General features: G+C 46.1%; 2 protein-coding genes across 3 annotated transcripts in view; both read left to right on the top strand.

Moving 5' to 3' along the window:
• Window positions 1–7,248: 7,248 nt before the first annotated feature.
• TMPRSS3 (transmembrane serine protease 3) lies at window positions 7,249–31,573 on the top strand. 2 transcript variants are annotated; one of them, XM_069555544.1, is made up of 13 exons: window positions 7,249–7,265; window positions 8,602–8,746; window positions 13,948–14,058; window positions 14,891–15,007; window positions 15,388–15,511; window positions 18,253–18,378; window positions 19,765–19,808; window positions 20,384–20,549; window positions 21,248–21,417; window positions 23,664–23,759; window positions 24,831–24,973; window positions 25,614–25,766; window positions 28,847–31,573. In XM_069555544.1, exons 1-13 carry the CDS (start codon window positions 7,263–7,265, stop codon window positions 28,862–28,864), a joined length of 1,416 nt encoding a protein of 471 aa, XP_069411645.1. In that variant the 5' UTR covers window positions 7,249–7,262; the 3' UTR covers window positions 28,865–31,573. The 2 variants fall into 2 exon arrangements, with proteins under 2 accessions (XP_069411645.1, XP_069412311.1); XM_069556210.1 differs by lacking the exon at window positions 7,249–7,265 and adding an exon at window positions 8,048–8,156.
• A 27,819-nt stretch (window positions 31,574–59,392) lies between these two features.
• Window positions 59,393–60,948, top strand: part of TFF1 (trefoil factor 1) — a 4,474-nt gene continuing 2,918 nt past the window's right edge. Inside the window, exon 1 of the mRNA XM_069581611.1 lies at window positions 59,393–59,555. Coding sequence (XP_069437712.1) covers window positions 59,480–59,555 — 76 coding nt within the window. The 5' untranslated portion in view covers window positions 59,393–59,479. The remainder of the gene's footprint in view (window positions 59,556–60,948) is intronic.

The raw sequence follows: 60,948 nt of genomic DNA, 5'->3' as shown, positions 1-60,948 counted from the left end.
TAGATTTATGCCATATCATGGATGAATTTAAAAGAACGTTATGTTGGCTAAAAAAGCCAGCGACAAAATCACGCTATATGATTTTATTTAAATGAAATCTTAAAAACGATAAAACTAGTCTATAGAAACAGAAAGCAGATTAAGTGGTTGACCGAAACTAGTGTATCTAGGGGCTTTGCAGGGTAATGGAAATGTTCTGTTTCCTGATTTGGTGGTGACTGTACCGGCACATAGGTCTGAACTAAACACTTAGAATGACTGAACTAACACTTAGGATGGATGCATTCTATAGTGTGTAAGCTAAACCTCAATAAAACTGATTTTAAAAAAGGAAAGACAAGGAATCCAAAGGACAATAAAAAGCAGTATGCCAATTTCCATCAGAAAACACAAAAAACAAATCCTGTTGGGATTTTGTTTGAGATTTTGCTGACTCTGTAGGTCAATTTCAACAATACTGAGTCTTTCATTCCATAAATATGGTATATCTCTCTATTTAATTTCTCTTAGTAATGCTTTGTAGTTTTCAGGGCTTTGTACTTCTGTCATTAAGTTCATTCCTCCATGTTGTTTGTTTTTGGTACTATTGTTTAAAAATGATTTCTACTTACATTTGTTTGTTGCCTGTGTATAAAAACATGATTGATTTTTATGTACTGACATCACATCACTTATTTTATGTACTGACATGACATCACTTATTAATTCTAATATTTGTAGAGTCTCTTGAATTTTCTATGTACACAATTATGTACTCCTCAAATAAGGACAGTTTCCCCCTCACTTTTTAATATTTATAAAATTCATTTATTTAATATTTATGAACTTTATTTCCTTTTCTTGCCATATTGTGGGGCAAAGACCTCCATAAAAGTGGCTTTTTGGTAGGCAGTCATTATCAAATAAAAGAAATTCCTTTTTACTCCTGGTTTACTGAAATGTGTTAAAATGTCATTAATAGATATTAAATTTTACCTTACGATTTTTCTGCATCTGTTGAGGTGATCATATTGTTTTCCTCCTTTATTCGATAATTATACCAATTGACTTTAAAAAACTGACAAATTAAAATGATTTTATTAATCCACTTTAAAATAGCAATAATAAACCATTATATGTTAATGTAAATATCATATTTTGGTGACAGAAAACTACATTTTACAAAACAAAAATTACTGATAAGATTGGCATGTTTTACATTTTTGCAAATCTCTTTAATATCCAACGTAACATTAGAAGACACCTGAATTCTCACTTCTGCTTCTGCATTCAAATCAGCATCAATATTTGTTGTTTTGGTTGACGTATATGAAGAAAATCTGGCTTCAGAGAGTTTGATACCAATGGACTCTTGAATGTTAAAATGATCTTATTTTAAAAAATAAAATAAAAAAAGATAAAACCTCCTTAGCCATAGTATGTTACCCTTTGTATATATTGGTGTGTGCATGCTCAGTTGTGTCCGACTCTTTGTGGCTCCATGGACTAGCCCGCCAGGCTCCTCTTTCCATGGGATTCTTCCAGCAAGAATACTGGAGTGGCTGGCCATTTCCTCCTCCAGGGAATCTTCCTGACCCAGGGACCAAACCCGTTTCTCTTATGTCTCCTATATGGGTTCTCAGGTTCTCTAACACTAGCACCACCTGGATTGCTAGAATCAATTTGTTAATGCTTTGCTTAAAATTTTTGCATCAGTAATTGTAAATTAGCTTGGCCAGTTGTTTTCTTATAATTTCCTTGCCAGGTTTTGTCAGTAGAGTGATCACCTCATTCTGACTGACCTGTGAATTTCTTGGTCTTAGCATGGAAAGTTCCCGTCCTTGGAAACCCCCCTGGTGCCAGGAAGATGAGGGGTCAGTTGGTCACCCTAAGTGTCGGCGTTATTCTGCTCTCATAAATGAGTTGGTAGGTGCTATCTCTTTTCAGGTTCTTGAGTTTTTGTAAGGTTGATATAGTTTCTTTCTTGAATATTTGAAAAAATTAATCACTGAAGTCATCAGAGCCTAGAATTTTCTTTTGGGTGAAGTGGCTCACATGGTAAACTATCTGCCTGCAATGTAGGAGACCTGAGTTCGATCCCTGGGTGGGGAAGATACCCTGGAGAGGGGCATGGCAACCTACTCCAGTATTCTTGCCCGGAGAAGCTCCATGGACAGAGGAGCTTGGCAGGCTGCTATCCATGGGGTTGCAAAGAGTCAAACACACTGAGTGACTAGTGCTTTCACTTTTACTTTAAACTGTAGGTTTAATTTATTTAAGTAGTATAGGACTAATCTTCTCCTATTTACTCATATTGATTTTCAAGGAATTTGACCATCTTATGCGAGCTGCTCAAGTTCCAGGCACTTCCAATCGTTACATAATTTTTGTGTCCAGATTGTTGATCTTAAAAAAATACAAGTCAGTTATTTTACCAGCAAAAATAGGTTCATTTAAGAATAACAAAGAATTGCAAATTTGGGACAAGCAAATCAAAGTAAAAATCATGGAGAAGTCCAGTAAATAAATGAGAGGAAAATTCAGTTCAGTTCAGTCATTCAGTCATGTCTCTTTGCGACCCCATGAATTGCAGCATACCAGGCCTCCCTGTCCATCACCAACTCCCGAAGTTTACCCAAACTCATGTCCATTGAGTCGGTGATGCCATCCAGCCATCTCATCCTCTGTCGTCCCCTTCTCCTCCTGCCCCCAATCCCTCCCAGCATCAGAATCTTTTCCAATGAGTCAACTCTTCACATGAGGTGGCCAAATTACTGGAGTTTCAGCTTTAGCATCAGTCCTTCCAAAGAACACCCAGGACTGATCTCCTTTAGGATGGACTGGTTGGATCTCCTTGCAGTCCAAGGGACTCTCAAGAGTCTTCTCCAACACCACAGTTCAAAAGCATCAATTCTTCGGCGCTCAGCTTTCTTCACAGTCCAACTCTCACATCCATACATGACCACAGGAAAAACCATACCCTTGACTAGACGGACCTTTGTTGACAAAGTAATGCCTCTGCTTTTGAATATGCTATCTAGGTTGTTCATAACTTTCCTTTCAAGGAGTAAGCGTCTCTTAATTTCATGGCTGCAATCACCATCTGCAGTGACATTACTTTATAGTTAAAAAAGAGGAGGTTGGGAGGGCTTATTTTGAAGTAAGTCTTTTGGAGAAAAGTGAGAGTGCATGGTGATGATGGTTTCTCATTGGCTGAGTTACCGGGTTGGTCAATTCCTTGAAGAAGATGCAATGTGCCTCTTTTCCTGCTGGTGCCTCATTACTGGTAATTCTTTCCTCTTGATTCTTCTATTGGGGTCTCTGTTATTGACAGTTCGTCCTGTAATCGGCATTTCTACCTATATGTCTGCGAGAGCGCCCCCTTCTGGCCTCCCAATTCCATTTTAATGAAGTGAAGTGAAGTGACGTCGCTCAGTCGTGTCCGACTCTTTGTGACCCCATGGAGTGTGGCCTACCAGCCTTCTCTGTCCATGGGATTTTCCAGGCAAGAGTACTGGAGTGGGTTGCCATTGCCTTGGTTTCCCTCTATGAATTTTCACATTTTGCAATACTGATTCTATTATTCTTAGATGGTTATTATTGATGCACTGTAAATTATATCTTTTTGAAATTTCATGCTCTGATTCTGTTGCTCAGAGATCAAAATACTATTGGTTTCACATTATTTTATATTTAAATTATATTCACCAGTCTTGCTTGACTAATTTGTTAATTCTAATAGTTTATCTTTAGAGTTTTAAAGATATTCTGTGTGCAAAATAATTTTTTCTATCAATCAATAATAGCTTTATTTCTTTTTATTAACCAGTACATATTTTCTTTTAAAAATTCTCCCTCCCTTGCTTACTTCTTTCCTTTTCTCTTTCTTTCCTTCCATTCCTTTCTTTTTTCTTCTCTTCTTTCATCTTTTTTCTTTTTTCCTTATTCTTTCTTCCTCCTCCTTCCCACCCCCTCCTTCTGGTTTTATTGCCCTGGCTCGGACATCAAATATTGAATACGTATGATATATATCTATGTAGCGAATCTCCTTGTATTGTTCTCCACCTCAGGGGAAAAGGCTTTCGTATTTCACCTTTAAGTGTGAAATGTAAGAATTATATTTTAGAGTATTATCTTCTTCCTTTGAGGACATCAAAAGATGAAATCATTTCAAAATCAAATGAATTGCAAATCTTACATTTGAACATCTGAAAAGAGACAAAGCTTGCTACCCAAAGGGAAAAAGGCAGCTTTGGACTCTAAAATACAGCTTCTACTCAAACATATTTTTCTCTTCTAAAGGTGAACCACTTTTAGAGCAATGATGATTATAACACTAAAATATATATTTATCTTTTTTATTAAAAAAAAAAACTTACTTCCGTATACCAGGAAATGCCTTATCGAGGTTAACTCACTTTTCTTAGAATGAAAAGCTATCTTCAAAGGCCAAGAGTGAGAAGACTGATGCTTCCTGACTGACTGACTCTACTGTGACTGACCCTTCCCTTCACTCACCACCAAAGGAATCAAGGTGAAAACCGACCACACCTGTAACTCCAGCTGTCTGCAGGTGGTCGCCACAGCTTCACAGAGCCTGGGGGGCGCCCTCGGGGGAGGATGGCCCTTCTCACACCTCCAAACCAAGACCTCTGAAGACATCGGCTTGGTGAATACCAGATGCCAGCCCTGGGTATGCTGATTTCTATTTTCCTAACATTTATCTTGAGCTTGATGAAATTGAATTGTAAATTACCTTTCTGAAAGGTGACTTCATGGTGGTAGAAGTTCAGCTACCTCCATGGGCTCTTTTCCTAATACTCCCTTGGTGAATTGTCTCAATCTTTGACCTCATCTGACACACGTGCCAACATGTGTACACATGTTAACATGACCTTGGGATTGCTTTTGTTTCCTGCATGTCTATTCAGTATTGTTCATCCACCTTTGTTTATAATCAGCTCGTATACATGGAGCCCCATCATACACTCATCATTGTGCTGGACACCCAGAAGTACATTCTGGACTCTGTCCTCCAAGGATTGAACTGCACTTGGGAGCAGTGCCTGCGACATCTGGGTAAAAGCAAAGAAAGGATGAAGTTCTAAGTTTCCTATCATTGTCTTTAAGAGCAAATATTCCTTCAAGGAGGCTTCCCTGGTGGCTCAGATGGTGAAGAATCTGCCTGCAATGCAGGAGACCCGGGTTTGGTCCCAGGGTCGGGAAGATCCCCTGGTGACAGGAATGCAACTCACTCCAGTATTCTTGCCTGGACAATTCCATGGACAGAAGAGCCTAGAGGGCTACAGTCCATGGGGTGGCACAGAGTCAGACACGATTGACTAACACTTTCACTTTCCATTTCATCCCTTCAGGGACTGGAGATGATAGTTAAGAAAGAATGAAAGTGAGCTGCATCTATGATCCTGTGCTTTAAAGCCTGATAACTGCAACTTTTGAGCCCACATGCCACAACTCCTGAAGCCCAAGCCGCTGCAACACGAACCCCACACACCACAATGAAGAACAGTCTCCCCTCGCCACAGCTAGAGGAAAGACCTGCGTGGCAACGAAGACCCAGTACAGCCACAAATATATGCATAAACAAATAAAAATGATATCAAATCCAGCCCTGATCTCCACCTGCGCCACCAGCACCTGGTCATGGCTGCAGGGGCCCAGGTTTTCAGTAGCCTCCTCCTGCCTCTGCACACCCAGCCCTGACCCTACACACATGGGTAGATCCCCACCTGACCCTGCTCAGCTCCTCCAGCCTGTCCCTCACACAGATGCCAAACCAGAGTCCTTCCAGGGGCCCAGGTCCTTACCTGCCTATTAGCCTCTCCAGGCACAGAGGATTTATTGAGTTTCTCCAGCACCACTAGCTCACTCCCTCCACTGGGCTTTTGGCATTGATGTTCCCCTGCTTAGAGAGCCCCTCTTTGCTGGGATCTGAGACGGTTACTGCAGTGCTTGCTCCTGGACAAACATCTCCTTAAGCAACAAAATACAAAGAAAGTATAAGGGACTAAAACCAGCCGCAAGCATGCACAATGGGGACAAATTCTGGACAATATACAAAAAATACAAGACCAAAACAAAACCACCCAACTGCCACTTCTGAAGAGCTGGGAGCCAAGGCAGGGTACTGCCCGTGCCCCCTGCCTTCATCATGACCCAAGGAGTGGGCAAACCACCTAAGCCACCCCTCTGGCCTGACCACTGGACCCACTCCCACCTTCAACCTGCGTAAGGAACCAGCTCAAGCCTCCTCGAGGAGCAATCAAGGGAAACTCTTCCTTGTTTTTGCTCCTTCCTGGGGCCATAGGAGCTCTGATAAAGCCTTGCCTGAATTTCTCATCTGGCCTCTTATCTATTTCTATTTATTAAGGAGGTCAAGAATCCTGGTTGGTATCAAGCTCATAAGACCCGCTTCATCACGTCATCAAGCGCTCTGCTAAAACGTCACTTCTTCCTGGAGGCCTTACTCCACCACCCTGTCCCACGATTCTCTAAGCCTCTCCCAGCCCCATCTCTTCCCAGTATTCATCTTCACCTGAAACTTTGACCCCTTTGCCATCTGCTCTGCGTCTAGATGGCTGGCCCATGGCAGATGGCCCGTGAATCAATGAATGCCTGATTTCCATCTAGCTCACATTCTCCCCAGCCTTCCAAAGGGGCTCCTAGTCCCCGGCGCACAGCAGCAGGGCTCTGTGGTTACACATAGTTGAGCTGTATTGTGTGCGGGAGCCTCTTGGGAGGCAGAGGCCCCTGCACGACCGAGCCAGAAAGTGTCTGCACAGTGCTGACCGCGGGTCCCCTGTCTTTTGTCTGCAGAGTGGCTGCAAGTCTAAATCTAGGCTCAGGCATACAGGGGGCTAGAAGCACCCACCAAAGCGTCTCCCTGCCCCCTGGGTGAGCTTGCTCAGCATCGGGCAGGACCTCTCAGTTCTTTTAAATAAAAGGGGTGCTTGTGACCCAAAGCCTCTCGGATGAAAAGTGTCTGAAAAGGTTGCTCACTTACTAATTAAAGGCAAGCCACCCTTTCCCCTCCTGGTCTCTGCAGTCAACCCCCAGTGGCTACCTGATAGTTGCCGCCAGGTAGGGTTACACAGAGGCCCGCGATCTTGCCATTTGCTGCGATGATTGAGTCGACAAGGCTGAGTGACTCGGTGGAAATATTTCCCGGTTGGACTAAGCTGTTGGCGGCCTGCTTATCATCACGCTTGCATTTATAATGAAAAAGGAAGCTATTTCTGTTTTGAAGGATGGCGGCTCCAGAAATGGTGAGTGAAGTGGGTGGGTGGAGAGAAGATGATTCTAAAAGTTGACTCCTCAACATTTCTCAGTGGAAACCTCCCAGTCATGGCCTGTTGGGAAGGGACTTCCTTACCTAGGTTCCCTGTTTCGGAAAGCATTTTGCTGTTCATTCTTATGCTTGTTCTAAAGTTGCGCTGTGGAATTTGCCGTAAGCTGATGGCAAGCAGCATGTATCAGCAAGCATCAAAGTAAAAAATGTTGAGTGTGAATTGATTAGTTTCCTAAGATACAGTTTGAAGCTTCTCTTGCAGTGAAAATGAAATAAACATTTTTAACGTGTAACTCTTGCTTAGATTTTCTCATAACTTCGAGAAATGTCATGAAGACAGAGTTTAAGTGGCTTGATAGTTCCCTTTTGAGTTTCAAATGTTACACGTAAACAGAAAATAACAATGGGTGATCTACATATCTGTGTTTATACGACTGTTGGAATGTTCTAGGTTTTAGCTCTTTGCAGAAGCAGCTTCCTGGGGAACTCATGCCTGAGTCCTGGGAGAGTAAGCTGGAATTTTGTTGGGAACATTAGGCCCCTTCCTTGCCCCCTCCGTCCTTCTTTGAGTTACCGGAAATGACTTCCAAAGGTTTCTCACCTGTTCAGCATCGTGACAAGTGGAATTCTCTTGCAGGGAACAGAGCCCCAGTGTAGCTTTGGTGCAAGCCTGTGGTCAGTGCCCAGCCACTCCTCCCTTTGCGAGGGAAGGGGGGGACTGGGCACCCAGAGGCCAAGGATACTCCCATCCTTAATTAGGTCAAGCCTGTGTGAGCCAGGAAAGGGCTGTGTTTATGGGAAGCTCCAAATACTGGGGATGACCGTCCCTTCCCTGGTGCTGTCTGCATTTTAGGGACACGGACATAATGTAAGTATCAAAACTTATGATTACGGTACGTGTTATCACCTGTGCAGGCAAAAGTTCAAGTTTATGGGGGACAAAAGAGAGGAGGAAAGTATTTGAAAGTAATTTATCTTCTGAAAAATAATGGCACACTGACTTCTAAATGATAAACCGGCATATCTCTAATGACATGCTATTCAATTGAGCTGAAAATTGGTTGAGCAAACTGGGAAAATCATGTTTGGAAGAATTACGTTCATAGTTTTTCGCTCTCTCTCGACATTTCTCTGTTATCTGCTGGGGCTCAGGAAAAAAAAAAAGATGCATTCTCCCCGGACAAATAGTTTTGATTTATCGGGACCAAGTGCGTTTTATGTGGATTGTCAGATTTCAAAGATTTCTCTCGACAAAGATTCTTTTGATGCGAATACTCTAGAGAAGCAAGCACTCTCTGCTCTTTCCCGAGAAGGAGGTGGAGGTGGAGGTGGAGCCCGGCCTCCGAGGTCCTGAAATAGTCACGATGGGGGAGAACGACCCGCCTGCCGCTGAAGCCCCCTTCTCCTTCAGATCACTTTTCGGCCTTGACGATTTGAAAATAAGTCCTGTTGCACCAGGTAAGTGGGACCAGGTGTGATGTCTGCCCCCACCTTACCCCCCAGATACGGATGATCCATGTGGCTGAAGGTCCCCTGTAGAAATATCTCCCCAGGAGTCTTCACATCCACAGGCCACTTCCTCGGGTTTGCAGAATCCCAGCGGGAAGGGGCATTAAAAAGGCCATCACTTTGTTCAGGCCTCTTTGAACAACTTCCTGGAGACAAGTGGTATTTTTCTGGATGGAAGTTTTCAGAAATTGAAGCTCCAATTTCTCCTGGGGAGCTAGGGGTCAGATCCTGGCCAGGAAATCTCTGAGCTCTCCAGGAAGTCCTGACAATCAGTGGTCACCAGCCCCTCCAGAAAACTTCAAATAAGCTGGATCCCCTGAAAGTATCAGATGCCTAGATTAAAATTCAACAGCAGGTGATGGAGTTGCTTCTAGCAACTAAAGGAAGGGAAGTTGGTTTTGTAAGTGGGTCATAAACGCTTGGACAAATGGCGGGCTCCTTAATACCTGGTTAGGATCCTGTTGGTAAGAACCTATCAGAACTTGTCACAGGAAGCTGCGGCTCCTGGCCCCGGATGTGGTCAGGAAGACTGAACTGGGGGCTGAGCAGAGCGACATGTTCCAGAAAGCACGGTGTGGGGGGCTGTCATATGATTCCTTTTAAACCACTTGGACAATTGATGCAAACAAATGCGAGGTGGGAGAAGAGGTATGAAGTAAGGCAAAAGATACACAATTTACAAACACTTTTCAAAAATTAGCATCAGTGCAAATGAAAGAAAAAAGTGCCCTGCAATCACCTGACCATCAGCATTTAGCTGGGTTTTATATCTTCTTTATTTTCTCTGTGTCCTTGTCTATAAATACATGCTCATCTACAGTGCAGAGAGAGACATGTATTGTTCATGTGTTTTCTTGGTTTTATAAACAAGCCGCCCCCTTTTTTAAATAAAATTACAACTTTGCATCAAGTAGATGTATAATCTACATGGCCATTTGGCATCATTTAACATAATTGTTGCTAATACTTTATAATATATATATCATATGAATACCAATAGCAGTGTACATATTCTTTTCTGCTAATTTTTGAAAATTTCTCCATGATTAATTCCTAGTTTCAGGAAAGAGTAAAAACTTTTAAAAACTTTTCGTTTTAAATAAGTCAATGCCTTGTTCATGATAGAAATTTAGGAAATGGAGTTAATCAAAAAGATTTTTTGAAATGACCCACAATTTTATACTCTTACTCAGAGATAACGCTATAGCATTTTATAGGTTTTCTTGCCTTTTTCCTATCCTATCAACATATCTGTATTTCCCTTTGAAACTGACATATAAAGGGAGAACCCAGAGACATTTTGGGTTTGGTTCCAGACCACTTAATTCACCAATTAAGCGAATATTGTAATTGAGTCATATTAATTTTTTGGTTTCCCCATACATGTAAAAGTCAAACTTTTTCTATACTGTAGTCTATTCGGTGTACAACAGCATTAGTTATAAAACAATGTACCTAATACCTAGTTAAAACTTGAGTTTTAGCTTAATTAAACACTTAACTTATTTCTAAATAATATTAGCCATTATCTGACTACACAGCATTCAATTTATGAAACTTTCAGTTCATGAAAACTGCAATATTGGCTGGCAGAGAGTGATAAAATGAGGCCTGCCTATGCTATTTGTACAATTTTGAAGCTTTTTGAAACTTAAAAATATCATGTTCATCTTTTCATGGCATTAAGTAATTAATAGCCTTTTAGGGTTGTCAAACAATGGCTCCTGGGCCAAATCTGGCCCATCGTCTGTTTTTATAAATTACGGTTTATTGGAACACAGACATCCATTTATTCACATTTTGTCTGGCTTCTGTCACGTATAGCTATAGAGTTGAGTAATGGTGAAAGGGACCGATATGGCCCATAAAGCTGAAAACATTTATATCGGGTCCTTCACAAAAAAGTTTGCCGAGTCCTCTTCTTTATCATTTTAAGCATTTCTATACAATTTGCTATTTCACCAGCTACTTTTTTGGGGGCACCATGGGGTTGCTGAGGGTCGGACATGACTGAGCGACCTCACTTTCACTTTTCACTTTCATGCACTGGAGAAGGAAATGGCAACCCACTCCAGTGTTCTTGCCTGGGGAATCCCGGGGACGGGGGAGCCTGGTAGGCTGCTGTCTATGGGGTCGCACAGGGTCGGACATGACTGAAGTGACTTAGCAGCAGCAGCAGGCTATTTTCATGTGCCCATGTATCAATATTATCAAGGTCATTCCTTTAAGTGTACTTGTTTGTAGAGATTTGTGTACATCTCTGATGACTTTTTAGAATAAATTCCTAGAAGTGAAATTAATAGGTCAAATATTCTATCCATTTTTAAGCTTTTTAATGTGAAGTGAAAGCCACTTAGTCGTGTCTGACTCTTTGTGACCTGAGTCAGAATTTTCCAGGCCAGAATACTGGAGTGGGTAGCCTATTCCTTCTCCAGCGGGGTCTTGTGCATTGCAGGCAGATTCTTTACCAATACATATTTCCAGTTTGACCTTCAAAAAGTTTACACAAATTATACTCCTGTTGACTATTAAGTGGAGACCTATTCCTTTTCACTTGGACTTCAGTAGGAGTAATACTAATAATAATACACTGCAAAGTTGATATGCAATTATGTCCAATATGCTTTTTTTTTTTTTCTGTTTCTGAAGAGATTGAAGGTTCTTTTGTGCTTGTTTATCATTTGCATTCCTTCTTTGGAGAGATACTATGCCTTTTGCTTTTTATTCCAAGCTTGCCCTCAAAGACAGCTCAAGGAGGAGGGGGTGGGGCCAGGACAGGGCCACAGGGCATGCGGCTGAGGAGCTGTAAAGGGGCAAACGTGAGCTGATACAAAGGTTTTAGCTGAAGGAGAATCTTTGGATCTACAGATGGGGACAATCTTTGAATCTGCAGGGGCTTCCCTGATAGCTCAGTTGGTAAAAATCCGCCTGCAATGCAGGAGACCCCGGGTCGATTCCTGGGTTGGGAAGATCTGCTGGAGAAGGGAAAAAGCTACCCACTCCAGTAATCTGGCCTCAAGAACTAGTCCATGGGATCACAAAGAGTCAGACAGCACTGAGCAACTTTCACTTTCTTTGGAGTTCCCCTGATAGCTTAGTTGGTAAAGAATCCACCTGCAATGCAGGAGACCCTGGTTTGATTCCTGGGTTTGGAAGATCCCCTGGGGAAGGGATAGGCTACCCACTCCAGTATCCTTGGGCTTCCTTGTGGCTCATCTGGTAAAGAATCCACCTGCAACGTGGCCAACCTGGGTTCGATTCCTGGGTTGGGAAGATCCCTGGAGAAGGGAAAGGCTACCCATTCCAGTATTCTGGCCTGGAGAATTCCATGGACTGTATAGTCCACGGGGTCGCAAAGAGTTGGACATGACTGAATGACTTGCTCTTGAATCTACAGTTGGGGCTTACTTCCTAAATCTCCTTCTTAGCTACAGAACAGTTAGAAGGATGAGCGGCCATTCAGGGCTCCCGCTGAGTTGTAAGTGAGACTGGAGAGTGGGCATCTCAGTGGGGAGACTGACTGGTTTGGGACAGGCTTCCTGGGGCAGGGAAGGGAGAAGGAAGGAGTCTGCTTTGCTGGCAGTGAATTGATCATCCTGGAAAGAACTGGTCTCTGACCCTGAGATAAAACCACTTTCATTATCCTGAAACAATCCATCCGTCCATCCATCTGCCCATCCCTCCTTCCCTTCAATCTACTAACATTTATTGAGGACTGCAGTATGGCCACTGTTGTTCTGGGTGCTGAGAGTGCAGCCTGGAACAAGCCACCTGCTCTCCATCCAAGGCTAAACAAGGGCCGTGCCAATGGTCCCTCCACCCTGCTCGGCACCCTTGGCACTAAGCCTAGTGTGCTTCTCTTGTCCCTTCATTCTTCTCTCCCCAGACCTTCCCTGTGCCCTTTTCTTTTCTCCTTTCCTATTATTTCCTCACCCCTCCTCATTTTTGTTTCCCAATTCTCTTCTCTTTTGGGCAACTTGGAATGCTATTGATCATTTTACAACCACAGTCTTTATTGCCAGTGGGGGCTTCCCCAGATGGCTCAGATGGTAAAGAATCTGCAATGCAGGAGATGCGAGTTTGATCCCTGGGTTGGGAAGATCCCTTGGAGAAGGGAATGGCTACCCACTCCAATATTCCTGCCTGGAGAATCCCATGGACAGAGGAGCCTGGTGGGCTACAGTCCATGAGGTCACAGACAGTTGGACAGGACTGAGCAACAAACACTTTCACTCTCTTCACTTCAAGTTGTGAGTTTCCAAGCACAGGCAGGGAGACTCTCCAAGAGATGATCTGGAATGAAGGCCATCGGTGTCTGCACCCATGACTGGTGGAGAATGACCTGTATGCCATCTGGTGACCCTCTCCAAAGTCCCAGCTCTTCCTCTCCTGAGAGCACCCTGTTTGGATTTTGCATGTTGCCCTCTTCTGTAGGAAAACATCCTTGGAAGTGGGGTCCTACCTCCCCTCTGTATTCGTTTCCTAGGGCCACCAACACCATAGACTCTTTGGCTTAAAACAACAGAAATCTATCACCTCCTCATCTGGAGGTTAGAAGTCTGAAACCAAGGTGATGACAGGGCATTGCTCCCCCCAACACCTGCAGGGAAATCCTTCCTTGCCTCTTAGATTACGGGGGTTGCTGACAATCATGCCTTCCAGTCTCTGCTTTCATCTTCACGTGGCGTTCTGCCCGTGTCTTTTCACATTATCCTCCCTCTTCGTGTATGGGTCTGTGTCTGAATTTCCCCTGTTTATAAGGATGCCAGTCATTTTCGATTAAAGCCCATATTGATGACCTTGTTTTAATTTGATCTTCTCTGTAAAGACTCTATTTCCAAATAAGATGATATTCTGAGTTATGAGGGTTTGAACATAAACACGTCAGCATATCAGGGGGACACAGTTAAACCCATCACAGCAGCCCCAAATGGAGGATGAATAGAACTGGGTTGGAGTCAGGGAGCGTAAGGCTCAAATTTTAGAGAATGTGCCCCTGGTAGGCGGTCTCTTCTCTGTGTCAGCTTTCTTTGGCTGGAACATTCGCTGCATTGAGGACAGGTGGAGGAATAGCTAAATTTTGTTTTCTTTCATTCAAATTTGTGGTTTCATGGCCTTTTGCTCTTCCCTCCCCACTTTTTGGTTTCTAGATGCCGACGCAGTGGCTGCCCAGATCCTGTCTCTGCTGCCACTGAAGTTCTTTCCCATCATTGTCATTGGGATAATTGCGTTGATATTAGCGCTGGCCATCGGTCTGGGCAGTGAGTACCATTCATTATTTAGTAGCTTCTCAAATACTTGTTAAGCATTTAGACTCTCACAAGGTCCCCTTTCCTCCCAGGGCCACTGCACAGCCTTAATTACTGAGGCAAACACTCTCTGGGTTTGCTGATTTGAGCTTTATTTGCCTGCAGCACTCTGGAGGGCCCCAGTCAGAGCCTTTGGCCATGCTGGAGTCTTTGTCACTAAGGAGCCTGCCTTGATAGATGTGTCCAAAGGCAGCTGATGAAACTGAACCCACAGGCAGGAGGGGGTGGGAGCCGGTGGAGGAGACAAGGAGGCCATTCATGCCAGGCCAAGCCAGGTTTCAAATAAGGTGCAAGCAGCTTTTGAGAAAGTGAATCATTTGAATGGTCTCTGATAGGGAACAACTTCTCATTTACTCCTCAAATAAGGAGCTCTCAGATCAGTTTAAGTCTCCACGTGCTCGCCATTGGGGTCCACAGTCCCCTCATTTCTCACCCAGGGTCAGAGATGACAGGAGGTAGACTGGAGGCCAGGGTCCTCACTCAACTGGCTCAGCCAGTCAGCCACAGCCAGGCACTTTCTCTGTTGACCTTGAGTTTCCAGAGTCTAAATTCACCTTAAGTTGTGGCTTGAGGCCACTTAGGGAGACACAGTGGGGTGCAGCTGCCCCACCCTCTGGAATCCAGAATAGAAACTGGGCTGAGGGGAACAGGTTGCTGGCAGGGTGGTAGTTTCAATGCAGCTTTTATCACTCTGGAGCAAGTTCAAGGCTGCGTGGCAGGTGCACGGTTGTCCGTGGGGTGCACTGAAGCAGGCCTTCCTTGACACCCCCTCTCCTTTCCTCAGTCCACTTTGACTGCTCCGGGAAGTACAAGTGCCGGTCGTCTTTTAAGTGTATTGAGCTGACGGCTCGATGCGACGGGGTGTCAAACTGCAGAGACGGGGAGGATGAGTACCGATGTGGTAAAGTCATGCCTTTTCACTGCAGAAGCATGAGGACTTCAGTAAAATTCTGCCTTGACCTTCCCCATCTGTGAAATGGGTCGAATGCAATGCCATTCTCAAGACCTGGGACCCAACTGGCATTCACCCCAGGAAACTCTGGGCTGGGTGTTAAGGGAGGGCCTTATATGGACCTTAAATTAAGCTGGGGGGACTCCATAAGCAATTGGAAGAGACTCAGGTCCAGATGATAAGAACTGTGGCTGCCCTGTGGGGGTGGGATGCTGGTCAGGGGAAGGTCAGACTCAGCACAGGAGGGTCTGGGCGGGCTTCAGAGAAACTCTGCCGGGTCTCAGGGCCCTTCAGGGCACTAATGACCTGTCTTCCTGTGTGCTGGCCAGTCCGTGTGAGCGGCCAGAACGCCGTGCTCCAGGTGTTCACGGCTGCCACATGGAGGACCGTGTGCGCTGAGGACTGGAAGAGTCACCATGCGACTGTTGCCTGCGCCCAGCTGGGGTTTCCAAGGTAATTCAGAGCGTCCAGCGGTAGGCAGGACACAAGCAGTGGTCACAGTGGCAGACAGCTGCTGTTTATCTGGGCACCCACAGGGCTCCTCAACATCACGATGTTGGCAACCTCACGATGTCTGACATCACTGGTGCGTGCGCAATCCAAGGTCCTGACACACTAAGGGACATGGCGTGTTTGGGGGGCATCTCAGGCCAGGACTCTAGATGCAAGCATTCAGTAAAGAGCTTCAGAGCTGGAGACCGAACCCCCGGTTCCTCTGACCACAGTTGCAGGGAAGCTTCCAGCCACCACCCTGCTTGGTCCCACTTCCCAAGGAACCCCAGAGAGTCAAGTTTGAAAAGTCAGTAATTTAATGAAAGTCTAATCATTTAAAACAGTTGTTTAGCACTAAATAGGAAAAAGAACGCTTGCAGTAACATCTCTGCATTTCAGCTCTCTGTGTTGCCCATGTGACTTTTCGCACTGCGGTGACATATTTTGGCCCTGATGCAGCCCCTCTCCTCTCCTGGCTTCTTCCTTTAGACTCCCAAGCAGCTGCTCAGGACATCTCTCTTGCTCCCCTTTGCTCTGGATTCTCAGGATTAAGAGCATGCGGGCTCTGAGTGCTTACACTACTCACAGAACGTGAGCATCCCTGTTTATACCCAAGGAAATGGGCATCAAAACAGTGCTCTGAATCCAGGGACCCTGGACTTGCAAAATGTGAAGTATGGTATTCTTAGCTCCTTCCTCCAAAACCGGTGAAACCTGCCCTCCAGCCTGTATCCCTGAGACCCGCCTGGTCTTCTCCAGCAGTGACCTGAATTCAGGAATCAGCTGCACTTCTAGGCTGATGACAATAGCAGATCACTCCCACAATTGCCCTCAGAAATGACAAATGACGTAAGCTCGACTCCTCATAGACTTGGAGGAAGCTTGCACACCACACACACGCATACATACATACACACTGCAAACACACCATGCAATTCTTACTCACACACTACACACACCACACACACACACTGCAAACACACCATACTCACACACTACGCACCATGCATATACCATATCACGCAACACCGTGTCTCAGACACACACACACACGCACACACACACACTCGCACCAATTACACAGACACACACCCACCACCATGGCTCACAGCTGAAAGCTTCCCTTGGACATTTCTGCTCCCGGGTAGGTGGTTTCTTGGCCTCACTAGGGGGCGTCCCTTCCCCTTCCCTTCTGCCTCCCCTGCCTCTCCCTCTTGGAATACTTCCCCTTCTGGAATCCTTGACCTCCTCTCCATCAAGCAGAAGGGCCCAGTGACCCCCCTCCCTGGCTCCAACACTTCCCGGCAGCCCTCATTCCTTTGCTCACCCCTCCCCATCTGCCAGGACGGTCATGCCCTGCTCCCTCAGAGGGTAAGTCCAGTGGATCCAAGGTTCTGGGCTGTCACCTCAAGGGTGTCCATTCTTCTTCCCTCTAAACTTGCTGTTTGCTTCCCTATCTCTTGCTCCAGTTCTAAGATTTATTCTGTATCCATTCTTGTCCATTCTTATTTATTCTACGTCTCTATTGAAAGCCCTCCTTTGATCCCGTGTCAGAGGTCTGTGGTAAAAAGAAAAGATGGACTGACAGCTCAGACTGCCTGGGTCCAAATCCCAGTGCCCATGCAGCCCTGTCATGTGACTGGGCCTCAAATTTAAGGCGAATAATATTACCTGCTTTAGAGGGTCGCTGTGAGGTTCAAGGGTCTTAGTGCTTCAAAGCCAGCCTGGACCACAGGGATACCCTGTAAGCCCGAGGTCATGGCTATTGTTACCACTGAGACTGGTGATTTGTGGGATTCCAGTAGCAGCCTTTGGGATCCCTTTGCATCATCCCTACTGCCCTGCCTGTAGCCCAGCCCACCTTCACTGGGACCTCCATCTCGGTGACAAGTGGCTCTTTCACCTGGCACCTGCCATATCAGCGGGTTGAGCAATACCTGGGGAGGCTGGGAGGGTCAGTGCCACGGCCTTGATTACATTTTCCTCCAAACCAAACCCAGCTGCCCTTTGTATCCCATGCCTGCCGCCTGCCCCGCCCCTCTGCATTTACAGTGACCTGATGAAATCCTGTGTGATAAGTTGGTGAGTTCGAGAGTGAAGCAAGTCAGCGACTTTGTCTTTTGCTTGTTCCAAGTCCTGCTATGTCATAACTCTTCCAACACCTGATCTGAAGAAAATCATGTCCTCTTCATCATTCTCCATTGGCCCTTCAAACATTGACTTGTCCTGGAGCCCCACAAAGTGCTCTGTCTACTGCTCATCTCTCTGTAACAGGAGCCCCACCAGCTCTGGGCAGCCTGGGAAAATCTTCCATTCCTACCTGGGTTTCTCAGCAACCCCATTTTGGTGCCCACCTGAAAACACCCCACTGAGCTCCATGTTCTGTCCCCTCTGGGACTTGCTTTAGGCAGCATCAAGGCGGGGGTCCACCTAGCTACATCAGGAAGTAGTTCTCTCTCCCATGTGCCTGGAGCCAAGGGTGGGTGAATGGGCTTCAGGGAGGGGGCTGTCCCAGACTCTTCCAGGTCTGAAATGCCTTGCTAGGTTGGCAGAAGGAAGCCACTGATGGTTTGGGAGCACGCCAGGACCTTCCGTCCCCCCTACACAGTGTGATACCTCTGACACTATGACTTGAGCCCAGATTGATTTGGGGCACAGAGTGAATCTCTCAGGTCCGGTCTGCATTTCCAATGTGCTTGCAGCTACGTGAGTTCAGACACCCTCAGAGTGGACTCGCTCGAAGAGCAGTTTCAAGAGGACTTCGTGTCCATCAATCACCTCTTGCCAGATGACAAAGTGACCGCTTTACACCACTCGGTGTACGTGAGGTTAGTGACCAGGGGGTGCTGGGTCCACTCTGTCTAGTCATGCACCGAGTTTGAGCATGAGGTTGTGTTCTCCAAGTGCAAGTTGAGGGCTTGGCCAGTTTGGTTAGATAGGGTGGACACACCAGGCTGGAGTACAGGAACTTAACCCCAAACCAGGCAGATAGAGCCCAGCAGAGAAACGGAGGAAGGATGATGAAGGGGTCACCCGATGCAGTTAAGTGCGGTACTGCCTGGGCACATAGTGGGCGCTGCAGATGTGTTTGGGGGAAAGAAGGGAGGGAAGGAAGGAGGGGAAAATATTAGAAAGAAAGGAATTAAGAAAGAAACTTAAGTTTATTTACAAAGTACTTTAATGTTCACCATTTGTATTAGATGTTTCCCCAAATAACTTGTCAGTCAGTCAATCAGTCAGTCGCTCAGTTGTGTCTGACTCCTTGCGACCCTATGGACTGCAGCCTCCCAGGTTCCTCTGTCCATGGGATTTCTCAGGCTAGAATACTGGGGAGGGTAGCCATTTCTTTCTCCAGGAGATCTTCTAAGGAAGGTGAAATGAGGTATTCATAAATGACAGGTGCCCGAAGCTTAGAGGGGTCACCTGCCTGATGCAAGGAGGTACCACAGGCTTTCTGAACCCACATTCCATACTCTTCCTGATTTCTTGGACCAAACCCCAAGAGGAGTATACCCTTTGCTCCAGGAAACAATAGTCTTCAAAAAAAAAAAAAAAACACAATAGTCTTCAGCCTGCCGTCGTGGAGTTGACAATCGCCCCCCTGGACCCACATGCAGTTTGCAGGGACAGTTCATTACTTGGGTCCTAAAACCCTGGGCTGGTGACATTAGCTTTTTCTTGCATGATTGAATGACAGGACTGGGCTCTAGAGGCAGGAATTTACAGAGGGTTCGCAGGGTGGGTTTTCCTGTCTGACGTGCGTGTGTCCTGGGCTGCAAGGACTTGGTGCCAGGGGAGTCTGTCACGCCATCCGATGGACATTCTGTGTCCCACAGGGGCCAGTGAAGGACATCAAGGTAAAATGGACAAGCAAATGATACCAGTATATGTTTATCTAATATAGCTCTTTATATGTCTCTTATGGTTAGCTATACAAAGCCTAGAAATACTCAACAGTGTTCACATATACACCATACGTCACTGTGGTCACTGGTTGTTAATGACTTGGTTGTTTTTTAATAGACTAAAAATTGAAATCTGTATTCAAGAGTGGGGGAATAGAGTTTATTTACTTATTTATTTTTAGCCCGAGATTTAAGTAAAAAGTGTTTGGTTCCCAGGCCTCAGGTGTGTGAGTGCTTAAGACGCTTCAGTGGTACCTGACTCTTTGAGGCCTGGGATGTTTCATTAAACACACTCTTTTTCCATTTTAGGGAGGGATGTACCTCGGGCCACGTGGTTACCTTGAAGTGCTCAGGTGAGAGTGGCAGGACTGCAGAGAGAAACAGAGGGAAGCCCTGGCTCACAGGCTCCTGTCCCCTCTGCTTGGACCACTCTGCCACCAGGCCCTTCCTCCTGCGTGCCAGGTGGGAGCTCTGTGACCCCACCTGCCGGGTCAGGGGAGGCAGCCTAGAGAGACTGCTCAGCAGCAGACAGGACCACAGTGCACAGAGCTCTGTGATTCCGCGGTGGCTGCAACAGCCTGACTCACGGTTCCCCTCCCCCCACCAGAAAGTGGGCACAGCCTGCTCAGTCCAACCCCTCAGCCCCAGCCTGGGCAGGAGCCCCTTGTTCCTGGCAGGGGGCTCTTGTTGCAGGAGCTGGAGCTGAAGAAGTCAGCCCCTGCATTCATGAGGCTCCCCAGCTCCTGGAGCGCTGTCACCATCCTGGGGACATGAGTGTCATGCGGAGATTGATGCTAGCTCCCAGCTCTTTGCTCTAACGGGCTGTGCCCGCTGCACCCCGCAGCACCCTGCCCATCCCCTGTCTCAGGTGACCTGCCCCCTCCCCTCCCCCGAGGCACCCGCCCCACCGTTCTCTCTCCCTCTGCAGCCTGTGGTCTGAGGACCGGCTCCAGTCCCCGCATCGTGGGTGGAAACTCATCCTCGCTGGCGCAGTGGCCCTGGCAGGCCAGCCTGCAGTTCCAGGGCTACCACTTGTGCGGAGGGTCCGTCATCACCCCGCTGTGGGTTGTCACTGCTGCCCACTGTGTTTATGAGTGAGTTCTCCTGACCTCCTGGTGGGGGGCATCCTCATCTCCCACAGACCCCCGTCCAGTACAGGCTACATGGGGACAAGGCTGATTTGGGTGGTCAGCAGCAAGGCGGGTCAAGAAAGCATGAAAACGGACTGTATTGTCACAAGGTAAGGTCCACAGACCCTTCTCACTGTGGATCCGGCTCCATCAGCTGGGTGGGATTGGTGACCCGAGGATCATTTTAAGGACCTTCAGCTCTTACAGAAAAGATAGAAAGAGGGGAAGGAAACTCTCAAGTATAGGAAACGCAGCAATGCAAATCCCCTAGACCTCCTTATAGCTCATTCCCATGGACCATGTAGTGACTGAGAGAGAGAGGGATGGTGCAGGGTGGGCGGGGGCTCCCCAGAGCAACCCCCCTGTTAGGGGGTTTGGCGTGGAAGAAAACCACAGAAAATAGTTCCAAACACAGTAGCAAGTGTCCATGTTATTTCCACCTGCCTCTGTTTCGATTTCTGATGGAGAATGGGCCATTATGGAAAGGTGAGTTCATTTCTCAAATGCCCAGAGGTGCAGAGATCAAGGCCTGTCTAGGGGACGCATGGGTGGATCTGAGCTTCTGCAGGGCTTGTGGGGGCATCTGCTGCCATCTCCTTAGCACTGGCTCTCGGGAGACTTGTGATCTGTGGGTGAAAGTGCTTGGGGCTCTCTCATTTCAGTCTTTACCTCCCCAAGTCCTGGACCATCCAGGTGGGCCTTGTTTCCCTGCTAGACAGTCCAGCCCCCTCGCATCTGGTGGAAAAAATCATCTACCACAGCAAGTACAAGCCGAAGAGATTGGGCAATGACATCGCCCTCATGAAGCTGGCCGGGCCTGTCACTTTTAATGGTACGTCCGGGGATCTGTTATTTTCCTGCTATCATTTGTTTCACGAGAATTTGAATTACTCGTTGAAGCATGTTGATGAAGGCTGCCTTACAATTTCCACTGCTGCGGCTGCTGCTAATTTGCTTCAGTCGTGTCCGTCTCTGTGCGACCCCATAGATGGGGGCCCACTGTCTCTGGGATTCTCCAGGCAAGAACACTGGAGTGGGTTTCCATTTCCTTCTCCAATGCATGAAAGTGAAAAGCGAAAGTGACGTCACTCAGTTGTGCCCGACTCTTAGCGACCCCATGGACTGCAGCCTACCAGGCTCCTCCGTCCATGGGACTTTCCAGGCAAGAGTACTGGAGTGGGGTGCCATTGCCTTCTCCACTAGGTAATTCCAATGTCTAGTCCTATGTCTAGATTCATTTCAGTGTTGATTGTTCTTAGCTGATTGTCTCTTTGCATTAAAGTTGTGATTTTCCTGGTTCTTGGTATGAGGAGAAATTTTCAGTCACATCCTAGACATTTGGGCCAGCATGTTAGGAGACAGACATCTTCAGTTTTAACAGACAGTCACCCTGTTCAAGTTTCCTGTGCAGCTCTTGGTCTACTTTAGTGGGTTGTGGTTCTGATGGCTATTTGACTTCAGAGTCTTTGTGGTTCTAATTTGGCCAACTTGGTTTTCCTGGGGCCACTGAGGTCTCACCTGAGCTACTTTTTTTCAGTTAATGCCTCTTGGAGATTAAAGGGGTTTCCCCAGAGGAGGCCACCTGGTACCTGTGGGTGGTAGAAGAGGGTCTTAGGTCCGTGGGGACAAAGAGCTTTTCCTTGTTTGGTGCTTATTCTGGTGAGGTGCTCTGCCAGTGCCACCCAGATGCCTGGTATCTTGACCTTGGCTGAGGAAGAGAAGGCCTCTCAGGCTGGCCAGCTGGCTGGGGTGGGATCTTCTCTGTGGCCCTTTCTTTATAAGCTGGAAGATAAACTGGGCATCTCCAACTCCTGGATATACTCAGAAATATTCTCTCACAACCAGCTGCTGAGTCCAGCAGCTCTGTTTACCCATGGAAATGTCAAGTCCTAATGATTGGAGGTTTTAAAAACACCAGAAAAGTCATACAGGACAGAATTCTCCAGCTGCTTGCCATTATGACAGAGCACATGAGCCTCCGCCTAAATCAGTAAAAGCCCCCTTCTTCTTCCCAAGGACTAGAGCAGCTTGGAGATCAGGTAGAGTATAACAAACACAGCCCTTGCTGGAGCAGAAAGCTGGCTCAGGACCAACAGCAGGTTGGAGCTGGTAGAGTCATCAATGCATTTATCACACAGCACACGGAATTCTCTATGCGTCACTCTCTGAGACAAATATTTCTAGAAAAACAAAGAGAAGTTGTAATGGTGGTGTTCCTTTGCTAATTATGATTAATGATCCTTGGTTGTAAAAAATGAGGTGCTAACACTTGCACTTTGATAAAACTGAAAATGAATGCCCTTGTCCTTTCTCCACCTTTCCAGTTTTGTCCTACCTGGAAAGCTTAGTTCATATTTTAGAATGTAGCCTTGTGAAGGCCCTGGGACAGCTTCTGGTGGAGGGCTTATGTGATACAGCCCACATGGACAGGCAGGCTCATTGCCTCCAGATGTGTCAGGAGGGATGGGAAGATTCACAGAACGATGTTCCATAAAGCAGTGTGCCCCCAGTCTAGACCAGGAGTGGGCAGACTAGGGCCCATGGGTCGAATTAGACCTTCTGCCTCCTTTTAAGTAAAGTTTTATTGGCACACAGCCCGCCCTGTTCACCACTGCCTGTGGCTGCTTTCATGCTACAGTGGCAGAGATAAGGGTTGAAATGGAGGCCACATGGCTTACAAAGCCTAAAATATATACTATTTACAGAAAATATATACTCTTTACAGAAAATATGTTGACTTCTGGTCTAGACTCACTCACATTGCCATGGTCTACGGTTGACCTGTGGTCTAAACTCATCCATGTTGCCTTGGTCTTGGGTTGAGTTGACCTCTGGTCTAGACTCATGTTGCCACGGTCTATGGTTGACCTGTGGTCTAGACTCACCCATGTTGCCATGATCTAGGGTTGTTTTGGGGCTCTGGTCAGGGAGAGGTCCCTAGTCTGAGCAAATGACCAGGGACCTGGACTTTCTCTGGGAGACACCCCAACCGCTAGCCCTGAGAGGCAGACACCAAGTGGCGGCTTTCTCAGATGGCAGCTTCCATGGCCTAAGCTCTCTTGTTTCCTCTCCAAACAGAGATGACCCAACCGGTCTGTTTGCCCAACTCTGAAGAGAACTTTCCTGATGGAAAATTGTGCTGGACATCAGGCTGGGGGGCCACAGAGGATGGAGGTCAGTGGTCTGAGATCAAGATTCTGCTTCCAGTGTGCCCAGAACCAAGAGGCCCCGGTGCCTGCTCCCCTCTGGTGTCCCAGTGTAATGTCCCCTGGACATGCCATGGTCAGGGGGGAGCACAAACCCTCAGCTGGATGCTGAGACCTGAGAGGAGTGAGAGGCGGGGTGTGCCCTGCGGTGAGCCCATAAGACATGAAGGTCACAGTCTACAAACAGGTGGAGTTAGAGGGGGTCCATCCCTCTGGGTGAGGCGGGTGAGGCTGGACCACCGCAGATATGTTGTTACTTTCTGGTTGCTGCTGCAACTCATGACCCCAGACTTAGAGGCTTAAAGCAACACTCGGGGACCACCTCACAGTTGTGGCCGTCGGAAGCTGTAAATCAGTGTGTCAGGGTGGGGGCTGCCATCCTCCCCGAGGCTCTGGGGGAAGATCTGTGCCCCTCTTTCCAGGCTCTGGGGCCCCCGCGTCCCTTGCTCCTGCTCTTCCTCCCCCCTTGCAGCAGAGTGTCCCCCAGTCTCTCTCTCCTCTCTGACCTCTGCTTCCGTCATCACATCTCCTTCTCTAGCCCTTTGAGGGACCCTTGGGATTACATTTAAGGTCTACCCACGCAGGCGTCCCCATCTCAAGGTCTTATCACATCCACAAAGGCCCTTCTGCTATGGAAGGTGGCAGGGCCCCCGGTTCCGAGGGTTGGGGCCTGGAGGACATGTTTCTGCTGACCGTGCCCAGGCTCTACCCCAAGGCTGTGTGTGGGACCTTCACGAGCCTGTTTCCTTCTGTTACCTGGGTTCAGGGAACTAAATGGGCTGGTGTTGGTCGAGTGCTTGGTCTACGAAGGGCCCTGGGGGAGGGGCGCCTGCTGGCTATAGTTGCCCCATCCTCCTACACTGGTGACTTAGGGAAATGAGTGGCCCTGGGATGAAGCAGGGTTTCCCCCAGCCCACTCACGAGGGGACAAAGCTCTAAGGTTGTCTACCTTCAGGCCACCCCACCCCCAGGCAGTCATCTGAGCTCCCGGTGGGGCCCCTTCACCACACAGAGCCCCCATCCCCTTGCTCTGACCCAGGTGATGCTTCCCCAGTCCTCAACCACGCGGCCGTGCCTCTCATCTCCAACAAGGTCTGCAACCACAGGGATGTGTACGGTGGCATCATCTCCCCGTCCATGCTCTGCGCTGGCTACCTGAAAGGCGGTGTGGACAGCTGCCAGGTAGGGGCACCCAGTGACGTCTGGGGGCCACGCCGTGGGCAAGGCGACCCAGCCCTCAGGACAGACTACCTTCAGCGTGTCCCTATGACCGACTGAAAAGCAAATTTACAGGGTGTGGGAAGAAGTTTGCTTAAGATATCGCTCCCTTTCCTGTCTGGCCAGGCCCGTGTTTACTCAACGCTCCCCTCTGCCTGAGTGCTGGGCGGAGGTGGCAAGGAGGGTCTCAGAGTTTCCAGGGGGTCCAAAAGGGCAGAGGGCAGGGGAAACCAGTGAATCTAGCCTGCACAGCCACAGTGGACGAGACTCCAACACTGCCTGGTTCAGCTGAAGCCCCTGGCCAGGCAGATCCTCCCTCTGAAAGCAGCCCTCTGCTCCCCATGCTGCCTTGACTTTGTGGGTTCAGGACAATGAGCCCTGGCAGGGAGACAGCTGGAGGGGGACCATCCCTGAAGGACCAGGACCCCACCCTCAGGAGGGCAAGTCATTTCCAGAAGGGCAGTGGGGGAGGTGGTGGATGCAGCTCCGTCCACACGCTGTATTTTGTGATATGGTGAAGCAGGGTCCTGTCACCAGGACAGGGGACACAGGGCGGCAATGTCTGTTCCGTGCCCTTGCCCTTTGCTCTTTCCTTGCCATCCAGGGAGACAGCGGGGGTCCCCTGGTGTGTCAGGAGCGGAGGGTGTGGAAGCTGGTGGGAGCCACCAGCTTTGGCATCGGCTGTGCCGAGGTGAACAAGCCTGGAGTCTACACACGCATCACTTCCTTCCTGGACTGGATTCACGAGCAGATGGAGGTGGGTTGCAGCCCACACGACCCCTGCAGCTCATGTTGGTGCCTATCATTCTAGCTCTAGCATCCTTTCTGTGGGCCCCCAGTCCTGCTATCTGGAGCCAGGAAGTGACTAATTCATTATTCATTTGTTAAGCAGTGACTTTGTGCTCCTGGGTGTGAACTAGGCATGGTTAACCCCACCAGCAAGGCCCTGGCAGGGTGGGCCTGGTGGGCTGGACACACACAGGGCGAGTGTGGCTGGGACGTGGAGGACCATGTACTTCTGCCAAATGGGGAAAGAGGAGGGGCGACTGAGGACCAGCCCTGGGGGTGGAGATCAGTCAGGTGGGCGTGTGCGGGCATGGAGACAGGTGGGAGAGGTCTGGACTGGAAGCCCTCAGAGCCCACTGGGGAGTTTGGCTTTGGGGGAACCAGGGTGGGATGGAGTGTCTGGCATCAGGAGGGGCCTGGGTGGCTCTGTGCCTTGGGGGCCTCCCTGCAGTAGGGGTGGGAGGAGGGAGACGGGTCAGTGAGGTTGGCTTGGTAGGACCAGCGCAGGCTGGAAGAGCCCTGGAGATGGTGGGAGGAAGAACAGAGCATCCAGGGACAGAAAGTGCCCAGGTGACTCCAGGTCCGACCGTGATGGCTTAGTGAACATGGGGTGACACCCTCCCCAGGAGCAGGAGCCTCAACAGCCTGCCTTCCACCCTACGGGCATGCAGCAAATGTTTACCTACTCGATCGCCAGGCTGAGCCCCATGTCAGGCCTTGGACCAATTTTAAAGAACTTTGGTTTTTTGGTTTTCTTGGGGTTTTTTGTTGTCGTTGATTGAGGCAAAATATATGCAATGTGAAGCTGACCATCCTAACGTGCAAATCTGGCAGCATTCAGCCCATTCAGGATGTTGTGTTGCTGCTGCCTGACATATACCCAGAACATTTTCACTTCCTGGAAATGAGACTCCATGAAGCCGTCACTCCATGTTGCCAGGATCTCATCTTCTGGTGGCCAGTAATCTACTTTCTGTCCTGGGGGATCAAGACCTTTTAAAATGCTCCCTGGTAGCTCAGCTGGTAAAGAATCCACCCTCAATGCAGGAGACCCTGGTTCAATTTCTGGGTTGGGAAGATCTCCTGGAGAAGGGAAAGGCTACCCACTCCAGTATTCTGACCTGGACAATTCCATGGACTGTATAGTCCATGGGGTCTCAAACAGTCAGACATGACTGAGTGACCTTTACTTTCTTTTCATTTAAAGCAGCTGGCTAAGACGGGCACCAAACTGCTCAAGTGCCTTGATGTCAATTTCCACTCCTTCCTTGAATATTTGCCTTAAATCAGGAGGGCAGGGCTGAGGCCCTGGGCCTGGGCCTGGTTAGAATTCCAGCCCTGCTGTTGTGTAGCTGTGTGCTATCAGCCCACTGCAGGGTGAGGCAGCAGACAGGCTGCGGGGGAAACTGCTGGGGCCCTTTGGCTGTGAGCTGGCTGCCTGGCCCAGTGCTGAGGGCCATGCGGTGCTCTTCAGCACAAAATTCAGCCCAAACTCACCACTCCCTCAGAAAACAGACATTTGAAAGCGCAGCCTCCTCACTGCAGTGGCTGCAGACGGCCTGTGAACAGGACTAAAGGGGTTGAGAGCCACGTGGGGGGTGGGGGAGGAGGGACATGTGGGTGGGGAGCGGGAGGGTCACGTGGGCTGAGAGCCAAGTGGACAAAGGTGGGGCAGAGGACTTTTCCCGTTCACCCAGGGAGCCTCAGAGGTGCACCCCCATGAGGGTGCTCGCGGGGTGAGAGGGTCTGTGTGACGAGGCTTGTCGCAGCAGCAGGTTGAAGAAGCCTGGCTCAGTCCTGAGCTGGGCGGAGTGCAGTTCAGGCGCAGGGTTCCAAAATCACTGTGGGAGCTTCTGAAGGGAGGTGCCCTCATATCTCAGCCCGTGTCCCCCGGCACTGCCCTGGCTGTTGGGCCCCGGGACCACCCCCATATCAGAGGTGATAGGACCCTCATAAGCCCCCACCCAGGCTAATGAGGGGCAGAGCCTGCGTCTGACCAGCTCCGAGAGCCTAGCCCCAAACCCACCGCACAGCATGGTGATGAGTTCCACCCTGGGGTGCAGAGCACCTCCCTCAGCTGCTTGCTAGCACTGAGGGTCCCAGGACCTGTTCCAGAGGTTCTCATCAGGCATGTGGTTCAGATGCAGGAGGCTCCATGGCGTGCTGGGGGAAGTGGGATGGTTAGAAAGGGCTCCCCTTCCTCCCAGAACTGGAGGAGCAGGCTCTTCTGGGCAGCTGGATGGCTCCGCTGAGGCCTGGGGAGCATATCAACCAGGGCTGCCCTGGCCCCTGAAGGCCTCCGTGGGTCACGTCCCCTCAAATGTCTCAGGGGGCAACCCGGAAGAGGCTTCCCTCCACGAGAGGTTCCCAGCACGCCTGCCGTTTTAGTTGTTTCTTTTGAACATCTACGGGAGGGCCTTCCAGTAGCTCACATGCCTCGAGGGGAATCAGCCCATCTTTTTTTCTCTGATGCTAAAGGTTACTGCGTCATTTTTCATCCACTAGTTTTCTCTTCCTACTGGGAGCTCGAATCATTGTTACAGCTCAGAGCAGGACACAGGAACACTGATGCTAAGAGCTGGAAACGGTGGAAAAGTCTCAGGTTGGAGATGGGAGAAGGTGGGGAATGACTGGTTGGAGGTGCACAGGGCAGGCAAACTATTTCACACTTACCTGGGGTCCACATGGAACAGAGACCAATTTTGTCCCCATTAATTGTGAACTGCTGACGCCCTCCTCAGGGCAAAATGCTGGTACTCACTTGATCTTGGGCTTCCCCAGTAGCTCAAGCAGTAAAGAATCCTCTGCAATGCAGGAGACACAAAGAGATGTGTGTTCAGTCTGTGGGTGGGGAAGATCCCCTGGAGGAGGAAATGGTAACCCACTGTGACATTTTTTCCTGGGAAATCCCAAGGACCCTGGGAGGCTACAGTTCATGGGATTGAAAAGAGTCAGACACGACTGGGCAAGCATTCACGTCATGCTTTATCTTAATATTGGAGAGATGACTTGACATGATGAAAAATGTAATATGTACGTTTTCATTTCTAGAGGGACCTGAAAACTTGACAAGTTAGAGGCAAGTTACCACCATGAGTTCCTGCCAAGATGGAGACATTCCCGTCTTTCCACGGATTTTAACAGCAGAGCCGAATGAAGGAGCATCTTTTCATCCCTCCACATCGAGAACAATTTTCTTCTATCATCTCTGACAAGCCAGAGGGGCATCAGAACAAAACGATCTTGAACCTCCTTTCTCATCTTCCCAAGAACAGAAGCAGGAACACCTCCAAAGTGCTACCTTTTTTCACTTTTCTATCTGGTTTCCTCCCTTGCAAAGCCCCTCAGCAAAGATACGCAGCCAGGACCTACAGGAGTGCTGTCAGCGTAGACACAGCTGTCCACATGTTTTATACAGGTACCAGAACCAAACCGATTTTTTGTACCAGGATCTCTTCTGACACGTGGGGACTTGTAGGTGATTATAGTTTTGTAGTCTTTGGTCCTCGATGTATCATTGTCTCTTGCTTCCGAAGGACATAGACTTTCACAGCAAGTTCATCACTCGGAGTTTATTCAATGAATCTTGATTGCTCATATAAGCTTAATTCAAGAGGCTCAATTGCTTTGATCTGTTGGAACGGATTTACTGGGAGATCAGAATCATCCCCTATTACATCAGAGTAGTCAGAAGCAGAGTAAGAAGAGAAAGGAATAAGTCAGGACCACCCAACTCCCATACATTGTTACCGAAGGCCAACTAGACAGTCTCATGTCATTAAGACACTAGGGTTTCTCTACCTCTCCATATGGGCCTGTTCAATCTCCTGCATGGCTGCAGGTTAGAGGCCCCGCCTGGTACCCAGGCATCCTCTGAAGTCCCCATAACGCACGCATAACAGAGGAAGATTCCTTGGTAAGTAATCACTGTCCAGTGGTGCTTTACCACAAGTGACTTTGTTAGAATAGGAATCTGATGCTTTGCCCTGAGGCAACAGTGGGAAAGATGGGTGAGTTCCAAGGAGATCAGAGATGGGTCCAGGTGCCTGGGGAAGGGCCAGCTCCAGGGAGCCTCCTGGTCCATGTCTTAGAGGAGGGTGGAGGAAGATATGAGGGGGAGCTCAGGCAAACTGCTAGGATGCACTTCACTGCATCAGAGTTCCTGCACAGATCTCTCTGCACGTCAGAAAGCGATAAGACCGTTTTTATTTTGAGTGTTTCTGCCCAGCTCTCTTTGAAAGCAATGGTAGCTCACAAAAGCATCTTGAGAAAGAGCAACAAAGCTGGAGGTATCACTCTCCTGATATCAAATACAAAGTTTCAGTCCTCAAAACAGTATGGTACTGGCATGAAAATGTACACATCAATGGAAAAGAATAGAGAGCCCTGAAGTAAACCCACATTTATATGGGCAATTAATCTACAAAAAGGAGGCAAGAATATACAGTGGGGGAATGAACAATCTCTTCAGCTAATGCAAAAGCATGAAAGTGACCTACTTTCACACCGTACACAGAAACAAGCTCCACAGGGCTTAAAGACATAAATGTAACCTGAAAATACACAATTTGTAGAAGACACGGGCAGTAAATTCTTTGAAATTAGTATCATTTTTTTAACATGTCTCCTCAGAAAAGCAAAAATAAATCTTACTAAAAAGCATTTTGCACAGCTAACGAAAGCATCAATAAAATGAAAAGGCTGCCTACTGAATGGGAGAAGGTATTTGCAAATGATATAACCAATAGAGGTTTAATATCAAAATATACAAAGAACTCATACAATTCAATAGCAAAAAAATGCAAACAATCCAATTTTTAAAATGGGCAGAGGATCTGAATAGACATTTTTTTGAAAGAGGACATACCGATGGTTGACAAACACATGAAAAGATGTTCAACATCAATAATCACCAGGAAAACGCAGATCAAAACCACAATGAGTTATCACCTCACTCTTGTCAGAAGGGCTATTATCAAAAAGAACACAAATAACAAATGCCAGTGAGAATGTGGAATCCTTGTGCACCATTGGTAGGAATGTAAGTTGGTGTAGCCACTATAAAAAACAGTCTGGAGGTACCTCAAAAAACTAAAAATAGAGCTACTATTTGATCTAGCAATTCCACTTCTGGATATATGTCTGAAAAAAAAAAAGACACTACTCAGAAAAGATACATGCACCCCAGTGTTCATAGCAGCCTTGTTTATAATAGCCAAGATATGGAAGTGTCCATCAGCAGATGAATGGATAAAGAAGATGGAGCATACATATACAATGGAACATTATTCAGCCATAAAAACACCCCAGAATCTTGCCATTTGTGACAAGGTGGATGGATCTTGAGAATATCATACTAAATGAAATAAATTAGACAAAGACAAATACAAAAAAATCAAGGAAATATTTCACCTACATGTGAAATCTAAAAAGCAAAGCAAATGAAGAAGCAGAAAAAGACCATCAGATACAGAGAACACTTGGGTGGTCGACGGAGGGGAAGGGGTTGAGGGCTGGGTGAAATGGGTGAAGGAGATTAAGGGGGACAAACCAGTTATAAAATAAATAAGCAACAGGGATGTAATACACAGCACATATATATAGTCAAAAATACAGTAACAGGTTGATATGGGGACAAATGGTAACTAGACCTACTGCAGTGATTGTTTAGTAACTTAATAACATATTTAAATGCTGAATCACTATGCTGTACACCTGAAACTAATATTGTATCTGCTATACTTCAATAAAAAACAATGTTCTATAAGAAAAAAGAAAGAGAAATCGTCAAGTTCTTCATATTTCGGTCTATAATGGCATCATGGCACTTGAGCATTTCTTGGTCTAAAGCCACGTATCTCCACTAAAATTTGTTGCTATTGTTCCGTCGCTAAGCCATATCCGGCTCTTTGTGACCCCACAGACTGCAGCATGTCAGGCTTCCCTGTCCTTCACTGTCTCCTGGAGTTTGTTCAGGTTCATGTCCATTGAGCTGGTGATACTACCCAACTCTCTCATCCTCTGCCTCCACTAGTGCCACCTGGGAAGCTCAGTGTCATTAAAATCACCCTGTTAGAAATTAAGTAGTACTCCAAAAAAAATAAATAAATTAAAAAAAGAGAGTAGTGGTAACTCAAGTACTGAGGATCCAAGTTGTGAAAAGATGAAAGATTTCATATGTGATCATTTTGATTGTGAAAACCTGACTTTGAGGTCACCAGAAAAGTACTTCAAGCCTATTGTGGTTTCTTTCTGCTATTTTGTTGGGAAATATTTGCTGGCTTACATCTTTCGAAAGGTCTTGGGTAACACTAAGGGCAGGCAGTTCCTTGGCATGTCGTGGGTCCTGGCCCCATTCTAAGCCTGTTTCATGTGCTGACTTGTTTCATGGTTACACCAACCCTGGGACACAGTGGTACTCACAGTCCCACTCTGCAGGTGAGGAAAGCAAGCTGTGAAACAGACAATATTTTCCCAGGACCATCCATGGGGCATTGGCGTACATTACAGGAAGTAAAGCATGCTTTGGCATCTAAGTCCAGAGGGACTTTGCACCACCAGCTTGAACCCAATTCAGTTGCTCCGTCATGTCCAACTCTTCGTGACCCCATGGACTGCAGCACACCAGGCTTCCCTGTCCATCACCACCTCCTGGAGCTTGCCCAAACTCGTGTCCGTCGAGTCGGTAATGCCATCCAACCAACTAATCCTCTGTCGCCCCCTTCTCTTCCTGCCTTCAATCTTTCCCAGCATCAGGGTTTTTCCAATGAGTCAGTTCTTCACATCAAGTAACCAAAGTATTGGGGTTTCAGCTTCAGTTGAGATGTAATAGTGATTCAAAATCATAACCAACTTCTCTGTTACCTAGAAATGTTTAGTCCCAATGGAGATATTTGCTGGCTTGAGGTTTATGGGTGGAGCTGTTTGCCATCTTGTTCTTTTTTCCCGTGGAAAGAGCTTAGCACTCACCTCGTGCCTGACAGCCAGCCAGAGCAGGAGCCAGGAGAGAAGGCTGGGCTCTTCTAACCTGCAGCCCAACCACAGCCAGAGGAACACTTCATAGATGGGTGGGCTGTCTTCCACATGGGTGGGCTGGTGGGGTGACAGATTTGAAGAAGCAGCTGTGGGACATTCAGGTCCTGAGTGGATGAGGGAGCCACCTGACCCCAAATGTCCAGGACAGTATCCCAGAAATGGCTCCTCTCTCTCTCTCTTTCTCCCTCTCTTTCATTACCTTGGTATTTGATATGGCCATGGCGGCTCTAGCGGTAAAGAATCCACCTGTCAATGCAGGTGATGTAAGAGACACAGGCTCCATCCCAGGGTCGGGAGGATCCCCTAGAGGAGGAAATGACAACCCACTCCAGTATTCTTCCCTGGAGAATCCCATGGACAGAGGAGCCTGGCGGGCTACAGTCCATGCGGTTGCAAAGAGTCGGACACAACTCAGAGGCGTGAGAGCACACTTGAGAACTGCAGAAAACCTAATAATATTACGCAAAGCTTGCAAACAGTATACAAAAGTGGCCAACAGCGTGAATACTCTAGTCGGCCATAAAAACTGTCAGTTGCCTCCCTCTCCTAAACAGGAGGGCTTCTGCCAGGAGCCAAGGAAACTGCTGGAGCTGATCTCCTCCGCTCCTTTCCTGGAGAGACCACCTGGATTGCGTAAGAAGCTTCCAGGAAGGCCTAGCTGTGCTTTCCCCACCCTGCACCCTGGAGGGCCCAGGAGCCACCGCTGGTGGAAGAAGCTCAAGGCGTAGGTGCAGCTGTACTGGTCTCAGTGTCCAGAAGCTCCTCGGCAAGAATGTCTCCAAAGCACGACAGTGGAACTGGGGCACGTGTGTAGCAGCCAAGCTCTGGCTTACTGGCAGATGCATTTTACAAGGGCCCAGCCTCCAGCAAACAGATGTGCTGGTGATGACCAAGAAGGATCAAGTTTCTGCTGTGAGATCTTAAACAACATTGGCTTCTACTCAAGTAATTAATACAAATTTACTCATCTTTCCCTCATTGCGGGAAAGAAATCCTGGCTGGCCTGCTGTGTCTCCGTGAGGTGGGACACAAGGTCCTCTGTGCCTAGCCCAGCCCCACACCGAGAACCATGGGGCTGTCTGTCTGTCTGCCTGGGAGCAGCTTCTGGAGACTCGCTGCCTTCTGGTTCATGTGCCTCTTCTGGGTTCCGAAATGGTCTGAATTTTCCCCAAAGCTCATGGACCTGTAGAGAGAGGTCATTCTTCAGGGGTCCTGTAACACTCTGTGTGTGTGTGTGCATGCGTGCACACGTAGATGGAAGCATATTTATACAGCAACAAACTCACTTGTTTCTGAGCCTGCCTCTCATCTAGGCTGAAGTTCAGGCTATGTTTTCTTCACCTGCACATCTCAGCATCCAGCCCAGAACCCAGAAGCTGCTCAAGGACACCAGCGGAGGACTGAGTGATACCATGAAATAAACACGCCACCTCTACGGACACTGCCTGAATGCCCCTGTGTGATAAACCAGGACGTATACGTGTGAAAGTAGGTGAAAATCAACCTAATTGTTACATTCATAACTGAAAATTATGACTCTTTAGAAAACCACCCGTTTCTCTCCCCTTAAAGGTACACAGTAACCACCCGTTGTGTGAAGACTCAGTCCTCGTAGATGTCTCCGCTGTATAGTGGAGTGCTATAGCATGATCATAATTCTGTAAAAAGTTATGACTCTAAGTCTAGTTCACAGAAAAACTATCAAGCAGCGAGAAATGGCAAAATAGAGGATTTACTCTAAGAATGAAAAGAAACAATATTGGTGCTCTTTAAAATCCATCCGCTGAGCTCTGATATCACGTTTTCAGAGTTGAAGAAATGGACTTCAGATTTCTTTTTTCTATCAGGATCTTTTTACTGTTTTCCCTCTTTCTTTCCTTTTCATCTTAGGTGCAAACTAGAAGGGCCACTGGCCCTTGCTTCCTTGCTGGGGTCAGAGCAGCGGGGGAGGATTGCAGGAAGAGCTGGGGTCTGCTGTGTTCCCCCTGAAGTGCCTTGCCCTCTGCTGACTCCCCCTCCCTTGAAGTGGCTGCAGACCCACCTCTGCACGATTCCCCTTGCTCTCTCCTCAAGCCCAGGGGATTGCCCGGGGGCGGGGGGCCCAGGTTGGCACACTATATGTAATGTGTAACATCACTGGTTCCCAGCGTAGTATCTGAAGTTAGTGCTCATTTCCCGCAGCCCCAGAGGACAAGGCCAGGAAAGGGAAGGGACAGAGCAAGGCGCTGTCCTGGGTCCAGACTGCTGGTTTATCACACCCGCCCTCAGAGAGCCTCCCGGAAAAGAAACCTGGGCGCTTCCCGGGCCTGGCCGCCAGGTGGGGCTCTGGGGAGTGCAGCCACTCTCTTCCACTCCTGATCACTGGGAAATTCCAGACTCTCTCCCAGACCCCGGGGGAGGAGCCTGCTGGGCCTGTGGCCATGGTGCCACATCTCACCTTCCTCCTGGCTTGTGAGAGGGCAGCCAGGCCAGAGCTGCTTCCCGCCCCACCCCTGGGGTGCCCCTTGTCAGTCAGAGCCAGCCAGAAGGGATGCTGGAAGATGGCAGGGCCCAGGGGGGACTCGGGAGTCTGCACCCACTTCAACCAGGGCTTGAGTCAGGCCTTCGGCCGTGAAGCCCCCACAGCCCCCAGCTTCCCTGAGGCTGAGGGAAGAGTTCCCCCGTGGGCCTTTGTGGGGGGTGCTGGGGGGCCTTATCTACCGGTGCAGTCACGTGCGTGGGGCTGGGTGGAGCGCTGGTGTTTCCGTTTACTTTCCCATGGCCAACCACACAGAGCGTTGCTGACAAAAATAACTGTGACAATGATATTTTAGTTGTGTTTGGTTTAATGAAGCCGCAGAACCATGATTTCTGAAACATTCTTTTTAAAGGGTTTTTTTTTTTTTTAATGTGGTGAAAGTCGCTCAGTCATTTCCGACTCTCTGCGACCCCATGGACTATACAGACCATGGAATTCTCCAGGCCAGAATACTGGAGTGGGTAGCCTTTGCCTTCTCCAGGGGATCTTCCCAACCCAGGGATCAAACCCAGGCCTCCCGCAGTGCAGGTAGATTCTTTACCAGCTGAGCCACCAGGGAAGCCCCTTTTTTAAAATGTGGACCATTTTAAGTCTTTATTGAATTTGTTACAATGTTGCTTCTGTTTTGGGTTTTGATTTTTTGGCCAAAGGGCATGTGGGAGCTTAGCTTTCCAACCAGGGATGGAACCAGCATCCCCTGCATTGGAAAGCAGAATCTTAATCACTGGACTTCCAGGGAAGTCCCTCCCAAAACTATTCTTATCAGGCTAATATTTTCTAACTGAAGTCTTTATTGAGATCATTCCAGCATCATGTGCAGGCATGAGGAGTAAGGCAGAGAGGGGTCTCTTGTGAATGTGGTCCCATTTTCCCCCATGATGAGATTTTACAAACCTATAGGACCCCATCTCAGGCAGGATGTGGACAGTGAGCAAGTGCATTGACCATATTTGGATGTGTCCCGACTTCCTTATACTCCTGTGTGTGTTTGTATGTGGCATGTGTTTTGTGTGTCTCTGTGTATATGTGGTATGTATAATATGGAATCCTATCCCAGTGCCACAGAGATGACCAAGGTCATCCCTGGAAGTGGCTGAGCCCCATTGTAACCACTGGCTACACCCCCCGATCCTTAACAACCAGCTTCCTGACCTCAAATTAGGCAAAACTGTCCACCCTGGTAATCACCCTATAACACCCTACTCTTCTAGCAGGAATTTGCTTTGTCTTGAGGCTATAAAAATTGGCTGCTAAGTCACTTCAGTCGTGTCCGACTCTGTGTGACCCCAGAGACAGCAGCCCACCAGGCTCCCCCGTCCCTGGGATTCTCCAGGCAAGAACACTGGAGTGGGTTGTCACTTCCTTCTCCAATAAAAATTGGCCACTAATCCACAAAAGGGGTTGGCTCTGCCTGATCTAGCAGGCGGTCGACCTGGTGTGCTTGCAGCGCCCTCATTATCTCTGCTCTTTGCTCTTAATAAACTCACTCCCTCTGTGCCTAGAAGTTCTTTTCCAACCCATGCTCGAATTGCCACAACATATGCGTGTGTGCAGGTGGTGTGTCTGCTTATGTGTGTGCGTATGTATGTATTTGTGGTTTGTGTGTGTGTGTGCGGTGTGTCTGTGTGTACATGTATGTGTTTGTACATGTGTGTATTTCTGGTTAAACGTGTCGTGTGTCTGTTTATGTGTTTTCATGTGCATATGTGTGTATGTGGAGTGAGTATGTGTGTTTGGTGGTGCATACGCAGGCTGTGTCTGTGTCTGTGTACGTGGTGTGTATCTGTGTGCCTGTGTGTGCTGTGTGTACTCAGCTCTGTTCACCTTGTCGAACCTGTGTAGGTCTGTGTACCCAACACCACGGTGCAGACACTGAACAGTTTCAAGGCTGTGAGGATCCCCCCTCTGCCCTTTTAAAAACCCCACCTATTAATAATTCCCTCATGAATCTACCACCCCCACCCCCGACCCCAGACCTATTCTCTAATCTCTGGCAACCACTAGTCTGTTCTTCGTTTCCAAAGTACAGTCATTTCCAAATGTCCCACAGAGGAAGCAGACAGTTTCCATTTCCCTCAGATAGATGCCCAGACGTGCACTTGCTGGGGGATCCTCCAGTCACATAACTAGATTTTTAGAAAATGCCGCCCTCTTTCTCAGAGCGACTCCAGCATTTGACAAGCCCAGAAATACACAAGAGTTCTGATTTTCTGAAGCCTCGACAGCATTTGCTATTGTGCCTGTGTTTTATTGGAGATGTTCTGATAGGTGTGTGGCAGTATTTCATCGTGGAGTTAACTTGCGTTTCCCAGAGGGCTGATGTTCAGCACCTTTTCAGGTGATCATTTCCCATCTGTGCATCCTCTTGGTGGAGTGTCTGTTCCCGTTTTGCCTGTTTGCTAATTGGATTGTTTCCCCACTGCTGAGTCTTGAGAGTTCTTTATACCTTCTAGATACAAGTCCTTTGTTTGGTGTGTAGCTTGCAAATATTTCCCCTCGGTCTGTAGCTTGTCTTTTCATTCTCCTCTCACAAACATCCAGAGAACAAAAGTTTTAAATTTGGGGAATGGGTTACACAGTCCATTTATCACCATTTTTATTTGTCTTTTTCATGGTACGAAGTTAAACAGCTTCTTGCCTAGTTCTTGGTCCCAAAGATTTTCACTTATTTTCTTCCAAAAGATTTATAGGTTTATGTTTTACATTCGATTCTATGCTGTATTTTGAGTAAATTTTTTGTATAAGATGTGGATTTAAGTCATAGTTCACTTTTTTCCCCCTGTGGATGTCCATTTGCCCAGCACCATTTGTTGACAAGGTTGTCTTTCCTTCACTGAATTGCTTTTACTCCCTTGTCAAAAATCATTTGGGCATATTTATGTGGGTCTATTTCTGGGTCCCCTGTCCTGTTCTATTCATCTATCCCTCTGTTTCAATTACCGCCACTAGATAGAAAGCCATATTATCAGGTAGAATGATTCATCTCACTGTGTTCTTTTTCAAGATTGTTTTAGCTATTCAAGGGCTTGTGCCTTTCCATATAAATTTTAAAGTAAGTTTCTCTATGCCTATAATGCCTTACTGGGATTTTGATAGGAATTGTATAAACCTATAGATTAATTTGGAGAGAATTGACATCTTGACTATGGTGAGTCTTCCAACCTATCTGTTAGATTTTCTTTGATTTCTTTCATCAGAATGTTGTCATTTCTAGCATTCAGTTCTGTAAAGTGTTTTGTTAAACATATACCTAAGTGTTCTTTTATTTTAAGTGGTTATAATAGTATCACATTAATTTTAGTTTGTGTATGTTAACTGAGAGTTAGACCATAAAGAAGGCTGAGAGCTGAAGAATTGATGCTTTCTAATAGTGGTGCTGGAGAAGACTCTTGAGAGTATCTTGGACTGGAGATCAAACCAATCAATCCCAAAGGAAATCAACCCTTAATATTCATTGGAAGAACTGATACTGAAGCTCCAATACTTTGGCCACCTGATGCAAAAAGCTGACTCATTGGAAAAGACTTTGAAGGCAGGGAAGATTGAGGGCAGGAGGAGAAGGGGATGACAGAGGATGAGATGATTGGATGTCATCACTGGCTCAATGGATATGAGTTTGAGCAAGCTCCAGGAGGTGGTGAAGGACAGGGAAGCCTGACATGCTGCCATCCACGGAGTTTTCAAAGAGCTGGACACTGTTTAGTGATTGAACAACTGAGAGGTGTAGAAATACCTTTGATCTTTGCATATTGATCCTGAATCCTATGACTTCATTGAACTTTCTTATTATTTCTAAGAGTTTGTTTTTAGTTTCCTTGGGGTTTCATACATATAACCATGCCATCTACGAATGATTTTTTTCTTCCCTTCTCATCTGTGTTCTTTTTATTTCTTTTTCTTCCCTTATTTCAGTGGCTAGAAGATCTAGGACATATTAAATAGTAGTGATGAAAGCAGATAGCTTTGCTTTGCTACAGTTTTAGGGGGAAAGCATCAGGCTTTTTCAAGGTTGACCTAAGCTCTAGGTGTAGATTCCATTTTCCAAGCTGAGGTAATATCCTACTATTTTGAACTTGCTGAAAGGTTTTGTTATGAATGACTGTCAGACTTTGTCAATTTGTTTTCTGTGTTAGTTGTTATGATTACATGGTTTTTCCTCTTTACCTTGACATTGATTATTTCCTGATGTTGAACCAGCCCTGCATACCTGGAACAAACCCTATTTGTCCACAGTATATAATGCTCTTTTTTATATTGCTGAATTAAGTTTGCTAATATTTTGTTGGGGAATTTTGCATCTAAACTCAAAGGAGACGTTGGTTCCTAGTTTCCTTTTGTGTGTGTGTTGTCATTGACTGGTTTTGGTATCAGGGTGATACTGGCCTCGTAAATGAGCTGGGAAATATTTATCCTTTTTCTATTTTCTGAAAGAGATTATGTAAGATTGTTGTTATTCTTTTAAAACTGGGTGGAAACTTCTTTCAGAGGTTTTATATTATAAATTAGAATTCTTTGATGTTTATAGGGCTATTCAGATTGTCTAGTCCATCTTTACTGAATTTTGGTTGTTCATGGTTTTTGACGAATTAATGCATTTCTTCCATGTTGTCAAATATATAAGTGTAAAATTTTTCACAGAATTCCCTTATTATCCTTTAGATGTCTGCAAGGTCTGTAGTAATATCCCTTGTTTCATTTCTGATGTTACTTGTGCCTTCTTGCTTTTAATTTTTGTCAGCTTTGCTATGAAGTGAAGTTGCTCAGTCATGTCCGACTCTTTGCGACTTACTTTTTAACCTGTGAATCATTTAGAAATGTGGTCTCCCATGTGTGTTAGTCACCTGGTCGTGTCTGACTCTCTGTGAACTCATGGACTGTAGCCCACCCGGCTCCTTGGTCCATGGGACTTTCCAGGCATTAATACTGGAGTGGGTTGCTATTTCCTTCTCCAGGAGATCTTTCCGACCCAGGGATAGAACCCGGATCTCCTGCATTGTAGGCAGACACTTTACCACCTGAGCTACCAGGGAAGCTATGAAGTTTGTCAATTTTGCCTATTTTTCTGAAGAACTAGCTTCTGAGCGCATTAGTTTTTTTCTATTGTTTTCCTATTTTTCCATTTCTTTGATTTCTGCTCTTGTCTTTCTTGTTTTCTTCCTTCTCATTGCTTTGGACTTATTTGGCTCTTATTTTTTTCTAATTTGTTGAGGTAGAAACAATTTTTTGGAAATTCCCTGGCAGGTCAGTGGTTAGGACTCTGCATGGCACAGCAAGGGGCACGGGGTTCCATAGCTCGTTGGGGAACTAAAATCTTACAAGCCGCATGGTCAAAAAATGTTTAAATATGTTAAAAAAGAAACTTAATTTTTTGATTTAAAAACTTTTCCCATTTCTTATATATTAATAAGTCTATGCAATGAATTTCCCTCTCAGCTCTGCTTTAGCAGGTGGTGCTTGTGGTAAAGAACCTGCCTGTCAATGCAGGAGACATAAGAGACACGGGTTCAAACCCTGGGTCAGGAAGATCTCCTGGAGAAGGAAAGGACAATCCACTCCAGTATTCTTGCCTGGGAAATTCCATGAAAACAGGAGCCTGGTGGGCTACAGTCCATGGGGTCACAAAGAGTTGGACACAACTGAATGACTGAACACAAACACATGAATTTCGATATATTGTGTTCACTTTCACTCAGCTCTATGTACTTTTAAATTTCTTTTGAAACTTATTTTTTAACCTGTGAATTATTTAGACATGTGTTCTCCCATGTGTGTTATCATCTGGTTGTGTCTGACTCTTTGTGAACTCATGGACTGTAGCCCACCAGGCTCCTTCGTCCATGGGATTCCCCAGGCAAGAATACTGGAATGGGTTGCCATTTCCTCCTCCAGGAGAATCTTCCCAACCCAGGGATTGAACCTGCGCCTCCTACGTATCCTGCATTGATAGGTGTGTTCTTTACCACCTGAGCCACTTTAGAGATGATCAAATCTAGAACCTTGGTCTAGTAAATGAATCTCTCCACACTGATCAATTGTGACCGATCACTAAACCACAGGATAATCTTGGGCTTGTGAAATAGTGTCGCAGAAGCAGCTTCAGGGGCAGTAACTGCCATCCTTGGGCAGCTCTACTTAAGGGCAGTTTACATGTAGTTCTGTGCTTTTCGTCACTGTTGTTCGGTTACTCAGTCATGTGCGACTCTTTGCATGGACTGCAGCACATCAGGCTTCCCTGTCTTCACCATCTCCCAGAGCTTGCTCAAACTCATGTCCACTGAATCAGTGATGCCATCCAAACATCTTATCTTCTGTCATCCCCTTCTGCTCCTGCCTTCAGTCTTTCCCAAGCACCAGGGTCTTTTCCAATCAGTTGACACTTTGCATCAGGTGGCCAAAGTATTGGAGCTTCAGCTTCAGCATCAGTCCTTTCAAAGAATATTCAGAGTTGATTTCCTTTAGGATTGACTGGTTTGATCTTCTTGCAGTCCAAGAGACTCTCAAGAGACTTCTCCAACATCACAGTTCAAAAGCATCAATTCTTTGGCGCTCAGCCTTCTTTATGGTCCAACTCTCACACCCATACACAACTACTGGAAAAACCAAAGCTTTGACTATCTGGACCTTTTTTGGCAAAGTAACATCTCTACTTTTTAATATGCTGCTAGGTTTGCTGAAGTGAAGACAGTTCTTCACCAGTTCCAGCCAGATGGCAAGTCCTCATGCCTGAAATAACAACCACACATCTTTGTCTGGGGTGGACAGGGATTGAAATCAACCAAAGGATCATATCAAAGGGCTCCATCTGGGAGTCTGGGGAATGCGATGCAGGAGGGAACAGGGTGGACCACAGGAGCTGGAGTCATTGGGCTGGACCAGTCAGCGCTCTTGGTCAGGAGAGGAGCAAAACCGAGGCCCACGGAGGTGAGACTCCAGCCAGAGCCTGCTGGCAGGAAAAAGAACAGAATAAGCATCACTCAGAGGGGCTGGCCCAGTGCTCACTGCGGGGACTAAGGTGCAGATCAGGGGGTGTATGTACTGGGCCTGCACTCACCCTAGGCTCCCCGGAACCAAGGGGAGGAAGCGGCAGATGAATCCGGATGCACTCGCTGGGAGGCACAGACCTGGCTGGCGCCGAGATGAGTTTGGAAGGTTTAACTGCTGCTTGGCAGAGTCAGGGAGGCTGGGAAGGGTGGCTTGGGGGTGAGGAATTAGGTACTGGGCTCCCTGACTTAGAGGCCATGGTTAGGATGTCGTTGGTCTTTGGAGCCTTGGTCATTGGAAGAGATTGCTGTGTCTTGGGACCACCTCCCTGAACAGGAACGGTGGTGAGGGCTACTGCTGGGCTCAGAGGCTGCAGGGGGAGACCCGGGGGGCGAGGGGGCAGAGATGGGAGGGGAATTGTGTAGAGGCCTCTGGAGTTTGCCAGGTGGGTCTAGGACTCTGGCGGCAGGCATGGGCAGCTTTGCACAGCGGGATTACTGAAATCTAAGAGATTACAGGCAGTTCACACCAACCCCAGAGTTGTGTTTAACTTTAGGGAAGGTGGGGGCCAGCAGTTCAGTGGGGCATGGACTGTGGGTAGTGTCCCCAATGTCAAATACCTGCTCTTAGACTCACTCACTGACTCACTGATGAGTTGGGGTGGCATGGAAACTCCCCTCTTTTTCTCTTTTTGGGGAGGGCAAAATCATTACACTTTGTTTTTTAAATATAGTATTTTTCAATCATAAATGTTAATTATACTCATTGCAGAAACAGTTCAATGACCAGGAAGGCAGAATCCAAGGAGAGCAATGGAACTCATCCTTTCACAGGGATGCCCACTGGCACAGCTTCCTTTTTCTCTTTTTTTCTACTGAGCTCTTGTAAAGCTTTGTGATCTCATTTTTTTCTCATTTAACACTGCAAGATGAAAATTCTGTATATGATTGCTAATTCCGATTACTAATTTCCAAATTCAGGAAATCAACCCTGAATATTCATTGGAAGGACTGATGCTGAAGATGAGGCTCCGATACTTCGGCCACCTGTTGTGAACAGCTGACTCATCAGAAAAGACCCTGCTGCTAGGAAAGATTGAGGGCTAAAGGAGAAGGGAGTGACAGAGGATGAGACAGTTGGATGGCATCACCGACTCAATGGACATGAATTTAAGCAAACTCCAGGAGATAGTAGAGGAAACAGGAGCCTGGCGTGCTGCAGTCCTTGGGGTCACAAAGAGTCGGACATGACTGAGCACACCCCATAGTAATGGTTGAATGATATTTTATCTTGCAGCTGTAACCAACACATTAGTGATTTCTCTATTGTGGTAATTTGGGTTATTTATAATTTTTAATTATTACTAAGCTTTCCTTTGATGAACATCTTCATGCAAAATGATTTTTCCTGGGGGAAAAATCGATTTTTCTGTGCTTAGAATTCTTTCTTCAGGGCATCCTCAGAGTAGATTTATTGAGTCAGAGAGTTTATGCTTTCTCAAAGTCTAAGTACAAAGAACCATGTTGATTTCCACAGAGGTGATGCTGTATTTCCACTTATTATGGATATAAGTATTCATTCCACCAGAATGTCATTCATCAGCATTGAATTTTCTGATTAAAAAAACAAAATCTGACTATTTGATTGGTTTGAATATTGCTATTGTTGCTTCAAATTATTTCTGTGATTGTTAATAACTTTTCTCACTTTTCCTGTAATTTGGGGGCATTTCATTATTGTCTTCTAAGAATTTTGTGTTAATATTCTCTGGTTCTTTGACTGTGGGAAGATTCCAGGATTTAAACATCGTTTTGTGTAAGAGTTTTAAGCCTCATAAGTTTCTAAACCTTTGTCTATCATATATACTATAAACATTTTACATTTAAAAATGTTTTATACTCAAAGTTCAAGACATCTTACATAGTCAAATTGGTCTCTACCTATGTTTTTATATACATTTAGATCATTTATCTTATTGTTATAAGACTTCAGTTCAGTTCAATTCAGTTCAGTCGCTCAGTCATGTCCAACTCTTTGCGACCCCATGTATCACAGTACGCCAGGCCTCCCTGTCCATCACCAACTCCCAGAATTCACTCAGACTCACGTCCATCGAGCCAGTGATGTCATCCAGACATCTCATCCTCTGTCATCCCCTTCTCCTCCTGCCCCAATCCCTCCTAGCATCAGAGTCTTTTCCAATGAGTCAACTCTTCACATGAGGTGGCCAAAGTATTAGAGTTTCAGCTTTAGCATCATTCTTTCCAAAGAACACGCAGGGCTGATCTCCTTTAGAATGGACTGGTTGGATCTCCTTGCAGTCCAAGGGACTCTCAAGAGTCTTCTCCAACACCACAGTTCAAAAGCATCAATTCTTCGGCACTCAGCCTTCTTCACAGTCCAACTCTCACATCCATATATGACCACTGGAAAAACCATAGCCTTGACTAGAAGGACCTTAGTTGGCAAAGTAATGTCTCTGCTTTTGAATATGCTATCTAGGTTGGCCATAACATTTCTTCCAAGGAGTAAGCATCTTTTAATTTCATGGCTGTAATCACCATCTGCACTGATTTTGGAGCCCCCCAAAATAAAGTCTGACACTGTTTCCACTGTTTCCCCATCTATTTCCCATGAAGTGATGGGACCAGATGTCATGATCTTCGTTTTCTGAATGTTGAGCTTTAAGCCAACTTTTTCACTCTCCTCTTTCACTTTCATCAAGAGGCTTTTGAGTTCCTCTTCACTTTCTGCCATATGGGTGATATCATCTGCATATCTGAGGTTATTGAAATTTCTCCCAGCAATCTTGATTCTAGCTTGTGCTTCTTCCAGTCCAGCGTTTCTCATGATGTACTCTGCATATAAGTTAAATAAGCGGGGTGACAATATACAGCCTTAACGTACTCCTTTTCCTATTTGGAACCAGCCTGATGTTCCATGTTCAGTTCTAACTGTTGCTTCCTGACCTGCATACAGATTTCTCAAGAGGCAGGTCAGGTGGTCTGGTATTCCCATCTCTTTCAGAATTTTCCACAGCTTATTGTGATTCACACAGTCAAAGGCATTGGCATAGTCAATGAAGCAGAAATAGATGTTTTTCTGGAACTCTCTTGCTTTTTCCATGATCCAGCGGATGTTGGCAATTGGATCTCTGGTTCCTCTGCCTTTTCTAAAACCAACTTGAACACCTGGAAGTTCATGGTTCACATATTGCTGAAGCCTGGCTTGGAGACTTTTGAATATTACTTTACTAGCATGTGAGATGAGTGCAATTGTGCGGTAGTTTGAGAATTCTTTGGCATTGCCTTTCTTTGGGATTGGAATGAAAACTGACCTTTTCCAGTCCTGTGGCCACTGCTGAGTTTTCCAAATTTGCTGGCATATTGAGTTCAGCACTTTCACAGCATCACCTTTCAGGATTTGAAAGAGCTCCACTGGAATTCCATCACCTCCACTAGCTTTGTTTGTAGTGATGCTTTCTAAGGCCCAATTGACTTCCCATTCCAGGATGTCTGGCTCTGGGTGAGTGATCATACCATCATGATTATCTTGGTCGTGAAGCTCTTTTTTGTACAGTTCTTCTGTGTATTCTTGCCACCTCTTCTTAATATCTTCTGCTTCTGTTAGGTCCATACCATTTCTGTCCTTTATCGAGCCCATCTTTGCATGAAATGTTCCCTTGGTGTCTCTAATTTTCTTGAAGAGATCTCTAGTCTTTCCCATTCTGTTGTTTTCCTCTATTTCTTTGCATTGATTGCTGAGGAAGGTTTTATTATCTCTTCTTGCTATTCTTTGGAACTCTGCATTCAGATGGTTATACCTTTCCTTTTCTCCTTTGCTTTTCGCTTCTCTTCTTTTCGCAGCTATTTGTAAGGCCTCCCCAGACAGCCATTTTGCTTTTTTGCATTTCTTTTCCATGGGGATGGTTATAAGGCTTAGAAACCCCTAAATTTTCCAGAAATGTATTGAATATTTACTATCATTTTCTGTCATTTTCATTAAACATAGCTGCTACAGTACCTGCTTTGGTTGCTGGTCAAGATGTCAAAGTGGGTTGTCTTAACTTCCTTCCCATTTCATGTCCTGTTTTCACCTGCTGTCACTCCAGCTGGATGTGGTTATTTCCCTGGTGCGTGCGTGTGTGCTCAGTTACTTCCATTGTGTCCGTCTCTTTGTGACCCCCATGGAGTGTAGCCCGCCAGGCCTCTATACATGGGATTCTCCAGGCAAGAGTATTGGAGTGGATTGTGATGCTCTTCTCCAGGGGAATCTTCCTGATGCAAGGACTGAACCCAAGTCTCCTGTGTCTCTTGCATTGTAAGTGAATTCTTTACCACTGAGCCACCAGGGAAGCCCATTTCTCTTAGTAGGACTTCCCAAATGTGTTATATAATATCTGTGCCTGCCATGAATATTTCACAAGCCATTGAACTTCTGGGCCCAGTGGCAAGGCATCTTGAATTACAGCCTGGAGCAACTGCTGCAGAACTCTCTATGACTCTGAACTCCATTGAGAACTGAAAAATTATTGGTGAGCTGGAAAATAAGCCAGAACAATATGTCCAATGTCATGTATATTACCTCAAAACCCCATGAGTATTTTGAGGGAATGAGTGGTACAAAGTGCAGAAATTTATCTTTTTCTTTTAAGAGAATTGCCCCAGACCTCCTAAACACCTCACTCATAGTCCCTGAACCTTTCCAGTTCCTATCTCTGCTGCAAGTGTGTTTTAACAAGGCCTCTAACTTCCCATTTTCCAAATTCAATCAACGTAGCATCATGTCATCAATGTAATCTTCAATGTAATGAGCCAGCAGGATGTTTAGCATAATGTTCAAGTTTCCTCTGAATGTGTTAGTTATATCAGAGAGACCTGGCATAACCGAAGCTCACACAGCAGAAGTATATTGCTGCTCCCACCATGCAAAGGCAATGTACTTCTGATTATCTTTTCTAAGAAATGGGGGAAAAATCAAACATTTTCTAGGTCAGTAGCTGCATGTCAAATACCACGGCATTTGTTCCAGGAACAATATCATGTCCAGAACCTCAACAGCAAATTGTCACACTTAGTTAAATGTATGATACTCTATACAAAGGGCACATGATAAATGTCACTCTGTGGGCCAAACTCTGCCTGTGGCCTGTTTTTATACAACTTGCAAACTGAGAATGGTTTCTACATGTTTTAAGGGTAATGAAAAACAGCATATGAGCAACTATACCCTAATAAAAATTAATTTAAAAAAGAACATGTGACAGAGACCAAATGTGGCCCACTAAGCCTCAAACAGAGCTTCCCTTGTGGCTCAGCTGGGAAAGAATCCGGCTACAATGCAAGAGACCTGGGTTGGGAAGATCCGCTGGAGAAGGAAAAGGCCACCCAGTCCAGTATTCTGGCCTGGAGAATTCCATGGACTGTGTAATCCATGGGGTCGCTAAAAGTTGGACACGACTGAGCAACTTTCACTTTCAAGCCTCAAATATCCACTGGCTGGCCCTTTATAAGGAGCGTGTGCTCTGTAGTCCTTCTCCATAACTCACCTGGCTTGAGTACTGGCTCAACACAGGACTCAGAGGGCATGTGCAGTGACCACTCCTGAATTTTTCAGTTCCTTGATAATGGCATTGATTTCTATAGTTCTTTCCTGGACTGTGATAGTGGTTTTGATTCCCTGTCTTGGTGAGAGAGACTTCTGCTATAATAACCCTCTCCAAAAATCGGAGAAGCAAGGTGCCTACTAAATGTATCAATTCTGGGCCTGCGGAGATCCCCGAGGATGCCTGTGTCACATTGCTGGACCCACAGTGAGACAGACTTGGGCCAAGACCTCAACCAGCACCTGAAATCCACTGGCTCCATCTTTGGTGAACCACGTGATGTTTGGGCTCTGAGGATTGGTGTGAGTTCAAACCCAATATTTAATGACCTTCAGAAAGTCTTATTTTTCCTTCTCTAATACATAGTCACCCTGGTTGTATTAGTCGCTGAGACTGCTGTAATAAAGTACCACAAACTGAATTTAAAACAGAAGCTTATTGTCTCTCATTCTAGAGGCTAGAAGTCTGAGATGAAGCTGTCACTGCGGTCAGCTCCTTTTTTGAGGGTGACTGTTGTTCCTGGTTCTCCCCCAGCTTCTGTCAACCTCAGGCATTTCCTTGGCCATAAATGGTATTAACTGTCTATGTTTTACATCCCCTTCCCTCTGCGTATATCTGTGTCTAAACGTTCTCTTTTTATAAGAACACAGTCATAATGGATTATGTTGCTGTTCAGTCACTCTCATGTCCGACTCCTTGCAACCCCATGGATTGCAGCATGTCAGGCTTCCTTGTCCTTCACTATCTCCCCGAGTTTGCTCAGACTCATGTCCATTGAGTCAGTGATGCCATCCAACCATCTCATCCTCTGTCATCCCCTTCTCTTCCTGCCCTTAATCTTTTGCAGCATCAAGGTCTTTTTGAATGAATTGGCTCTTCCTATCAGATGGCCAAAGTACTAGAGCTTCAGCTTCAGTATCAGTCCTTCCAATGAATATTCAGGGTTAATTTCCTTTAGGACTAACTCATTTTATCTCCTTGCTGTTCAAGGAACTCTCAAGAATCTTCTCCAGTACCATAATTCAAAAGCATCAGTTCTTCTCACTTGGCCTTCTTTATGCTCCAGCTCTCATATCTGTACATGACTAATGGAAAAACCATAGCTTTGCTATACAGACCTATGTTGGCAAAGTGATGCCTCTGCTTTTTAATACTTTGTCTGATAAATTCATCCCAACTTGATTATCTGCAAATCAATTCCAAATACTGTCACATTTACGGGTACTAGGGGTTAGGATTGCAGCATTTTTTGAGGGGACATAATTTATCTCTAGCAAATGAGCCTAGTGGATGGCTCAGATCACTCTGGGGAAGGCTCAGCACTTGCATCTGTGGCCTTACTGTGAGGCTCTTCCTCAAGGGGAACTGGCCTTTATTCTTGTTGAGAGACTCTGGATTCCACATCAACTCTGGACTACAAAGGCCTAAGGAGCCATGGGTCTTGTGAAGGATGCTGGTGTCCCCTCAGGGCAATTATGAACACCTGAGTGACAGGTGTACCCAAAAGACTGCAGTACTGCATCAGCAGGACCTGGGAAGGATTGTTGAGGGTGGAGTTGAGGGTTGTTGGACCCCAGGGTGGTTGAGAAGGGTTCACACCATAGGTCCATCCAATAGTGAAACCTCCCTGAGCCTGGGACCCCTGTACCTGCTTCATCTCTGATCTTTCCACAGCTAACGTGCCTGTGCAGTGCCTGGAACTTTCTAGAATGCAGATTTGACCTCATGAAGCTTGGGCGGGAGCATGTCTGCTGAGATCCCTGCGTGGGATTCTGCTAACCCAAGACCACCTTGAGTAGCAAGGTTGCCCTGTTTGAGGGGTGGAGGGTGGGACTCCAGTATTTCTGCAGCATGGATTCCTGGCCACTTCCAGCCCAGGACTTGGTTACCCACTAGCAGGATGGTCACAGACTGGTTTCAAATTGGGAAAGGAGTACATCAAGGCTGTATATTGTCACCCTGCTTGTTTAACTAATATGCAGAGCACATCATGAGAAACACTGGGCTGGATGAAGCACAAGCTGGAATCAAGGCTGCTGGAAGAAATAGCAATAACCTCAGATATGCAGATGACACCACCCTTATAGCAGAAAGTGAAGAGGAACTAAAGATCCTCTTGATGAAAGTGAAAAAGTTGGCTTAAAACTCAACCCTCAAAAAATGAAGATCATGGAATCCAGTCCCATCATTTCATGGCAAATAGATGGGGAAACAATGGAAACAGTGAGAGACCTTATTTTCTTGGGCTCCAAAATTGTTGCAGATGGTAACTTCAGCCATGAAATTAAAAGACACTTGCTCCTTGGAAGAAAAGCTATGTCCAACCTAGACAGCATATTAAAAAGGAGAGACATTACTTTGCCGACAAAGGTCTGTCTAGTGAAAGCTATGGCTTTTCCAGTGGTCATATATGGATGTGAGAGTTGGATTATAAAGAAAGCTGAGCACTGAAGAATTGATGCTTTCCAATTGTGGTGCTGGAGAAGACTTTTGAGAGTTCCTTGGACTGCAGGAAGACCCAACCAGTCAATCCTAAAAGGAAATCAGTCCTGAATATTCATTGGAAGGACTGATATTGAAGCTGAAACTCCAATACTTTGACCACCTGATGTGAAGAACTGACTCATTGGAAAAGACCCTGATGCTGGGAAAGATTGAAGGCAGGAGGAGAAGGGGACAACAGAGGATGAGATGGTTGGATGACATCTCCAACTCTATGGACACGAGTTTGAGCGAAGTCTAGGAGCTGGTGATAGACAGGGAAGCCTGCCATGCTACAGTCCATGGGATTGCAAAGAGCTGGACGCGACTGAGCAACTGAACTGAACTGAAGACGGTCACAGCCTGTTGTGTGCTTGGTCAGCACATCTCTCCCAAATCTTGGGGAGTGTTATGATGCCAGTCCTCTGAGCATGGCACCTCATCCTCTGTGGCCCACCACCCCACACCCTGTCCTTCCAGAGTCCTGCTGATGCCCCACTGCAACTCTCCTGGACACAGGCTGTACCTCTGTCTGGGCTATGAGGCATCACAGCCTCATGCGCCTGGAAGTGATGTAGAGATGTAGAGATGATCTCATCCTGCGGCTGCATCCCATGTGAGCTGTGGCGGGGTCGGGGGTGGGGTCTGTGGTTGGGCAATGGTCAGTGGAAGTGTTTATGGAGAGGAAAGATGCTCAGTCTCAGATGGGGGTAGAGGGAATATCTCTGCTGGGGGAAAGGGTCAGGGCGTTTGCTCAGTATCCCAAATCGTCATTCTCATCTTTCTGCCCAAGCATCCCAATCTCATGTTTAGAGTTTAACTCTTTGCTTTCCAGTGTCAAGGCTTTGGTGTAAGGAAGCAGAAAATGATGGACATCTAATTGGTGCTGTAAACCCAGTATCCGGGCTAAACCTGAGCCCCACCCTCACTGCCCTGCCACTCTGGGGGCTTAGCCAGGAAAGCCTTTCCACTGTCCCTTCCCAGGAGGACACTCTCAGCCCTTCATTTCTTCTTTCCTTCTTGAATGTTGTGTAGCTCTTGGAAGAAGCCAACTGACCCCATCTTTATCACTTGACTGTTACCAGGGAAATGAGATGCCCCCCTGTTCACACCCCCTGCCTCACCTCCTCAGGTACCCTGCCTTACCTTCACTCCACACCACCTTTGATGGGTTTGTGACCTGTGCCTGGAGACCTGCCTGTGGAGCCAAACTTGGGTCTCATTTTCAGGATCTGTTAAGAAAGAGGGTCACTGTTGGTAGCAATTTCTGTGTCAATCAGCCAGCCTGTCACTCCCAATCCAGGAAATTAAAGGAAAGTTAGATGGACAGTGCTGACCACTCTTTAGGGCTTGTGAACCTCTCTGCTAGAGGAGTGAGGAGAGGGATCAGTTTTGGGGGGCTGGAGAAGACCACTGTGTGGAGAACACTGCCCACTGGGGCTGGAGGTGGACCTGGGATCACGGCCCATCCAGGGTGACTCTGCTGACTTCCTCCCAAGGACCCGTGTCCTGCTGGCTCCACCACAGTGGCCAGAAGCCAGAGGGCATGAGGGCAGGACACAACCAATGCAGCACCACCCCCCAGGGGCTCAGAGAGCTGATGGGATGGGCAGACAGAGGACACCCAGCTCTCCCAACTCAGACACTGACCCTTGAGCAGAACCAGTGTAGGGGTGAGGAGATGGGACAAGTCAGGCCAAGTCACACCACAGGCAGTGCGGGTGGTGGAGGGGGCCCAGAGATGGAGAACTTTATCCCCAAAGCAGGAAGATCTGCTAGGCAAGGAAAATCAGGGGCATCCTCCACCCCAAAACCCTAGCATGAGAGGATGGCAGGTTAGATCAGGCTCCAGCTCCCTTGGGGTCCATCCACTTTATTTTCCAGTAAGAAAAGTGAAACCCAGAGGACTTAAACTATTTATACAAGATAACAGGACCCCTTAGCAGACCAACACTCAATTCAGTGCCTTGTCTTTTTCAACAAGTGGTCATTAAAAAAGAAAAATAGAACCATAAATTATCCTATGATTCTGCGATCTTATTTAGCCTCATCTTCTAGGAGTCTTGGAGTCATTGCTGCAAGTCTGAGATGGCTTGAGAGTGACAGGGGCTCTGCCAGCCATACCACCTACACGGGAGGTCGAAGTCATACACGCACAAGGAGTGAGTAATACACAGCCGTGTATCCTGCACATTGAGCGTCTCCTGGACACCCTGTCTTGGGATTGGCAGCCGGAGCCAGGGGAGTGGGCTGGGGGTGAGCCTTACTCAGAACGTGGCTGCCCCAGTTCTGACTCTACTCCTCTCCCAGAGGGACCACCAGGGCAAACTTACCAGGTCACCCAAGAAAAATCAGTCTCTCTCTAAGGCCTGACTTTTTCCCCAGAGCCTAATCTTTCAATGAAGAGAAAACATTTCTCCGAAATTCATTCATTCATTCTTCAACAGATATTTATTGAATAAGGCACCCCAGGTGCTTGTCCACCTGAGCACACCAAGTAGGTGAAGCCCTGCGTGTCACGGACCTTCTGCTCTGCTGGAGGGCTGGGAGAGGATCGATAAATAACAAGCCCAGGGTACAAGCAAATCCCTGTGTCCCTTAGAAGGTAGTGAGAGCTGCAGGGCAGGAAAGGCCAGCGCAGGGGAGGGACCTGGGATACGGGGGCTAGAGGAGACCCCTTGGGTGTAGAGTCGAGGAGGCCACACCTGGAGGACCCGAGCAAAGGAGCCCCTCCCAGATGCGGGTCTCCCGCTTAAGGGAGAGCCCGATATGTCATCAGTGTCACATCAGCTCTTATACACACAACCTCGCTGTGAAAAGGACTCCGTTGTAAAGGAAAGAACAAAGCAAAAAAATGTATTAATTAGTTTTTTTTTTCTACACGGCTCATCATTCTTTTTTTTCTTTTTTAATTTTTATTTTTACTTTATTATACTTTACAATACTGTATTGGTTTTGCCATACATTGACATGAATCCACCACGGGTGTACATGCGTTCCCAAACATGATCCCCCCTCCCACCTCCCTCCTCATAACATCTCTCTGGGTCATCCCCATGCACCAGCCCCAAGCATGCTGTATCCTGCATTGGACGTAGACTGGCGATTCGTTTCTTACATGATAGTATGCATGTTTCAATGCCATTCTCCCAAATCATCCCACCCTCTCCCTCTCCCTCAGAGTCCAAAAGTCCACTCTACACATCTGTGTCTCTTTTGCTGTCTTGCATACAGGGTCATCACTGCCATCTTCCTAAATTCCACATATATGTGTTAGTATACTGTATTGGTGTTTTTCTTTCTGGCTTACTTCACTCTGTATAATCAGCTCCAGTTTCATCCATCTCATCAGAACTGATTCAAATGTATTCTTTTTAATGGCTGAGTAATACTCCATTGTGTATATGTACCACAGCTTTCTTATCCATTCATCTGCTGATGGACATCTAGGTTGTTTCCATGTCCTGGCTATTATAAACAGTGCTGCGATGAACATTGGGGTACACGTGTCTCTTTCAGTTCTGGTGTCCTCGGTGTGTATGCCCAGCAGTGGGATTGCTGGGTCATAAGGCAGTTCTATTTGCAATTTTTTAAGGAATCTCCACACTGTCCTCCATACTGGCTGTACTAGTTTGCATTCCCACCAACAGTGTAGGAGGGTTCCCTTTTCTCCACACCCTCTCCAGCATTTATTGCTTGCAGACTTTTGGATCACAGCCATTCTGAGTGGTGTGAAGTGGTACCTCATTGTGGTTTTGATTTGTATTTCTCTAATAATGAGTGAGGTTGAGCATCTTTTCATGTGTTTGTTAGCCATCCGTATGTTTTCTTTGGAAAATTTCCATTTAGTTCTTTGGCCCATCTTTTGATTGGGTTGTTTATTTTTCTGGAATTGAGCTGCATAAGTTGCTTGTATATTTTTGAGATTAGTTGTTTGTCAGTTGCTTCATTTGCTATTATTTTCTCCCATTCAGAAGGCTGTCTTTTCACCTTGCTTATATTTTCCTTTGTTGTGCAGAGGCTTTTAATTTTAATTAGATCCCATTTGTTTATTTTTGCTTTTATTTCCAGAATTCTAGGGGGTGGATCATAGAGGATCCTGCTGTGATTTATGTCGGAGAGTGTTTTGCCTATGTTCTCCTCTAGGAGTTTTATAGTTTCTGGTCTTACATTTAGATCTTTAATTCATTTTGAGTTTATTTTTGTGTGTGGTGTTAGAAAGTGATCTAGTTTCATTCTTTTACAAGTGGTTGACCAGTTTTCCCAGCACCACTTGTTAAAGAGATTGTCTTTACTCCATTGTATATTCTTGCCTCCTTTGTCAAAGATAAGGTGTCCATATGTGTGTGGATTTATCTCTGGGCTTTCTATTTTGTTCCATTGATCTATATTTCTGTCTTTGTGCCAATACCATACTGTCTGCTTTGTAGTAGAGCCTGAAGTCAGGCAAGTTGATTCCTCCAGTTCCATTCTTTCTCAAGAATGCTTCGGCTATTCGAGGTTTTTCATATTTCCATACAAATCTTGAAATTATTTGTTCTACTCCTGTGAAAAATATCGCTGGTAGCTTGATAGGGATTGCATTGAATTTGTACATTGCTTTGGGTAGTATACTAATTTTCACTATATTGATTCTTCCGATCCATGAACATGGTATATCTCTCCATCTATTAGTGTCCTCTTTGATTTCTTTCATCAGTGTTTTATAGTTTTCTATATATAGGTCTTTAGTTTCTTTAGGTAGATATATTCCTAAGTATTTGATTCTTTTCGTTGCAATGATGAATGGAATTGTTTCCTTAATTTCTTTTTCTACTTTCTCATTACTAGCATATAAGAATGCAAGGGATTTCTGTGTGTTGATTTTATATCCTGCAACTTTACTATATTCATTGATTAGCTCTAGTAATTTTCTGGTGGAGTCTTTAGGGTTTTCTATGTAGAGGATCATGTCATCTGCAAACAGTGAGAGTTTTACTTCTTGTTTTCCAATTTGGATTCCTTTTATTTCTTTTTCTGCTCTGATTGCTGTGGCCAAAACTTCCAGAACTATGTTGAATAGTAGCGGTGAAAGTGGGCACCCTTGTCTTGTTCCTGACTTTAGGGGAAATGCTTTCAATTTTTCACCATTGAGGATAATGTTTGCTGTGGGTTTGTCATATATAACTTTTATTATGTTGAGGTATGTTTCTTCTATTCCTGCTTTCTGGAGAGTTTTTTTTTTATCATAAATGGATGTTGAAGTTTGTCAAAGGCTTTCTCTGCATCTATTGAGATAATCATATGGCTTTTATTTTCAATTTGTTAATGTGGTAAATTACATTAATTGATTTGCAGATATTGAAGAATCCTTGCATCCCTGGGATAAAGCCCACTTGGTCATGGTGTATGATCTTTTTAATGTGTTGTTGGATTCTTATTGCTAGAATTTTGTTAAGGATTTTTGCATCTATGTTCATCAGTGATATTGGCCTGCAGTTTTCTTTTTTTGTAGCATCTTTGTCAGGTTTTGGTATTAGGGTGATGGTGGCCTCATAGAATGAGTTTGGAAGTTTACCTTCCTCTGCAATTTTCTGGAAGAGTTTGAGTAGGATAGGTGTTAGCTCTTCTCGAAATTTTTGGTAGAATTCAGCTGTGAAGCCATCTGGCCCTGGGCTTTTGTTTGCTGGAAGATTTCTGATTACAGTTTCAATTTCCGTGCTTGTGATGGGTCTGTTAAGATTTTCTATTTCTTCCTGGTTCAGTTTTGGAAAGTTGTACTTTTCTAAGAATTTGTCCATTTCTTCCACGTTGTCCATTTTATTGGCATATAATTGCTGATAGTAGTCTCTTATGATCCTTTGTATTTCTGTGTTGTCTGTTGTGATCTCTCCATTTTCATTTTTAATTTTATTGATTTGATTTTTCTCTCTTTGTTTCTTGATAAGTCTGGCTAATGGTTTGTCAATTTTATTTATCCTTTCAAAGAACCAGCTTTTGGCTTTGTTGATTTTTGCTATGGTCTCTTTTGTTTCTTTTGCATTTATTTCTGCCCTAATTTTTAAGATTTCTTTCCTTCTGCTAACTCTGGGGTTCTCTAATTCTTCCTTTTCTATTGCTTTAGGTGTAGAGGTAGGTTATTTATTTCACTTTTTTCTTGTTTCTTGAGGTATGCCTGTATTGCTTTGAACTTTCCTCTTAGCACTGCTTTTATAGTGTCCCACAGGTTTGGGGTTGTTGTGTTTTCATTTTCATTCGTTTCTATGCATATTTTGATTTCTTTTTTGATTTCTTCTGTGATTTGTTGGTTATTCAGAAGTGTGTTATTCAGCCTCCATATGTTGGAATTTTTAATAGTTTTTCTCCTGTAATTGAGATCTAATCTTAATGCATTATGGTCAGAAAAGATGCTTGGAATGATTTCGATTTTTTAAAATTTATCAGTGTTAGATTTATGGCCCAGGATGTGATCTATCCTGGAGAAGGTTCCATGAGCACTTGAGAAAAAGGTGAAATTCATTGTTTTGGGGTGAAATGTCCTATAGATATCAATTAGGTCTAACTGGTCTATTGTATCATTTAAAGTTTGCGTTTCTTTGTTAATTTTCTGTTTAGTTAATCTGTCCATAGGTGTGAGTGGGGTGTCAAAGTCTCCTGCTATTATTGTGTTATTGTTAATTTCCCTTCATACTTGTTAGCATTTGTCTTACATATTGCGGTGCTCCTATGTTGGGTGCATATATATTTATAATTGTTATATCTTCTTCTTGGATTGATCCTTTGATCATTATGTAGTGGCCTTCTTTGTCTCTTTTCACAGCCTTTGTTTTAAAGTCTATTTTATCGGATATGAGTATTGCCACTCCTGCTCTCTTGTGGTCTCTATTTGTATGGAATATCTTTTTCCAGCCCTTCACTTTCAGTCTGTATGTGCCCCTTGTTTTGAGGTGGGTCTCTTGTAAGCAGCATATAGAGGGGTCTTGTTTTTGTATCCATTTGGCCAGTCTTTGCCTTTTGGTTGGGGCATTCAACCCGTTTATGTTTAAGGTAATTATTGATAAGTATGATCCTGTTACCATTTACTTTATTTTTTTATTTTTTTTACCATTTACTTTATTGTTTTGGGTTTGGGTTTATACACCCTTTTTGTGTTTCCTATCTAGAGAATATCCTTTAGCATTTGTTGGAGAGCTGGTTTGATGGTGCTGAATTCTCTCAGCTTTTGCTTGTCTGTAAAGCTTTTGATTTCTCCTTCATATTTGAATGAGATCCTTGCTGGGTACAGTAATCTGGGCTGTAGGTTATTTTCTTTCATCACTTTAAGTATGTCTTGCCATTCCCTCCTGGCCTGAAGAGTTTCTATTGAAAGATCAGCTGTTATCCTTATGGGATTCCCCTTGTGTGTTATTTGTTGTTTTTTCCTTGCTGCTTTTAATATTTGTTCTTTGTATTTGACCTTTGTTAATTTGATTAATATGTGTCTTGGGGTGTTTCTCCTTGGGTTTATCCTATTTGGAACTCTCCGTGTTTCTTGGACTTGGGTGATTATTTCCTTCCCCATTTTAGGGAAGTTTTCAACTATTATCTCCTCAAGGATTTTCTCATGGTCTTTCTTTTTGTCTTCTTCTTCTGGAACTCCTATAATTTGAATGTTGGAGCGTTTCATATTGTCCTGGAGGTCTCTGAGATTGTTCTCATTTCTTTTAATTCATTTTTCTTTTTTCCTCTCTGATTCATTTATGTCTACCATTCTATCTTCTATTTCACTAATCCTATCTTCTGCCTCCGCTATTCTACTATTTGTTGCCTCCAGAATGTTTCTGATCTCATTTATTGCATTATTCATTATATATTGACTATTTTTTATTTCTTCTAGGCTAATTAGTTCTTAAGATTTGTTGCTGCTTAGTCTCTAAGTCTTGTCCAACTTTTGCAATGGACGGTAGCCTGCCAGGCTCCTGTGTCCATGGGATTTCCCAGGCAAGAATACTGGAATGGTTTGCCATTTCTTCCTCCAGCGGATCTTCCCAACCCAGGAAGGGATTGAATTTGCATCTCCTGCACTGGCAGGCATACTCTTTACCAATGAGCCACCAGAGAAGCCTGATTTTTAAGATAAATCATCTTAAATAATTTTGAAGAAAAATAAGGTAATTTATCCTTAATTAATTAAGATAAATAAGTACAAATGCTCCTACAATGCCACAGTGTAAATAGGAGGTTGACCATATGTGAGTTTTCAATGTGGATGCCAGCAGGAAAGGGGCCCCTCAGGACAAGGCCAGGTCAAAGAGCCTATGGGTGCTTTGCGCATGCACCACTTTCCCAGGGGAAAGTCTGACAAGACAAACAAATGGGGAAAAGAAGTTTGAAGTCCAGCTCCTAGTATTTTCTGCTCTTCTTGTCCAGGCGCAGCTGTTCCATGAGACATGAATCTTGAAAATCGTTGAAAACAGCTGCATGCTCACTTGAAAAGGACCACACCAGGCCGGGTGGGGGGGCTCACCTGTCCCCTGCCCTTCCCTGCACCACTGTGGGGGAAGCCCACGGCCATTGCTGACCCTGTGTCTGGCATGGTATGCGCATCTCTCCTTGTGCATCACCCTCAAGTAAGTGTGCTGTTGACTTGGTAGGACCATGATGAGGGAAGCCCATGGCCACTGCTAACCCTGTGCCTGGTGTGGTGTGGGCGTCTCTCTCTGAATCACCCTCCAGTGAGTATGTTGTTTGCTTAGCAGGAGGGTCTCTGAACAGCTCAGGCACTGGACGAGGTCATGACCAGGGAGACTCCCACAGGATAAGAGAGGAACTTTCTGAACCTCCAATCCTTCAGTCACGATGACCGCACGATAATGCATTATTCTCTATCAGCAAACCTGTCAGTTTGGCTTGGCCGCATTTGGAAAACACCTTTTAATCAGCGGAGATTACTTGGAATGAAAGGTTTCGGGGCCCTCCTTAGGCAAACGTTATCTGGCCCTCTGTAGAAAGCAAACAGAGCCTGTGGTATAAGATCGAGGGCCAGGACCCACTCTCATCCTGGATTGCGGGCCCCTCTGGACAGAGCAGGAAGGTCACGGCCGCTATGGAGCCCAAGGTGATCTGCGTGTTGGTGCTGGTCTTCTCACTGGCTCTCAGCAGCCTGGCGCAGGTCGAGACCGGTAAGACAGCCCCTTCCTGCTCCACAATGTGCATGCTGGGCAGAGGCCCACCTCTGGGAGCAGTCAGGGCTTCATAACGTACTTTTGAGCCAAGTGCTATTTTGTGCCAGGAGCTGTTCTAAGCCCTGGAGAGATTTTGGATGGCATAGAGGACAGTGGGAGGGCAGAGGGGTCCATGGAAGTGTTGGGAACTGGGGTAAGAAAGCAATGATGGCTGCATTTAGTTGTTCAGTCGCTAAGTCACACCCAACTTCTTGCGACCCCATGGACGGCAGCACGCCGGGCTCCTCTGTCCTCCACTATCTCCTGTAGTAGTAGTAGTGTTAGTCACTCAGTCTGACTCTTTGTGAGACCATGGACTGTAGTCTGCCAGGCTCCTCTGTCAGTGGGATTCTCCAGGCAGGAATACTGGAGTGGATTGCCATTCCCTTCTCCAGAGGATCTTCCCAACCCAGGGATCGACCCCAGGTCTCCCACATTGAAGGCAGATTCTTGACCATTTGAGTGGCAGGGAAGAACTCTTGAGGTTTGCTCAAATTCATGTCCATTGTGTTGGTGATACTATCTAACCACTGAACTGGCATCACCTGCATTGGTAGGCGAATTCTTTACCACAGAGCCCCCAGGAAAGCCCTGTCTTCAGAACCGCTGCTAGAACGTACTACTGCTTTTTAAGTATCACATTTCAAAGAGCTGTCTTTAATGTTGGGAATAAGAATAGCTCTTCCAGATGTCTGAGCCAAACTCTGCCCCCTTGGGGCTGGACCCACTCGAGGTCCACACAAACGTCCAAGAGCCTATTCTGAGGGTCGCCGTCCCTGGGAACCCCTCCAACAGGTTCTGTGGGCTCCTGGGCCCTCTGCTCTGTGGAACCCAGACCCTGTCCCACTGGTGTGTGTGTCCTGTCTGCCTAGTCCATGGGCATCACCAAGTGAGGGACTTAAGGCGGGAGGTCCCACTGCCTCCTCTGAATGTGTCTGTCTCAAATCCTGTGTCTGCACAATGGAGTCAGTCTTCAGCTTTAGAGGGTTGTTACAAAATTAAGTGGTATTTGGGAAAAGCTACAAAGTGCCATATAAACGTTATTTATTACTGGTAGATATATTTTTAAATGGAGGGGGCAGGAGAAGAATTTTCCAAAGTTTTTGGAATGAGGATTCCCATAGAGGTTTGAAGTGAGGGAAAGAATGGTTCCCATGTGTCTCTGGGCTCCTTCCAAGGACCTCACGACTCAGGAACAGAGGATCAGGCACAGGGGTTCAGGGGAGGGGGCGCCACAGTCTAAGGCAAGGAGGAGGGAGAGAGCTGGACCTGAAAGGAGGTATGACCTGCTGTGGGGATGGAGGAGGTGGTCTGTGCCTGGCCGCCCATACCCACTGGCCCGTCTGCGTCT

This window comes from Ovis canadensis, chromosome 1, assembly GCF_042477335.2.
Source record: "Ovis canadensis isolate MfBH-ARS-UI-01 breed Bighorn chromosome 1, ARS-UI_OviCan_v2, whole genome shotgun sequence".
Classification (NCBI taxonomy): Eukaryota; Metazoa; Chordata; class Mammalia; order Artiodactyla; family Bovidae; genus Ovis; species Ovis canadensis.
The sequence above is the reverse complement of the archived record's forward strand: the minus strand, read 5'-3'. Positions and strand labels throughout refer to the sequence as shown.

Excerpts from the sequence above, each read along its gene's own strand:
- TMPRSS3 (XM_069555544.1), top strand. Across the intron at positions 15,512-18,252 it reads GCCCAGCTGGGGTTTCCAAG|CTACGTGAGTTCAGACACCC; the intron begins GTAATTCAGAGC and ends ATGTGCTTGCAG. Across the intron at positions 18,379-19,764 it reads CACCACTCGGTGTACGTGAG|GGAGGGATGTACCTCGGGCC; the intron begins GTTAGTGACCAG and ends TTTCCATTTTAG.